Genomic DNA, 68,135 nt, shown 5'->3' on the forward strand with positions numbered 1-68,135 from the left:
CAATTGGTTCCAGGTGTTCTAGTAATGCAATGAGGCATTTATCTGTTCTCTCCACTCAGCTTTCTTGTTTGCATCATTTTCAGGTAAATCTGCCTCCATGTGGTGGTGAGGTTGACCCCACAGCTCTAGACATAAGCCATCCATCCCTAGAGGAACTGAGAACACTGACTGTCCATCAGTAGTTCAGGCAACCCCCCAGGCTCCTTTTGGATTTGTTTTGGCCAAGTGTACATAGGTGATCCAATCCAGGTATGGGCAAAGGGATATGTGTTCAGTCACCCAGTATCCATCCCCTTTTCTTTGAGCACTTATTTCACGGTGACGCACCACACCCTCATCAGGTGCTCGTGGTGCACAGTGGGTAGGTTCCCAGCCTGGTCATTTGGACTCCTTGGATCTGAAGCTCAGTAGTGCAAAGACATAAACATGGCTGTAGCATCTTGCTTCTGGGGGTTGTGCTACCTGATGAGCTGCCTAAGTCCTAGTTCTCTCAGCTCCTCCATATCATTTTAACACATTCTAAGTTAGCTATAGAACAGCTGTCACTTGTAACCAAAGATCCCTGACAGTGCCCCCGGTCACATGCTCTAAGTGTATGTGTATAGAGCAAGTGCCAGCCCAGTCCCACCTGAACCATGAAGACTAAGGGGGGGTTGCCCAAAGAAAACATGGGGTGCTTTTGTACATGTTAGGCAGACACCCTAACACAACCACTTAAAATCCTTCAGGACTGCCCCCACCTTCCAGATGAGACCCCACATCCTAACACAGCTTTCAAAACCCAGCATGGCAGTCTCCTTGATCTTGGCTCCAGTCTTTGCCCCACTAGAGGCTCTAGATCACCCATCTGACTTCTTTTCTGGGAACATCTGATTCTGAATCCTGAAGGGTCCCAACTGGACAACTTTGTGACAAGGGGCCTCATCCCTTGCTTTGTGTTGGCCCTCAGTCTCAGCCCTAGCCCCAGCAGTTCTAGAATCATCTCTGCTACAGTGCTGATCACACTGGGTCCCACTGTTCCCACGTCTGCTTGCCTACCAGACTGAGTTCCAAGCTGGCAGAGGGGCCTCATCTCCATCTGGGTTCCCAGCTCTGATCACAGAGCTGGATGGGGAGATGAACTTGGGGAAGACTTGTTAGTAAGTGAATTCTGGGAGTTTCCTCTGCCAAGGATCCACTGTGGTAAGAACTTTAAGGTGGGCTGAACCCTTGCCAAGAAGTCCCCTGGGTGCCTACCTAGCCTAAGGGGAGTCTGGTGGGAGGTTTGCATGCATGCATGCTCAGTTGTGTCTGACTCTTTGCAACCCCTTGGACCACAGCACTCCAGGCTCCTCTGTCCACGGGATTTCCCAGGCAAGAATACTGGAGTAGGTTGCCTTTCTCTTCTCCAGGGGATCTTCCTGACCCAGGGACCGAACCAGCATCTCCTGCATTGGCAGGCAGATTCCTTACCACTAGCGCCATCAGGAGGTATGGACCTACCCATCTACTTGGCATTCATTCACCCTCACACCCCTGCCCAGAGCTGGGCTACAGCCTCTGTACACTAATACCTACCTAACCCATCTTCAACCCTCACAACAGAATTTGCTGTGCCTCAGGCCCCTACCTCTCACCTCCAGTTTCCTCATCTTCAGTTGGCTTCCTCTCAACCCTGCAATGGCCATTCACCAGCTGGAAGACCTAGGCAAAGCCCTCTCCCTACCCCATTCCCCTCAAATCAACAGAAGCAGCAATGCACACTGTACATGCTGTCAAAAGCTGGGCTGCCAGTGACCCAAGGGCTCAGGAGGGTCACTGGCTATTTAAGTGAATTCTCATAGATGCTCTGTGAGGCAATGGGAAATCACACCCATCTTTCCAGACAAGGGTAGGGTCTATGCAAATGCAGCTTGACAAGCGACCAGGCTGGGACTTGAACCCAGAGCTGTCCAACTGCAAAGCTCATGTGGCCTCTGTGGCACTGGGTACTTGGCCCAAAGGCCAGGAACAAACCATTATAGGTGGTTAAAGCAGGGGCTGGAGTCACTCACTGGGAGGCTATAGGAATAGGTTTGTGTAGTCTGGGACAGATTTGTGGTCAATAGGTTGTCACTCCCGTCTCTGCACAGGTCTCTTTCTCGGCCCAGCTCAACTGCTATCTTCAGAGAATTCTCCCTGATGCCCACATGGCTGGTCCGCACCTGCCTCTGCCATGACCTAACTTGCAGCATCACCAGTGTGCATTTCTGCCCAGCCCCATTTCCCGGTTCAGAAGCAGAGCAGAGGAATGGCTCTGACACATGCGTACGGGCCCTGAGCAAATCATGGAGGTGTCCAGACAAGACTGACTGAGCAGGTGTTCCCAACAGGAGCTCCCACCCTACTCCACAGGCAGCTCCAAACCCGCAACTGGTGGCCAGGCCACCTTGGTCTTGGAGGATACTGCCAGCTGAGCCTGCCTCTTCAGCACAGGCGGAGTCAGACCCATACCCTACTGGGGACCCAAGGCTTCTTCCCTCAGGCCTCATCCCATTGAGGAAACTGGTGGGGCCCAAAGGCCACCAGAGCTTGGAGAAGTTACCCCAAGATCAGTCCTGAGGCCCTTAGGCCTTGGTGGAAGGGCAGCCTCCACCAGCCCCATTTCCAACCCCTTCCCACTTCCAGCAGGCCCAGGGAAGCAAGGAGATCCCTGGACCACCAGGGCCAAGAAAGAGGCAGGCAGGGGCAGCTAGCCAGGTTTGTGCTCGGACTGTATTCACACAGAGACACGTGGCAGCTTACATTGGACAAAATGAGTAATAAAAATCAGCCTTAAATATGGAAAAACTGGGGCCCTGTATCCCACACTACCATTAGCACTGGGACCAAGAGGGCCATCAGTCTGGGAAGGGCTGGGGCTGGGATGCAGGCACACAGCCTCAGGCTGCCCCCTTCTCTCTCTCTCTCTCACACACATACACACACACACATTCACACTGGGAGGGGTGGATTATTGCTGGGCACATGTGTCTGTTTGGAGGGGAGTCTGGAATGTTTGAGGGTTGGTCAGTGACACCCCTACCCCTTCCCACAGTCTGGGCTGGGGTGTTCTGCAAGAGGTGACTCCAGGACAGGGCCCAGCACAGGGGACGAGGTGTCCCGGGAGCTGGAAGGCAGAGGCAGACCCGTCTGGGACAGCCTGGGCAGTGGACTGAGGGGTCCCAGGGGCAGCCCAGTCTCTGGTCACACTTTGGCACAGGCCTAGGGGACCCAGTGGTCCCAGATCCAGCTCTAACAGGCGCTGAGAAGGGACAGTATTGGGCCCCAGAGGTGGCGGCCTAAACCCAGGGCGGCAGCGGGAGGCACGAGTCTCACTCAGAGGTCAGCGGTGGCAAGCACAGTGCTGAGGGCCCAGAGGCCTGGCCGGGCCCAACTTTGCCCATCCAAACCGGGCCTGAGGTGCCTGGAGTGTGTGGCAGCAGCCCCTGTGCTGGCTCCAGGGTGAGTCTTAAGAATGTTCTTGTTGCTATATACATTCATACAAAGACATAAATACAGAAAGCCCCGAGCTCCACAGACAAGAGCTGAAGGGACGCACCTTTGTCCCAGGGAACAGCCCAGGCCTTGACCACTCAGCCAGACCAGGGGCTCCGGGGCAGAGGACACTGGGGACAGCTCCGGCTGTGTCTCCCAGGCCACGACTTGAGTGGACAATGGGGAAGACCACTGTGCAAAACTGTAAACAGCGTTCGCAGTAGCTGCTACCGCCAACCGCCCGGGGGGCCCTCAGGCTGGGGACTAGAGGCGGGTGGGGAGCTCGAGGCGGGCGGGAAGCTCTTCCTCACTGTCGCTGCAGTTTCCACAGCAGTCCTGCAGGGCAAGGGAGACATGGAGGGAGAAAGGCAGAGCGCGCGCAGTTAGCCACCAGGGCCTTTACCTGGCCCAGCCCTGCCAGGGCCAACCAGGGCTGTGCTCCAAGGAGGGGGTTCCCCACGAGGGGCCCAGAGCAGCAGCTCAGGCCGGACACGTGTGGACACCAGTGCAGAGGCTGCTGGCAATAGGCTGAAGGTAAGAGGGACCAGGTGGATCCCAGGCTCTGCCAGGGCCCTCTATTCTGGGGCTGGTGGATGCAGGACACGGGGAGACAAGACGGCTAAGCAAGGCTTGCTGCTTGCAGGTGCCAGGTGCAGGGCAGAGCAGGGGAGGGGAAGGATGGGTAGGGAGCGGGCACCAGACTTCTTTCGCCCACATCTTGCCTCTGCCATGGAAGGGCTGTCTGTGGCTCCCCGGGGCTGGGCAGCAAGGCCAACCCACGGGAAGCCCACACTGCTCACCTCTGGAAAGAGAAAAGAGGCCATGAGCCCAGCCAGGGGTGGGGGACAGGCGGGAATGAGGCTGAAGACCCTGGGCACCGCTGACACGACCGGAGGATGCCCACTCCCCCGCACACGGGCACCAGCTCTGCCTCCCACCCGCCGTCCCCAGGAGCTGGGCTGGGGGCTGAGGTAGGACACTGCTGGGGATTACCTGGCGACTGAAGAGTCTCTGCAGCAGTCCCTTTTTTGGGGGTGCTGGTGGCTGGCCCTTCCAGTCTAAGTCTGGGGGAACCGAGCCATCCAGCCCGAAGATGTTCAACTCCTGGAAGCACTCGGTCTCCACCATCTGCCACAGAATAGGCAGCTGTGAGCACTGCCCCTGAGGTCACCCCCCACCCCAAGACACCCCCCCCCACAAGCCACCAGCCGGGTAGGTCCCCACCTCATTCTGCCAAGGGATGGGCACACTGCCCGTGGCAAATTTCTGGTAGAAGTCCTGGTCAGTGGGCTCTAGCTCCACACCCTTAACTGTGGAGAACTGTTCAATGTCCAGAACATCTTTGCAGTAAATGGCCTGGGGCTGGGGGAACAGAGGCAGTGGTCAGACAGGAAGACCTCACAGGAGACCAACTCAGCCCTGAGCTGGGGCTGGGTGTGCCCTGACCCTTGCAGCTTTCTGGTGCCCCCAGTGTTCACAACAGCACTATTTACAATAGATAACATATGGACACAGTTTAAATGTCCATCCACAGATGAATGGATAAAGATGATGTGGTATACCACATTTGGGTGTGTGTATGTGTATATATAATGGAATATTACTCAGCTATAAAAAAGAATGAAATAATGCCATTTGCAGCAACACTATTTGCAGCAACACTGATGGACCTACAGATCATCATACTAAGTGAAGTAAGTCATACAAAGACAAATATAGTGACAGCACATGTGGAATCTAGAAAAATAGATTCAAATGAACTTAATTTACAAAACAGAAACAGACCCACAGACATCGAAAACAAACTCACAGTTACCAAAGAGGAAGGGGAGAGGATAGATAAGGAGTTTGGGATTAGCAGATACACATGACTATATATTACATAAATAAACAACACAGTCATACTATATAGTGTGAGGAGCTATAGTCAATACCTTGTAATAAACTACAGTGGAAAGAATCTGAAAAAAGTATGTATACAAATGTACATAAACACGTACATTTATCTTATCTGAATCACCTTGCTGTACAGCAGAAACTAACACACAACACTATAAAAATCAACTTTACTTCAAAAACAAAAGTGCCCCATGCACTTCCTGAGCATGGCAGTCCCTTCTGAGGCCCAAGTTTCCCTCTAAACTGGGGATTATTATCCCTCACTGCTCATGGACTGATGAGGCTGCATAGCTGACCCATGACAGTCCATCAGTCCCCACAGTGCCATGTGGAATCGATAATAGGGAGCCCCCACCCCTGCCCGTACACAGCTGTCTGGGGGCAACTGGTAAGGGGAAAGCAGGCTGAATCTCAGCTGGCCCCTTCAGCTGGACACCCCATGCAGGGCTTGGAGCTGAAGGCTCCCTCTGTCCTGGGATGTCCAGTGGCATACTCCATCTCCTTCTGCCTCACAGCCAACAGTCCCTATGCCCCCAGTCCCCTGCCAGGAGCCCACCTCACTCCAGAAGGCCACTTATTTTTTCAACTTTACATTGTTTTCTAAGTCATACTGTTAAGGATGTCAAAACATCATCATGTAAAATCATACAGCTGCTTTTCAGAAAAGTCAGCAGTTCTCCCAAAAGTTAAATATGTTACCATATGAACAAGCATTCAACTCCTAGGTATATATCCCAGAGAAATGAAAACATATGTCCCCACAAAAACTTGTATGTGAATGTTCAAAACAGCATTATTCATCATAGCCCCATAATGAAAACAACCCTAATATCCATCTATGGATGAATAAACAGAAGGTGCAATATTCATAGAATGGAATATTATTCAGTCATAAAAAAGGAATGCAGGACCAGTAAGAACTACAACATGGGGAACCTGGAGAACATTATGCAAACTGCAAGAAGCCAGTCACAAAGCACCATATATTCTATAATCCCATTAACATGAAATGTCCAGAACAGGCAAATATAGACAGACATAAAGTAGGTTAGTGGCTGCCAAGGGGAAGGGGAAAGAGGAATGACTGCTAACGAGTAGGGGTGTTTGGTGGGGAGGGGTGATGAAAATGTTCTAAAATTGATTTTAGTGATGGTTGCATATTTATGCTAAAATTCATTTAATTATATGCTTAAAAGAAGTGAGTTGTATGGTATGTGAACTCAATAAAGTTGTTAAAAACTGTATTACCATCAGGCACACTTTTTATCTGCTTCTAAAAAAGTTGAACTCCAGGGCACTGATTTTCAAGATTAACTGAGATGATATACAGGGAAGGTGGATTAAAGTTGAGTGGGACAGCCAGCTCTAAGGCAGGCTGCAGAAGTCAGGGTTGCAGTTCAACTGCCCATGGCAAGGCCAACACCTCTGGGGGCTGGTGAGCCTCACCTACAAGATGCAGTCCTACGGAGGCAGGGGCCTCCCACTCCTACCTCTATGGCCCCACCACCCGTCCTCACCTCTCAACACTCCTGCTCCACATTCCCTTTCCCTGCCCACACTCACCCCAGCCACACTGGCCTCCACTGCTGCTCCACCTCTCAAGGTTGGTCCCTGGACTAGGACCTCAATGCTTGGCTGCCCCTTCTCCCTGGAATGCTCAAGCCCCAAATCCTGGCACGACCCTCTCCTTCACATATTTTAGGTTTCTACTGATACTTATCCATCAGCTACTCAGAGGCCATCCTGTCCAAAAATACTCCCACCCCTCCACCACTCCTTTTTCACTTTCTTGTTTTATTTTTCTATGTCTTCCCACTAGACCGTGAAGGTAGGACTGGGTCCTACTGACCCTACGAATTCTGAGATCTGGCACATACTAGCATGCAGATATTTTGCTGAACGCATAAACAATCACCCACTAATCTGGCCTGCCCATCATCACCTTCCTTCTGCCCCTGTGTTCCTGGTGAACTGTCAATCACAGGACTCAGTCCTCTTACACATGAGGTGAGGGCAAGCACATGACCTAATCTTGGCCAATCAGAACCTTCCCTATGACTTTATACTGAGAAGCTTGAATTCAGTGGGAGAACAGTCAACAGGTGACAAGCGGTGACAAGAGGTGGAGTCCTGGCAACACGGCATGATACACTGACGCTGGTCCTGCTCTGGGACTTTCTGGCTAAATGAACCAAAAAACTCCATGCTGGGCCTAAGCTTGAGTTGGACTTCTCCCACTGAGAATCTGATGACTCCAGGATGTTTCTGCCAGCAGATGCCTGACCCACTGAGCTCAGTAAATGAGTGAGACTAACACACACACGCAGAGGGGAGTGTTCTGCTCACAGACAGGGGGGCAGCACTGCCAGGTGTAGGGGCAGTGGATGCTGCGCCAGTCCAATGGCCCTTCCCCCTGCTGGCAAGGAATCTTGTTTCCCTTTGGGAGACCAATCTTCCCCACTTGAGTGGCATGGGTGGGCACGTGGTCCTGATGTGGCTGCTGAGGGGCATCCGAGTAATCAGGCAATGAGCAAAGAAGCATTCTCTGTCTACCAGGGTGGCTGAGTTATTAGGATGGTCTGATACCCTGGGGACAGCTGCCCAAGAGGGAAGCTGGTAGTGGGGAGGAGGAGGGAGACAGAATTTCTACAGCACTGCTGAAGCCCCGGATCCAGTGTGCCAAAAGCCAGGCCTATTCTAGGGCCTTTCATTTTTAGGAGCCTGGTGAATTGTTTGGTTGGTTAACCCACTTGAGTTTTCTAATGCTTGCACTGAGCAGGTCCCAATCAATGCTCCAAGAGCCCCCAGCTCCACTTGGGCTTGGCCCTGCCTTCAGCAGGAGTGGGTGGCACTCACATCAGGCTTGAAGGGTGGTTCCAGCATGCCAGCTCCCAGCCGCTTGAAGTTCAGCTTCTTGAAGAGGGGGTGCTCCTTCACCTCTTGGGCGCCACCCCCACCACACCCCAGGCGTTCGGAGGGGTCCTTGCAGAGGAGCTGCAGCAGGGCAGGGGTGGTTAGGGTATCCTTGGGAGAGGTACCCCCAGCCCCAGCCCTAGCCCCGGCTGGTTGGGCCTCCTGCTAGTGGCCGTACCTGGGAGCAGAGTGAGCGGGCCTGTGGGGAAAAGTGCTCGGAGTATTCCTCAGGCACCTCCTTCACCAGCCGCTCCACTTCCTCCCGCTTGATCTTCTTTTTCCTCTGTTGGAAGGGTGACTGGCCCGCGATCATCTCATACAGGAGGCAGCCAAGTGCCCACCAGTCCGGGCTAAAGGTGTACCGTTCGTTTTTTACCACCTCTGGGGCTAGGAAGGACAGCAGGAATTAAGATTGGGCAGGAGGCAGAATTGAGCCCTGGAGCCCTGGGAATGCCCAGCTCGCACGTCAAGGCCAGGCATCAGTTCAAACACCCACTGGCACTAGCCAGTGCCAAGCAGGCATCAGCAGCAGCCTGGTGGGGATCACAGGGAGTAGGGGAGCTCACAGCCCACCAGAAGGAGCTGGTATGGCCCTGCAGGGTGGGGTGGGGGTGGGGGGGTCAGGTCTTCTGATCTTTCAAGAGAAGTCAGAAATCATATTTTTAACGTGAAGTTGTCTGGGTTATCAAATGCTGGTGACCACTTCAAATTGTTTGAAAAACGATTTGATTTAAACACAGATGGAGGCCAAATTAGAGCCAGTGTGGCTACCAGTTTGCAACCTCTAGCTTCAATGTCAAAGAGAGGAAAGAAGATGGCAACTCATTTGCTGGGTATCTACTGCCTGCTAGAGCGGGCAGGTGGGGGGTTTTGCCTCTACTGCCTCTTTTCATCTTCAAGGCAACCCTGGGAGCAGGCTTCAGCCAGGGAAAGTGAGGCTGAGAGAAGCAGAATGTCTGGCCCTTGGACACACAATGAGATGGTGGAGCACAGAGCTGGAGCTGTCTACTGTGTCAAGTGCTGTCAAGGGGAATTCGGGGCCTCATCGTGGCCCCTACCATAGATGGGCACTCCCACTCCTGGCATGGGCAGGCTGGGGCAGTGGAGGAACCAGGGCTATGGCAAATGGGTGTGAGGCCCTTGTCTTTCAGTGGTAGCCACCTTCAGGCCCAGTTGGTAGGAGGGGCTCAATGACTATGCAAGTGAGTGAACGCTGTGGATTCACAGTGTGTGGAGCCCTGGCTGAGTTTTGGTCTCCTCATCTGTAAAAGAGGAACATCAGCTCTTTCTGTTCCGTGAGATACAGGAGATTTCCCAACAGAAGTGGTGGGACTGGACATATGACAGCAAGAGGACCCAGGAGGCTGGTGGGTCGGGGGAAGGCGGACTCACCCATGTAGCCCACGGTGCCCACACGGCCTTTGATCGTCTGGCCTTCGGGTACATGCACAGCCAGCCCCAGGTCAGAGATGCGGATGTGACCTGAATGTGGGTGGAGATGCAGGGAGGCCCATTAGGCAGATGGGCACACCTCTCCCATCCTTCCCCCGCCCCTAGGGGCCCCTCACCCACCATGGTCATCTAGTAGGATGTTCTCTGGCTTTAGGTCCCTGTAAGGAGAGAACGACAGGGTCAGATGCTGCTCAGCTGGCCAGACAGCCAACAGGGCCACCCCTCCTGGTGTGCTTAGTCACTCAGTTGTTTTTGACTCTTTGCAACCCCATGGACTGTGGCCCGCCAGGCTCCTCTGTCCATGGGATTCTCCAGGCAAGAATACTGGAGTGGGTTGCCATGCCGTCCTCCAGGGGATCTTCCCAACCCAGGGATCGAACCCAGGTCTCCCAAATTGCAGGTGGATTCTTTACCAGATGAGCTACCAGGGAAGCCCGAAATCATTACTACTAATAGTGCTAAGCAGAGCTCCCCACTGCCGTGTTCTGTGTACTTTCCAGCATTATCTCATTCATTCTCTACAACAAGCTGCAAGGCAGGAATTAGAGTCTTTGCTTCTGAGAGGAAAGAAGTGGTGTTGTGAGCAGGGAGCTGACTGGCCAAGGCCACATAGGGGTGACAGTGCCAGGATTCACACATGGGCTAACCAGGCCCCAGAGCCTGGGTTCTGAGCCACGCTGAGCCTAGTAGCCTACTGTGTGTGGGCGAGTGTGGAGCCTGAGCCAGGGTCTGACAGGCTTGTGCCTGCAACGACGGAGCCAGCACACCAACATCCCTCTGCAGTCTCTACCCCAGCCTAGCTGCGGCCCCTGGCCGGGAGGGCCATGCCCCTGCACCTGTACACAATACGTTCCCGGTGCAGGTCCTCCAGGCCACAGCAGATCTCAGCTGCGTAGAAGACGGCCCGAGCCTCAGGGAAGCCAGCCTGGCCCATGTGGTAGATGTGGAACTTGAGGTCGCCTCCGTTCATCAGCGTCAGCACCAGGCAGAGTGCGTCCTTGGTCTCATAGGCATAAGCCAAGCTCACCTGTGACCAAGGGGACATGAGCCCTGAAGCAGAGGCCATGGGATGCCTGGTGGCGGGGCTAGTGCCAGCCACCCAAAAACTATTCTTACTGCCACTCCCTGGGGCCATCCTGCTTCCTAGGCCAGGCGTCAACATCCCAAACCCACCCCTCCCAGGCATCTCTGAGGGCAGGCGAGGTAGCAGTGCCTGGAGAGGGCGGCTCAGGGAGGTAAGAGGCCTTAGTCCAGTGAGTGGAGAGGGGTGCGGCCATGGGGGAAACGAGGGGTCTCCTGTCTGTACTTACTACAAACCTACTGTTCACTTTCTCCAGGATCTGCTTCTCATTGAGTGCCATGGCTTCCCCTTTCCGCTTCTTGATCCGCTTCTTCTCCAGCTTCTTGCAGGCGTACATCTTGCCTGTGGCCCGCACCTGGCAGGCGCATACCTGTAGCCAGGATAGATGGGGCAAATGGGGACCAGCTGTGGCCTTCCTGAGGGTTATAGGCTCAGAGAGAGTAAGGGGATGGTCAGGGTCCCCTCTACCCCACCTCTGCATTCTGCTGGGCTCTGGCCTGGCCACTCACCTCCCCAAAGCCGCCTTTGCCCAGGACTCGGTACTGCCTGAAGGTGTTTTTGGTCACTGGCTGCCTGTGGACAAGGGGTTGGAAAGCAAACACTAGCTGAGCAGGGGCCTGAGACCCATGAGAACCCCTTCAACCCGGCCCACCTGGGGCCAGCCTTCAAGGAGCTCACCTTTCCAGCCATTTCCACTGCAGAAAACGGTTGAAGTAGATGCTGTCGAGGTAGTCGGCAAAAGGGGCCACACTCAGGTACTCGTGGGTCAACCTGCCGAGAAGGCCCAGCCTCTGGTCAGCACCTGACACCCCCCATTCTCCCGTCGATGGGCCAGGCCCCCTGTTATGTGTATGCTCAGCCTGAAAGGCAGAATCCTTGGCCAACCCTCTGGCTAGCCCACCTGCGGGGGAGATGGATATCCGATGCTAAAGCCCAGGATGCTACAGAGCGGGGAGGCAACCTGATCAGGGCCACAGAGCAGGGGCGAGGCTGGGGTGGGAGACTGAGTTTGCTCACCACCTGCTGCACTGTTCATAGCCCTCTGGGTCTGCAGAAGCCCCCTCCTCAAGACACAGTTCTCAGCCTGAGGGCAGGGAGAGGCTTACCGAGTAAGCTCCTGGAAGAGGTCTTTGCAGGGTCCCTCCTCCAGCCGCTGGGCACAGTTCGTCACCAGTTGCCGGGGGACCTCAGGGATGAGGTCGGGACCCTGGGGACAGGCCACAGACAGGTCAGTGTAGGACCTGCCCACCCCCAGGGCAGAGATCTCGGGCTTGTGCTAGGTGGCCAGGGGTGCACAGACTGCTTAGTGGCTGAATTTTCTGCAGCTCTCCTTGAGGCATGGTGAAGCAGAGCTGCTGGGCCCAGTGCCCTGGCCCACCCTCCTGGGCTCCCTGCCCACGGTGCCACCTGGTGAGCCTGGAGTAGCTCCAGGGGCACTCTGCATCCTCACTGAGCTCTGTCCACTACCCTTGTCCCTGCACCAGTGCTAACTCACCGTGTGGCTCAGAAAATTCTGCATGAGCCGCAGCCCACATGCCTTCCGCTTCTCATCAGGGGTCACTTCATACTCGGCCTGCGGGGGTGGGGGTGGAGGCAGAGAAAGCATGGGGTTTGGATGGAGTAACAGGTGTGAGGAGACAGGACACACACGTGGCCCGGGACCTCTGCCCACCCTCGGTGTGGGGCTGGGCCGCACTCACCACCCCGTCCAGGAAGGCAATGCAGCGAGTCAGCTCAGGCCTCGTGGCGCAGAACTCTCGGAACAGCAGGCGCCCAATGGGCTGCCGCTCACACAGGCTGTGGTAGTCACGCTCTGCAGGCAGAGGTGGGAGCTGCTGGATTCCTGGATTTGGAGCCTGCCGGCAAGGCACTCCTGTCCACACGGCCAGGCCCGGAGCCCCCGCCAACAGCTTCCAGCCCTGCAGTATGGCAGCCACTGTTTCCTTTAGAACCCTCGCCACAGCACTGAGGCGACACCACTGTTACTGCCATGGTAGCACTGGGACTCCAGGGCCCAGGGAGGCTGAGTGATGAGCCCCAAGGTTACACAAGCAGGAGTGTGGCTCCAGAGCCAGGGTCCTCACTTCCGGCCGCTGACTTCCGGTTCACACTACTTGTACATACGTCATGGTTGGGGCTGGGTGTGGTCTGTGTGGTTCCGGCCCGGCTCTGGCCCAGCCCACACCTGCTGCCTGCCTGGCGAAAGTGTGGGAGGAAGCTGTGGCTTCCGGCGAGTTCGAGGCTAGGCCTCCTTCCCAGCGGTGGAAGCAGCCATGGTGTACTCCTGGCCCACGTGCAGGCCGTCAGAGGGGGCTTGGGCCCTGTTGGTCAAGGCTTTGTTGGGCACCCCCAGGGCCAGGCTGGGTAGGGCTGCACACAGGCCTGGGTTCCACCACCCCCACCACCCCAGACAGTCAGTGTGTGAGCTGACTCCAGCCTCTCCTGCACATTCTGCTCTGTCCTCCGAGCCCTGCTCACCCTAGGCCTGGTCCTCCCTTCTGCGGCTTCCCTCAGACCGCCCCCAAATCTGACTTGGGGCTCCTCCCCACGCCTACCCCCACCACCCGCTGCTGTCCTGTGTGCTCTCTGCCCTCCACCCAGCCTGGACCCAGGAACTGAAACTCAGCTGAGTGGTGCAGCCTCCATCTCTCTGCTCCCCAAAACCCCCACAACCCTCTGCCCCAAGGCAAGGTCTCAGGGGAGGCTCCCCTGGCACACCAGGACTCTCGTGCCTCTGTACCCCACCCCACCCCGCGGTCTCAACCAAGGCCTCACCGAGGCCGAGCCGCAGCTCTTCGCACTGGCTGATATGGGGGAACTGTAGCATCTGCCGCCATTTCTTGCTTTTGCCTTTACGATTTCCACCGCCACCTGTGGAAGCAAACAGGTGCTAGTTCTTGAGTCCTGCCATTGCCAGCCTCCCTGCCACCCTCAGAGTGGTCCAGAGGCCTTCAGGGTCCAGCCTAGGCCCAGTCCACTCTCAGAGGCCCCTTGGGCCTTCCTTCTACATGCAACATGCTCTTGCTGGGTTTCAGGACACACATGGGCCCCAGGCCCTCCTGCTAGGGGCTCCTAGGCTGGAAGAACCAAGAAGGGCATGAGGCCAGGCCACGGGTAGGCAGGGTTGGGAGGTAGGGTTTCCAGTTAGCGTCAGCAAGCCTCAGCTGCTTCCAACCAGGTAGGAGTTTCCCTCCCAAGTGAAGAGAAGGACACAATAGTGGGGGGAACTGTGTTAAGTCCAGGCCCAGAAGGGAGACGTCCTGGGATGTGTGGGACATGCCTGAGAGATGGCAGAGGGCAGCTGAGTCACCAGGGAGGCTCCAGGCCCCCATGATGGGACCCTGCATCAGAGGCAAAAGAAGTGGTGGCAGGAGGCCTGGCACTCAGAATTCTTACCCCACTTTCCTGGTCCTGACACCTCATTTTACCTAGCTGATCCCTCATCTGTAGCCGCTGGGCAGCAGCTCAAATGCCTACAGAATCAGACAGGTGTGGTAAATATGGACCAGATGGGAGACAACAGGGAGCGGTAGGGAGTGTGGGAACCGCAGCTGGCTGCTTGATCTGAGTAGGCAGGAATGCCGGCTCAGTGCGGCCAACTCTTCGGACTTTTCAAAGTCAGCCGGGAATCTGGACTGTTACACGAAATACCGGTTCCTATATTACAAAAAAAAAAACAACACTGCAGCCAAATACATAAAACATGTTAGAGAGCTAGACACATGTGGCCTGTGGGGTCATGGGGCTGAACACGGTGGAAGGGGCCTGAGTCTTGGCATCTTACAGATTTGGGTTTGAATCACCCCTTTACACTTCAGCCTGTAACTTGCTCTCTTATGTGTTAGTCACTCAGTCATGTCCGACTCTGTGACCCCGTGGTCTGTCCATGGATTTCTCTAGGCAAGAATACTGGAGTGGGCTGCTATTCCCTTCTCCAGGAGATCTTCCCAACCCAGGAATCAAACCTAGGTCTCCTGCATTGCAGGCAGATTCTTTACCACCTGAGCTACCAGAGAAGCCCCTAACTTACTCTCTAGGAACCTCAGTTTCTCCATGTGTACTTCAAGTCCTCCAGAAGTATTGTGAGGATGACTAACAGAGTCCAGTACTCAGTAGAGCTGTGGCAAGGCGTGGGTCCCAGCTCCAACAAGTCAGTGGCAACCTCTGGCCACCACTTTCCCTTGCCTGGCCTCAGTTTCCCCTATGGTTTATGCAGCTTTGTTTCTATCTAGGCTGGTTGAAGTCAGGCGGTGTAGGAGGGGCTGCCTTCCAGGGAGGGGACAAGGCTGGGTCCTCCAGTGGGCTCCCTGACCTAAGCTGCCTAGAGGAGGAAGTGTTGCAGGGTACCCCATTGGGAAACCTGGTAGCAGCCCTCCCGCAGCCTGAACCCAGCACACCCCATAGTCATTGCTCCACTGTGAGTGAGCAACAGACCCCCACCCTCGACCCAGGGCAAGGCCTCCCCAGAAGGGGAACTCCTCCCCCACCCCTGCGAGTCCCTCACCCAACCCTCCATCTGCCTGCTACCCCCACCAGTTACTTCCTCCTCCCCCTCCTCTCAGCCACATCAAGGCAGCAGCAAAGAGTCACATGCAAATATCCTGTCCTGGAACTGCCACCAGAGTCAGTGGGGCTCCTCCCCACCTCACCCTAGCCTGGACCCTTTCCCATGTCTCTGGGGGTCTGGGAAAGGCAGGAGGATTAAGTAAGGGTTCACTCCCCGCTGTGATGTCCCACTTCATCCTCACAGCAACTCTGACACACCAGGTTCAATTTTATGAGAAAGCTGAGGCCCTGATATGGGGAATCAATTTGTCCAAGATTACAAAGCCTGGAGGTCCCAGAGGCAGGATTCGAACGCAGCTCCCTAGGACCCCAGCTCTTTTCCAAACCCAAACATGCCCGGCATCAATCAGGTGTCAGCTGAATACATGCAATCCCAAATCACTCAGGGCCTCAGATCACTTGGGAAACTGGCAAAAGCCTAGGCCCAAGCTGTCAATCAGCTCATGAAGGGATTCCAATGCACTCAGTCTATAGACCAGGGTTCAGAACTCAGTGACAACTGGAATTTCCTTTAGTTTTCAATGTCCCATCCGCAACCATGCCACAAAAAGAGTTACTGAAGTTCAGAGAGAGGAGACTTATCTAGAGTTACCCAGGTGGGAGGGCCAGGGCCAGGTTGGAGTAAGGATTCTCCAATGAAGGAACTGGTCCTAGTCTGGTCATAACCTCCTATGCCTCGTCCATGGCCTAAGGAAGCCTGTCAGAAGGTGCCTACATTCTCTGGCCAGGCAAGGCAGTGTTCTCAGTAGGCTTGAAGCCTGAACTGGCTACAGCCCTAGGGAGGGAGGCCGGGCCAGGCTCTCCCCTCCCCTCCTCCCTGGCTGGCTGGATGACGAGGCAGAACAGAATCGGCAGATGCCCCCAGAGGCTGGGAGGAAGGCCTAGCCCCAGGACTCGATAAGGGACAGGAGACAAAGAGGGCTCTGGGCACTGAGGACCCAGCCTACCATGCCCATTTCCAGGCAGCACCTACCTGGGTCAACATGCATAGGGCAGGCAGGGGGCACCAGATGCTGTGCCAGAAAGCACCTGTTTCCTACAGGCTGCACCGGGGATATGCTGTGTCCTAGGCCTGAGTCAACCCATCTCGCTGGGTCCTGGGGGCTAGTTCCTGATCTGAGCCTCAGTTTCCCACTTGTAAAAGAAGTCAGAGAGGCAATGCAGATGGCTCCACTTGCCTGAAAGCCCAGCAAAGAGTCCTGACCTCCCTGCCCTAGTGTTTCAAAGAGAAACGTCTTCTTCTTTACTGGTCCCCAGCACCCTGGACAGGACAGGGTACAGAGTAGGTGTTCGGTGGTTATGTTATTGAGGTGAACAATGGCAGGTGAGGGGCAGACCGGGTCTGGTTCTTATGCATCCCCAGGACCCTCATAGAGCAGGTGTCTGGTAACATGAGGCACTCAGCAACACCAGGTTCACTAGACAGGCTCCCTCTGCGAGGCCTTGCACTTAACAGTCCTACCAGCCTGGCATGCTCCCTTCCTTCAAAACTCGGCTTCCATTTATTTCTGTGCCCATCTGCCCCACTAGTCCTGAGGGCAAAAACTGTTACCCATTCCCCTCTGTCCCCAGTATCCTGAAGTTCCGAGCAAGTGGCAGTCATGAGGGTAGCATAAATGACCAGCAGTTTCCCCACCTCGGGTGGGCTCTGCTACGGCAGAGCCTCGGTTAATTCATTCTCCAAACCTTTTACCCTGCACCAACTTTGCGCCGGCCCAGGCTGGGCGCAACCCAGGTTGAATCTGGGCCCGGGCACGTGGGGTAGGCTGGCTGCCCCTTCCCCTTCCTGAGGCATCTTCTTAACCTCTCACCTGGGAGAGGCCTCAGAGAAGCTCTCCCGGGGCTGAGGTCCCACCCTTCCCTCTTCCTTCCTGTCTCCTCATACCCCCTCACCACCACCACCACCCTACTCGCCGCGAGGGCGGCGGCCTGACTCCCGCCCCTTCCTGGGCTCTGGCTCCCGGAGGGCAGGTGCGGAGGAAAAGGACCACAGGCCGGAAGGGCTCGTGTACGCGAGAGGTGCGGGGCGTGGAGCTAGCTGCCCTAGGGGATCGAGCGGCTGAGACGCCCCGCCGAGCTCGGAGGCCGCGCGCCCGCTTTCTCTGCACCCGACAGCCTCACCTTCCCGGGCCTTGAGTAGCACCGTGTTCGCTACGATGTTCTCGAGCTCCATGGGCTGCGGCGCCGCCGGGCCCGCCGGGCCGCGCCGCCGGCTAGGACTGAGAGAGGGGGCCGGGGCCGGATGGCGATCGGCGCGGCTCGGATCGGCTCGCAGTGACCGCACCGCGGCCTCCGGGGCCTCCCGGGCCGCCGCCGCCGCCCGCCGCTCACTCTCCGCCCCCTCCCGGGGGCCACCCGGGCTCCGGCCCGTCCCGCCCCGGCCCGCCTTCTGTTTACTTTACTTGGCCAATAACTGGGCGAGCGCTCCCCGCGCCGTCTTCCCATTAGACAAGCGCTTAATCATCCCCCGCCCCCGGAGCTAGGGATTCGTTCAAAGGAACAGGGCGGGCAGGACCTAAAACGTCACCTCTTCCTGGTTGGTCTGCGGTGGGGTTCAGCCCCTACGTTCGAAATTCTGCACCTTCGTAGGATACCGAACTGCCAATTAGGGTCGAGCCCTCCTCGGGGACAACGGAGGTGGGATCTCTGGATCACGCCCCGAATACCGGGTATTTGATTGGATGAACAAAGGTCAGTCATTCTCAGCACTGCACTCTGATTGGACCACTAGGTGCGGGTGTGGTCCCTTTGGTTCACCCTGGCTTTTCCAGGGTTTAAAGGGGATGCGTCTGGCATCCTAGGCCTTCTGCGGGCCGGCCTCAAGCAAGTTCGGTCTGTATATCCGTCCGTATGCTTTTGGGTCGGCCCATCCTGGAGGGCGCACAGCGGAGGCAGGGAGAGGCCTAGAGGAGGCTGGCGGCCTCCCTAGTTGCGACCCGGCCTCCGGCCTGCCCACTGTGGACGCCCCCGCCCTGCCCCCACAGCCGGATGTTGTGATTTCTCTCCACCCACACGGCTTCGCCCGCTCTCGGCCTCTGCTGCCTTATAAGGCAGCGCTACCACTCCAAGCCGCAGGAATGAGCTCACACCCATTATACAGGTAGGGAGCTGAGGTCCAGTGGCTGGCTTCAGGCCTAAGACTAGGAAGAAAACAAGGTTGAAATTTTACAGCTAATCAACACCTTCTAGTTCAACATCCTATTCCCTCCACCCTCACTTCACACACCAGGAAACGGAGGCTTGCCCAAACTTGCAAGTAAAGCAAAGCCAGATTCAACTAGGCTTCTCTGGTTCCTATCCATTCATTCATCCAAAAATGCAGAGCACATACTTCGTGCCGGGCACTGAGCCAGGAGCTGGGGAATACAGTAGTGCCAGCAAGACAGTCAGTCTCTCGGCCTACCTGCAAGAAGGAGGATCAAGATGGTAATCCTATGAGTAAACAAATAATTGGGGTGGTCTGAGAGAATGATACATGCTATTAACAGTTAGACAAAATAGTGAAGGGAATTGGTCTCAGGCTGTGACATTTGAGCAGATCCAACTGCACAAAGATCTAGAGGAACCGAGTTTCAAGCAGAGACAATAGCAAGTGCAAAGCTCTGAGCCTAGAGTAAGTTTGCTGTGTTCAGGGAACAGGAAGAAGGCCTGTGTAGCTTCTGAGCCCAAAAGTCTGATATGAAATGAAAGAGCAGGGATTTAAGTAGATCCTGGAAGGCTTTGCAAACCATGGAGAAGAGTTTGTTTTGCTTAAATGAAATGTGAAGCCTTTGAAAGATTTCAAAGCCTTTGAAAGGCTTGTAAAAGATTACTCTAGCTAGTAGACTTTCAAGGGGCCAAGAATGGAGGCAGAACGAGCAGTTGGGAGGCTATAGAATTTCAGGAGGCAGGGGATGATAACTTGGACTGAGAAGGTGGCAGTGGAGATGCGGGGAAATGCATGGATCTAGGATACTTTGGGGAATAAAGATAAGTACCTTGAAAGAAGGAAAACCAGTGGTCAGTAGGACAAAGGACAGGTACCTCAGCCACTGAAGGCTGTCATGTCCAAGTGAGACCTGAGAGTTAAGTGAGAATGTGCAGTTTTCAGAGGTAACTGGGGTGGGAAGGAAAGAGCTCTGGCAAGAGGCAGCACATGTTCAGAGTTGTATTGAGGAAGGTGGTGAGGGCTTATACATTTGGCATCTGAGGGCAGAGCACTGAACTAGACTTTTAGGTGCACGTTGCGGTGTGCATGATGAGGAGTAGGGGCAAGAAATGACGCTCAGGCCTTCAAAAGAGGCCTGAATTAGGGAGCTCCTTGGAAGCTAGGCAAGGAGTTTAGACTTCATTTTGAGGGTAGTGGGGAGCTGTTCAGGGTGTGTTACACCAGGAAGTAGTTTGATCATATTTGCTTACTGTGTGCCATACTGGGGGTAGGGTGAAGGGTCAGGAGACAGAGGCTTAGGCTGTCTTGTAAACACCTATTATTTTGGTGCCCAGCATCTGAATACCCCTCCACTTTAAGAGGAAACCTATAAAATGCAGAGGCAGGCCCTGCTTTCCACTAAGGAAATCAGAGAGGAGGCAAAATTTCCTCTCCAAGGTCCCTAGTACCTGGAGCATGCTTCCAATGTTTGCAAGCAGGTCTTTGAAATCCAAAGCAAGTGATTCACATCAGACATTAGAGGACCATTGAGGGTTCGTTATGGTGACAGTAGAAGAAGAGGGGGTGGAGATCGAGCCTGGCCTTAGGAGGGTAGGTGGATTAAACAAGCATCCAGTCAGTTCCTAGTCTGCCTAAGTTACCCAGAATTGGCTTCATTGTTGAGAACCACGTATCCTGAGTAAGGGCTTCTCTGGTGGCTTAGTCGGTAAAGAATCTGCCTGCAATGTGGGAGACCTGGGTTCGATTCCTGGGTTGGGAAGATCCCCTGGAGAAGGAAATGGCAATCCACTGCAGTACTCTTGCCTGGAAAATCCCATGGACAGAGGAGCCCACTGGACAGAGGAGCCTGGTGGGCTGGAGTCCATGGGGTCACAAGAGTCGGACATGACTGAGCGACTAAACCACCACCACCATCCTGAGTAAGACAGGCAAGAGGTCCTTTTAAGAGGAACCATTGGACAGAGGAATGATACCCTGTGCTGGGAAGGTGGCCAGGGGGTGCAGAGAAGTGGCCAGATTGAGAGCTATCATGGACATGGGATGAATAAGACTTGGCGACTGATATAGGATAAGGACAGGAAGGTATCTCACACAACTCCCAGAATCTGACTCTTCAACCTATTCTCTACCTATGGCCAAAATGATCTTTTTATTTATTTATTTTTTCAAAATGATCTTTTTAAAAAGGGAGATCAGGGGACTTCCCTAGTGATCCAGTGGTTAAGAATTTGCCTTGCAGTGCAGGGGAGTCAGGTTCAATCTCTGGTCTGGGAACTAAGATCCCACATGCCATGAAGCAACTAAGCCCTAAACGCAACTACTGAGCCCGAGTGCCACAACCATTGAAGCCTGTGTGCCCAGAGCCCATGCTCCACAACAAAAGAAGCCACCGCAATGAGAAGCACATACTCTGCAACAAAGAGTAGCCCTTGCTTGTGGCAACTAGAGAAAGCCTGCATGTAACAACAAAGACCCAGCACAGCCCCAAAAAAGAAAAAAACAAGTAAAAGTGACGAAAAGTAACGAAATACCACCCTCAAGTAAGCTGACCTATGGCAAGGCCTACGTGGTTGGGAACTGAGGTCTCTGGCCAACCATCCAGAAGAACCTGAAGTCAATAGCTTTATGAATGAACTTGGAAGTGGATCTTCCTCCAGTTGCACTATCTTTGAAGTGCCATAAAGTGAGGTATGCCTGTAAATGTATGTTATTTAAGTTGCTAGATTTGGGAGCAATTTGTCATCTCTTATTAGCTGCAGTACATAACTAATTCACTTCCCATTACACTTATAAATAAAACCCAAACTGTTCCCCATGGTCTGTTAGGGCCCAACTTGATCTGGCCCCATGTAGCTCTCCAGCAATATTTCATACACCTCTCCCTTTTGTCACACTGTGGAGCTGTACTGTCCAATACAGTAGCCACTGGCCACATGTGCTATTTAAATTTAAATTAACTAAAAAAAAAAAAGAAAATTCAGCTCCTCAGTCACACTAGCCAATTTTCAAGTGCTCAATAGCCACACGTGACTAATGGCTACAGAATATTTCCATCATCATGGAAGTTCTGACAGGCCGCACTCATCTGGAGGAAGGAGAGGCTTCCATTTATACAAAGGTTCCACGGTGACAACCTAAACCACTGGGAGAGAAATGATGCCACTAAGTAAGGAGGAATGAAGGGTGGTGGGCTGGGTACCTTCTGACCCCCTAAACTTGTCTTTGAATAGGCAGTTCTGCCACCTCTTGAAATCTTCCTTCCAAGTCCCTGCTATGAAGAAGTGCTGTCTGTGTGTGTCTGTGTGGATCCAAGCACTTGTGAGCAGGAACTTGATAGTTTCTCCCTTCTGATCCCATAGATGCTCCAGCTGTGGGAAGACAGAAATCTGAGTACCTTTCTGCTCTGAACCAAAGCAGTCGATAAGAGACCCAGATGTTCAGGAGGAACTGGCATATGTGTAGAAACTGCTAAAGTAGGGGTAGAGGTGTCCACATGGGAAAGTTTCTTTTTTTTTTTTTCTTGTTTCTTTTTTATATTCTTTCTAGGGAAAGTTTCTTTGTAAACTCCTATAGACTGAGCCCCAATCATATGCCAGGCTTGGCCCTTTCACATGAATTCTCATTTAAGCATCTCAACAAGCCATGCTTGTTGGTCTGAATGCCACTCCCTCCCTAAAGAGGTGTGGCAATCAAGGTTCAGAAAAGCTGAGCAGCTGACCCAGTGATCACACTGGGGGTCAGTGGCCAAGATGGGATTTCAGGTTTTCCTGATTCAAGTTCATTGCTGTTTTTACCCTCCAGTCCCTACTTCTAAGGTCATTGTTCTCCTGTTCTTTAGGGTACTGACTTACAGAGCTGATCACTAGTTTTGTTTGCTTTTGTTTCAGGAACTTGATGGTAACAAAGTATGAATTCCTGCTTGCATCAGTTAGGAGTTTTTGATTGCAAAAAAGCTGATCGCCCGAAGAATTGATGCTTTTGAACTGTGGTGCTGGAGAAGACTCTTGAGAGTCCCTTGGACTGCAAGGAGATCCAACCAGTCTGTTCTAGAGGAGATCAATCCTGGGTGTTCATTGGAAGGACTGATGCTAAAACTGAAACTCCAATACTTTGGCCACCTCATGCGACGAGTTGACTCACTGGAAAAGACTCTGATGCTGGGAGATGGGGACGACAGAGAATGAGATGGATGGATGGCATCACCGACTCGATGGACATGAGTTTGAGTATACTCCGGGAGTTGGTGATGGACAGGGAGGCCTGGCGTGCTGTGATTCATGGGGTCGCAAAGAGTCGGACACGACTGAGCAACTGAACTGAACTGAACTGAACTGAAAAATTGGCTAAGGTAAAAAATAAAGAAACGAAATTTATTGATTTAAGTAATTTAAAAGTATAAGTCGTGGTTCTGATCACAAGTGTCATTGCATCTCAGATCTCGAGTTGCGTCACTCAAAATTTGTCTTTCCCATATTCTGACTCAGCTTTTAAAGTGTTATCTTTATCTCAGCCCGTTCCTGAGATGTTGGTGGTTGCCAGCAGCTTCAAGCTCACTTCCTACCAACAGGGCCGCTTTTATAGAAAGAAAAAGACTCTATCTTGATTCTAGCAAAAAATCCTGGGGTTACCTCTCATTGGTTTGATTTGGATCAGGTGTTCCTTTTGAACCAATCACTGAGGACAGAAAGAGGCAGTGTTCTTTTTTTTAATTGTGAAAAAGTCTTTATTTTAAGAAAAAAATTAACAAAAAAGTTAATGTTTCATTTTACAAAATACACCTGAAAGGAAATCACAGTACAAAGAAAGTTTTAAATCAAGGCCTAGCCAAGTCCTACAGTGTTAGTAATGTGTCTCAATTTCTAAAAGTAACTTCTAAAGAGCTTAAATTTAACCAAAAAAGATTTTAAGTGAAAATAAACTAGAATGAATAAACATGAGAAACATTCCTCCTTGAATTAAGGATCTAAGCATCCTGAGTTTTCCAAAAGAGACAGTGTTCTAATTGGCCAGACCTGGATCACATGTCCACTCCACCCTCAGCTGAGGGAAAGAGTAAGCTTTCTTCTGTCCACTTGATGGAAGGGGGAATGGGCCCCTCCCCAAAGGAACATTGAGGGCTCTTGCTAGATAAAAGGGAGACGGATGCTAAAGAAGGGAAATGACAGATGTCCACCAGAGGTTCTCAAATTATGTTCCAGCACTGTTGATACCTTGATTTTTCTGGAAGTCAAAGAAAGAGGCAGTAGGAATGGAAAGAAGTGGATGGTTTGGAGAAATATGTGGTCAGTGTAGTGAACAGAACTTGAAGGCTGGTTAGACTTGAGGGATAAGGGAGAGTGAAAGTTCTTGGCTAGAAGCATTGGACTATGACTCTAGCTACTTATACAAAAGGGAATTTACATCATGGGAATGCCCTCAATGGTTCATAGCATCAGCTAGAAGGAATACACTTGGAAATAAGTAGGAATAAAGGACCACTAGAGGACCAGAATGTAGGAATTACAACTGTGGTTATCTACCTATTTCTTACTCTTTTGCAGAGTCCCAATTCTGTTCCTGTGGCCATTTGACCTGCATGCCTCTGACTTGGCTCCAGGGTTGATTGGCCTAAGACCGTTATAGAGAACCCCTTACCCATGCTAGACATTGGTTAGGAGTAGTTGAGCTAATTCAGATCCTGAAAGATAATGCTGTGAAAGTGCTGCACTCAATATGTCAGCAAATTTGGAAAACTCAGCAGTGGCCACAGGACTGGAAAAGGTCAGTTTTCATTCCAATCCCAAAGAAAGGCAATGCCAAAGAATGCTCAAACTACTACACGACTGCACTCATCTCACATACTAGTAAAGTAATGCTCAAAATTCTCCAAACCAGGCTTCAGCAATATGTGAACTGTGAACTTCCAGATGTTCAAGCTGGTTTTAGAAAAGGCAGAGGAACCAGAGATCAAATTGCCAACATCCACTGGATCATCAAAAAATCACGAGAGTTCCAGAAAAACATCTATTTCTGCTTTATTGACTATGCCAAAGCCTTTGACTGTGTGGATCACAATAAACTGTGGAAAATTCTGAAAGAGATGGGAATACCTGACCTGCCTCTTGAGAATCCTATATGCAGGTCAGGAAGCAACAGTTAGAACTGGACATGGAACAACAGACTGGTTCCAAATAGGAAAAGGAGTACATCAAGGCTGTGTATTGTCACCCTGCTTATTTAACTTCTATGCAGAGTACATCATGAGGAACGCTGGGCTGGAAGAAGCACAAGCTGGAGTCAAGATTGCCGGGAGAAATATCAATAACCTCAGATATGCAGGTGACACCACCCTTATGGCAGAAAGTGAAGAGGAACTAAAAAGCCTCTTGATGAAAGTGAAAGAGGAAAGTGAAAAAGTTGGCTTAAAGCTCAACATTCAGAAAACTAAGATCATGGCATCTGGTCCCATCACTTCATGGGAAATAGATGGGGAAACAATGGAAACAGTGTCAGACTTTATTTTTTTGGGCTCCAAAATCACTGCAGATGCTGCTTGCAGCCATGAAATTAAAAGACACTTACTCCTTGGAAGGAAAGTTACGACTAACCTAGACAGCATACTAAAAAGCAGAGAGATTCCTTTGCCAACAAAGGTCCGTCTAGTCAAGGCTATGGTTTTTCCCATGATCATATATGGATGTGAGAGTTGGCCTGTGAAGAAAGCTGATTGCCAAAGAGTTGATGCTTTTGAACTGTGGTGTTGGAGAAGACTCTTGAGAGTCCCTTGGACTGCAAGGAGATCCAACCAGTCTATTCTAAAGGAGATCAGTCCTGGGTGTTCATTGGAAGGACTGATGCTAAAGCTAAAACTCCAATACTTTGGCCACCTCATGCGAAGAGTTGACTCACTGGAAAAGACTCTGATTCTGGGAGAGATTGGGGGCAGGAGGAGAAGGGGACGACAGAGAATGAGATGGCTGGATGGCATCACCGACTCGATGGAGGTGAGTTTGAGTGAACTCCGGGAGTTGGTGATGGACAGGGAGGCCTGGCGTGCTGCGGTTCCTGGGGTTGCAAAGAGTCAGACATGACTGATCGACTGAACTGAACTGAACTGAGCAGATAACCCAGTTGTGGCCATTGAGCCACGAGAGGAGGTCCGCTTGGGAATTTTGGGGAGGAAACTTTCCTCATTTCTAAGAATGATCTAATGGAAGGGAAGGTCCTTCTTTACTGGATTTTAGACATGATTCTTGGTGGCCATGAGGGAATCAGCTTGAAGGTATGCACACTGAGGACCATAGTAAACAAAAGGAAAAAGCACTTGGGTTCTTTTTTTTTTTTGAGTATAATTGCTTTACAATGTTGGGTTAGTTTCTGCTGCACAACAATGTGAATCAGCCAAGAACATGGATTCTTGATGACATTGTTAAAACACTGAAAGCACGGTTCCTGGAGCCCCTCCACTCTAGATCTCTTATGATATGAAGTGATAAATTTAAATTTCCTTGCTACTTAAGCTTGGGTTTTGGAAGGCATCCTGACTTATACCATGGAACAGGGACAGTCTGGCCAGGGTACAGTTGGTGAATTGGCAGACCTCCAACCCTGGCACTTTTCACCATCCTTGCTTGTGTGGCCTGTTCAGGATTCAGAATCCTGGGAGTGAGAGCCCGTTGGCCCAGTTTAGGTCTCTCTGAGTATCTTAATGTAGGGAGAGGGTGATCGAGTCCGTTAGGCTTCCATAGTGGGAAGTGGTCACTGGAAATTACCCTTCCCCCACACAATAGGGAAGTTGTTGTTGTTCGGTTGCTAAGATGTGAAGAACAACTCCCTTATTGTGTAAGGGAAGGGTAATTTCCAGTGACCACCTCTCACTATGGAAGCCTAATGGACTAGATCACCCTCTCCCTACACTAACATAGTCAGAGAGACTAAACTTAATCAATGGGTGCTCTCTCCCAGGATTCTGACTGTTTGCAACTCTATGGGCTCCTCTTTCCTCCACTGTCTCCTGGAGTTTGCTCAAACTAATGTCCACTGAGTTGGTGATGCTGTCTAGCCATCTCATCCTCTGCCGCCCCTATCTCCTTTTGCCTTCAATCTTACCTAGAAGCAGGGTCTTTTCCAGTGAGTTGGCTCCTTGCATCAGGTGGCCGAAGTATTAGAGCTTCAGCAACAGTTCTTCCAATGAATATTCAGGGTTGATTTCCTTTAGGATTGACTGGTTTCATCTTGCAATCCAAGAGACTCTCAAGAGTCTTCTCCAACACCACAATTTGAAAGTATACATTCTTTAGCGATCAGCCTTCTTTATGGTTCAACTCACACATTCATACATGACTATTAGAAAAAACATAGCTTTCACTATATGGACCTTTGTTGGCAAAGTGATTTCTTTGCTTTTTAATATGCTGTCTAGGTTTGTTATAGCTTTCCTTTCAAGGAGCAAGCACCTTTTAATTTCATGGCTGCAGTTACCGTCTGCAGTGATTCTGGAGCCCAAGTAAATAAAATCTGTCACTGTTTCCACTGTTTCCCCATCTATCTGCCATGAAGTGATCGGACCAGATGCCATGATCTTAGGTTTTTGAATGCTGAGTAAAAGAGAGCCAGCCTTTTTGCTCTCTTCTCTCACCCTCATCAAGAGGCTCTTTACTTCCTCTTCATCTTCTGCCATTAGAGTGGTATCATCTGCATATCTGAGGATGTTGATATTCTTCCAGCAATCTTGATTCCAGCTTGTGATTCATCCAGCCTGGCATTTCTCAAGATGTCCTTTGCATAGAAGTGAAATAAACAGAGTGACAATATACAGCCTTGTTGTACTCCTTTCCCAATTTTGAAACAGTCCGTTGTTCCATGTCCTGTTCTAACTATTGCTTCTTGACCCAAGTATAGGTTTCTCGGGAGACGGGTAAAGTAGTCAGTACTCTCAACTCTAAGAATTTTCCACAGTTTGTTGTCATCCACACAGTCAAAGGCTTTAGTGTAGTCAGTGAAACAGAAGTAGATATTTTTCTGGAACTCCCTTGCTTTTTCCATGATTCAGTGAATGTTGGCAATTTGATCTCTGGTTCCTCTGCCTCTTCAAAATCCAGCTTGTACAACTGGAAGTTCTTGGTTCACGTACTAGGCTAAAGCCTAGGTTGAAGGATTTTGAGCATAATATTGCTAGCATGTAAAATGAGCACAATTGTACAGTAGTTTGAATGTTCTTTGGCATTGCCTTTCTTTGGGACTGGAATGAAAACTCTCCTTTTCAGTCCTGTCACCACTGCTGGGTTTTCCAAATTTGCTGGCATATTGAGTGCAGCACTTTAATAGCATCATCTTTTACGATTTGAAATAGCTCAGCTGGAATTCCATCACCTTCACTAGCTTTGTTTGTGGTAATGCTTCCTAAGGCCCAGTTGACTTTACACTCCAGGATGTCTGGCTCTAGGTGAGTAACCACACCCGCGTGGTTATCCAGGTCACTAAGACCTTTCTTGCATAGTTCTTCTGTGTGTTCTTGCCACCCCATCTTAATCTCTTCAGGTTCTGTTAGGTCCTTGTGTTTTCTGTCCTTTACTGTGTCCGTCCTTGCATGAAATGTTCCCTTGATATCTCCCATTTTGTTGAAGAGATCTGTCTTTCCCATTCTATTGTTTTCCTCTATTTCTTTGCATTGTTCATTTAAGAAGGACTTCTTATCTCTTCTTGCTATTGTCTGGAACTCTGCATTTAGTTGGGTATATCTTTCCCTTTCTCCCTTGCCTTTTGCTTCTCTTCTTTCCTCAACTATTTGTAGAGCCTTCTCAGACAACCACTTAGCCTTCTTGCCTTTCTATTTCTTTGCGATGATTTTGGTCACTGCCTCTTGCACAGCATTATGAACTTCCATCCATTGTTCTTCAGGCACTCTGTCTAGCAGATCTAATCCCTTGAATCTAGTCATCACCTCCACTGTATAATCATAAGAGATTTGATTTAGGTCATACCTGAATGGCCTAGTGGTTTCCCTACTTTCTTTAATGTAAGCCTTAATTTTGCAATAAGGTGCTCATGATCGAGCCACAGTCAGCTCCAGGTCTTGTTTTTCCTGACTGGATAGTGCTTCTCCATCTTTGGCTGCAAAGAGCATAATCAGTCTGGTTTCAGGATTGACTCTCTGGTGATGTCCATGTCCACGTGTAGAGTCACCTCTGGTGTTGTTGGAAAAGGGTGTTTGCTATGACCAGTGTGCCCTGCTTCATTTTGTACTCCAAGACCAAACTTGACTTGTTTTCTAGGTATCTCTTGACTTCCTACTTTTGCATTCCAATCCTCTATGATGAAAAGGACAGTGAGTGTGTGTGTGTGTGTGTGTGTGTGTGTGTGTTAGATATACAAGGTGTCAAAGGTCTACACAGAACCAGTCAACTTCGGCTTCTTCAGCATCAGTGGTTGGGGCATAGGCTTGGATTACTGTGATGTTGAATGGTTTGCCTTGGAAAGGAACTGAGATTATTCTGTTGTTTTTGAGACTGCACCCAAGTACAGCATTTCAGACTCTTTTGTTGACTATGAGAGCTATTCCATTTCTTCTAAGGGACTCTTGTCCACAGTAGTTGATATAATGATCATTTGAATTAGATTTGACCATTCCTGTCCATTTTAGTTCACTGATTCCTAAGATGTCAATGTTCAGGCTTGCCATCTCCTGCCTGATCACATCCAATTTACCTCAACTCATGGACCTAACATTCCAGGTTCATATGCAATATTGTTCTTTATAGAATCAGACTGCACTTTCACCACCAGACACATCCACAACTGAGCATCGTCTCTACTTTAGCCCAGCTGCTTCATTCCTACTAGAGCTATTATTAATTTCCCTCTGCTCTTCCCCAGTAGCATATTGGATCACAGGCTTTTCATGGCAAAGGGGCTTGTGCAACTCAATGAAGCTATGAGCCATGCTGTGCAGGGCCACCCAAGATGGATGTATCATAGTGAAGAGTTCTGAAAAAATGTGGTCCACTGGAGGAGGGAATGGCAAACCACTCCAGTATTCTTGCCTGGGTAACCCTGTGGACAGTATGAAAAGGCAAAAAGAGACATGATGCTGGAAGATAAACCTCCCAGGTTAGAATGTGTCCTATATATACTGGGGAAGAGTAGATGGCAATAGGGGTGGGGTGACCCCAAAATATGAGCTTCCCAGATGGCACTAGTGGTAAAGAACCTGCCTGCCAGTGCAGGAAATTTAAGAGACGTGGGTTCAGTCCTTGGGTTGGGAAGATCCCCTGGAGGAGGGCATGGCAACCCACTCCAGTATTCTTGTCTGGAGAATCCCATGGACAGAGGAGCCTGGTGAGTTACAGTCCATGGGGTCACACAGACTCAGACCAACTGAAGCAACTTAGCATGCACACACAACCCCAAATAGAAACTGGCAGACTAGAGGAAGAGGAGGGGGGAACAGATGTTGAACATCCAAATATTCATGAATATCCATCTCTGGTCCCAGCAGACTGGTTGTCTCCTCTCACATTCCATATAAGGCAACCTGTGCTTACCGTAATCTTCATCTGACGTGCCACACTCGGGCTTCTGTGAAGTTGTAGTACTTGCTCTGCCTGGAAGCCCTCCTCTCCCTTTCCCACCTGCAACTCCCTATTCTTTGTGAAGATGTGTTTAAAAGGCCCCTTCCATTTGGAGGGAGAGCTGGTTTCTCATCAGATAGAAGGAGAAAGTATGGGACCAGCTCTGGGTCACAGACTGTATTCAGGAACTGAAATCAAGACCTGATAAAGGTGCTTTCACTTTAATGAGCTTGTCTATACGTCTCATGGTTTCACTTTCATCATGGTCTTATTAGCCATTACTTCCACTTTTGAAAACAACTGTTGAAGTGGTACCTCTGCTCCTGCCCTCCTGTTCCTGTGTTTCTGTCCCAGGAAGTCTTCCATGACCTGCCTCTCTTCCATTGGAATCAAGAATTTGCTACATTCTGTCTTCACTTCATTTCCCACAAATTACTTTGGATCAGTCAGGACTTCTTTGATTGAAAACGATGGAAGTCCATTCAAATTGATTTTAATTGGTACATGTAACTGAGAATTCTTGAGGCTATCTCTAGTTTTAGGATCCAGATTCTCAAATAAAATAATCAATAATCACTCTACTTGTGTTAGTTATCAAATGCTGGGTAGCAAATAATCCTAAAATTTATGGCTTAAAACAACAAAAATCAATTAGGATTTTCACAGCTTCAGGGGTTCAAGAATTTAGGAGCTGTTTAGCTGGATGGTCTGGCCTGAGGTTTCTAATGAGGTTGCAGGCCAGATGCTGGTTGGGGCTGCAATATCCATGTCAAAAGTGTCCATTCACATGGCTGTCCAATTGGTGCTGATTGTTGGCTGAAGACTTTACTTTCTTCCCTCATGGGCCTCTCTGAAGGGCTGCTTGAGTGTCCTCACAGTATAGCAGCTGGCCTCCCCCAGAGTGAGTGATCCATGAGACCAAGGCTGAAACTGTGATCCCTTTTATGACTTGGGCTCAGAAGTCAAACATATGCTTCATTCTCAAGCAGGACCTCCCCAGGCAGTGACAGAGATGGCCATCAACATCTCCAGGATTGCATTCTTAGGGACTCCAAGAGGAAGAAAGTACCTTTATCCTAAAAGTTCTGGTGAAAAGTCCCAGGACTGACTCTGATTGGCCAAACTTGTGTATAGCTTATCCCTGAACCAATCCCTTTGGTCTAGAAATACCCTACTCTGATTGGCCAGACCTAGGCCTCACCCCTAGCCCTAGAACTGAGGGAAGGTGGGCAGCACTAGAGACTCATGGAGGGGATGAAGGAGGAATAGTTTTCAAAGAAAAAAATCAGGGTATCCTTACTAAACCGAGATAAATGGCCGTTAGGAAGGAAAAATAATACATGCCCAACACATCTCCCTTCCTTGTGCTCCAGTTGCATATTTTAGCACTTCTTGGTTTAGTATTTTTGGTATTTTTTTCCATGGGATCATTTACTTACTTTGAGGTAGAACTCTAAGATGGCCCCCAATACCCCGGTGTAAACATACCTTCTCCCAGTTGTTTAATCAAATGCTAATCTAGAGGCTTCTGTAGAAGAATGCTATGAATATAAGTAAGGTCCTAAATCAGTTGACCTTAAGAGAGGGAGATTTTCCTTAGTGGGCCTGACCTAATCAGATGAATCCTTAAAAGGGACAGGCTTCTTCCTAACAGAGGAAATTCAAAGGTTGAGAAAGAGTCAATATGGCAGAGATTCTCTGTTGTTGGCTTGGAAAATTGAAGGGACTCTATGGCAAGAAATGCAGAAAACTTCAAGCAGTTGAGGGCAGCCCCTAGCTTGCAAGGAAACAGGGACCTCACTTTCTACAAAGGCAAAAAACTGAACTCTGCCAACGACCTGAATGACCTTGGAATTTTTCCCCAGAGCCCCCAGAGAACTCAGCCCTGAACTCAGTTTTGTGAAACTAAGCAGAAAACTGAGTCACGCAGTGTAGGACTTTAGACCCAGAGATTTATGAACTAACTATGGGTATTATTTTAATCTGCAAAGTTTGTGGTTAATTTTAGACAGCAATAGAAAATGAATACACTTCCCCATTGGAGAAGGAAATGACAACCCACTCCAGTATTCTTGCCTGGGATATCCCATGGACAGGGGAGCTTGGTGGACTACAGTCCATGGGGTTGCAAAGGAGTTGAACATGACTTAGCAACTAAATAACAAGATACTTCCCCATGGACTCTCGGATTCCCAAAGTAGGGAGCTTCTCTTGGATTTCCTTACCCTCCTCATCCCCAGTAGGACTAGAAATGAGGCAATTCCTCTTCCTGCTTCCAGTTCTACTATCTGGGAAAGATGGGGGGAGCCCCACTCCTTATTATTCTACTCCCACCCACCAGCTCCCAACTTTCCCATCCTTAAGGGTTCATCAAGGACACTCTCTGCTTGACTTTCCATAAACAGCCTAGAAGGGCAGCTCAACCAACCTCTGCTCCCCAGGCCTCAGGGACCTTTGACCAGTTCTATTGATCTGGACTCCTGGTCAAGTGGTTGGACCAACAGACAGACGCCATGAGGGCTCTGCTGCTCCTGGGGGCCCTGCTGGTGAGCCTGGAGTCAACGGTTTCGGTGAGAACTGTGGGAACAGTATAACAGGAAGGTTATACTGGGATGGCCCTGGTGGGTCCTTATCACAGCTTTGGTCTCTGACCATGACCTTTTGGCCCAGGAGGTTGGAAGTCCTGTTTGGAAAGACGAGGCAAGCCCATAAGGCCCAAGCAGAGGAGAGAGAGAATAGACAGACTGGTGGCTATGAGGACGTGGCCTGCATTTCTGGGGGAGAGGGAAATTGAGGAGACAACAGGAGGAGTAAAGAGGGGTCCGGGCCTTTGGAGGAAATCTCTGCATTTCAGGGCTGTGAGAGGAAGCTGGGGACTAGCATGGGACGGGAGCAGGCAATGACTTTCTGGCAAAATTCCCTGTCTTCTTCTCTCCCCCATAGACTCCACCTTGGAAAGGCCCCAAGAAGCATAAGCTCACAGAGAGTGAGCACACAGTGGGTAAGTAGCCTGGGACCACCTCCAGAGAGAGCCTTGGACAGGGATGAGTCATGGTAGGGGTGTGCAGATTGTTAGTCTCTGGCCCTTGGAGTGGGAGGGAGGATCCTGGGCACTCTTCACTCTTACCCCCGGAGTTGTCTGACTGGCATTCAGACCTGGGTGCCTGCTATGTGTCGGGTCTTGTGTGAGTGGGTGTTGCAGACCCAGAGTGATAGTGAGCTGTGTGCTTCTTGAGGGCAGGTTGGGGCTGTATCTGAGTGCCTGGTCCAGCACCTGCTCTTCTTCCTCAGCTTCCCAGGTCTGTCTCATCCTTTCCTCTTCTCGATGTATCTCACAGGCATCAGGCATGCTACACAAAGGCCAGAGCCCTTAACGGAGAAGAAAGGATTGAGAGCAGGGCTTTAGAGCCCAAATGCTTCTGAATCCCAGCCTCATCATTCATGGGCTGGGTGGCTCTGGGTCAGTGACTTGACTTCTCCAAGCTTAAATTTCTCCACCTGTAAAACCAGGCTGCTGCCAAGTCACTTCAGTCGTGTCCGACTCTGTATGACCCCATAGACGGAAGCTCACCAGGCTCCCCCATCCTTGGGACCCTCCAGGCAAGAACACTGGAGTGGGTTGCCATTTCCTTCTCCAATGTGTGAAAGTGAAAAGTGAAAGCGAAGCCGCTCAGTCGTGTCCGACCCTTCGCGACCCCACGGACTGCAGCCCACCAGGCTCTTCCATCCATGGGATTTGCTAGGCAAGAGCACTGGAGTGGCTTGCCATAGCCTTCTCCGTCAAAACCAGGCTGGTAATGGTAAAACTCTTAAGGTTAAGGAGAAGGAGAAATGAGTCATTTATCCTGGTGAGACATTCAGCCCACATTTTGGTGCATGGTAAATGCTTAAAATATATTGACTTTTATTATCAAGTTTCCTTTTAGATGAGGGCTATCCTCCGTCTCCCCCTAGCTCCCTATTGTCTTTATTCTTCTAGACACTAAATATTTACCTAGAGCTGCAAACTAGAGCTTGCTCTGGTAAGCCTGGCCTGGTGGGATGAGACACAGTCTCTCAGCATGGCCCTGAGGCCCAGCCCAGCCAACCCTGACTACCTCATCTCCTCTCTTCAGCACTTCACACCCAACCAAATGGCTCTCCTTCCTCTAGCACGACCCAACCTAGCTGCTCTGTCCTTGCCTAATCACCAACTTAAGGTCCTCCATTCCATCTGGGCTTCCCTTGTGGCTCAGTTGGTAAAGAATCTGCCTGCAATGCAGGAGATCTGGGTTCAGTCCCTGAGTTGGGAAGATCCCCTGGAGAAGGGAAAGCCTACCCACTCCAGTATTCTGGCCTGGAGAATTCCATGGACTATACAGTTGAAAAGAGTTGGACACGACTGAACGATTTTCACTTGCTTTTTTCCCATTCGCATCTTAAAGGTCTATCTCAGATGCCTCTCCCTCTTTCTTTACTATCCTGTCTGTGATTTGGCCCTCAGCACAAGTGCCACTATGCCTTTAACAACAAAATATGAGCTAATGTTTATCAAACACAGACTATGTGCCAGACTCAGTATTTTACAGACACAATCTCATTTAAGTTTCCCTTTGAAGTATACACAATTAGTTCTCATTATTCCTAGCAGTCGTATTCTGTAAAGTCACCATGAACACTGAATTAGCAAAAACCGCACCATTACTTCTAGAGGAAATATATGGTTAGGTTCCTGTGAGCTCTGGTTACATTTTCATCACCATCAATACATAACCTTGCCTTATATGTGATTTTGTTTAAAGACACTTTACTTAATAGATGTTGTTGATTCATTGATATTGAACTCATGGCCAGCGGCACTATTAGCTAATGCCTGGTTGAAGTGTATCTAGTCTGAAAATGTGCTCTATAATATACATCACAGCCCTCTTGTGCATAGGAACACAGGACCACACTCCAGCACTTGACTTGGCAGCCATTTTCAAGCAAAATCATTTACCAAAAGCACAAAATTGGAAACTGTGGCACTAAATAGGGTGTGAAAAGGACACTTGTTTACAGTAGGAGCTGAACAAGCAGAGCATCAGTTCATTTGGCCTTAGCTGGGAATATGCACTTCGGGTGACTCAAATTTTTCACCGCTCTGAGCATGTCTACAAATGATCGTGGAAGCACCTTGAGTATTGGTTTGAGGTTACAGATAAATTTTAGCGAGATGTGCAGATAAACAGAATCTGAATAATGAAGCTCAATTGTACCATTTTTTAAAAATTATGATAGCAATATTTTTATTGTAAAAACTACAGAAGTTACAGAAATAGAAGAGAAGGAAAAGTTACCCACGACCCACTATCTTCCAAAACCACTTTTAGAAGTTTTGGAGATATCCTTCTAGATTTATTTTTTATGCATATTGTAAAAATAGTTGTAAAAAAATAGGACATGCTGTTTTTTACTTACTTTATTTAAAATTATGAATATCTTCCTGTGAAAATAGACTGTATGATTATTTTTTTATTGTGGTAAAATACACATAACATAAAATGCTCTACCTCAACCATTTATTTATTTCTTTGGCTGCACTGGGTCTTCATTGAGACACATTGGGGCCTCCCTAGTTGCAGAAGCTATGATCTACAGCACAGGTTCAGTAGTTGCAGCACTCAGGACTTAGTTGCCCCACAGCTTGTGGGATCTTAGTTCCCTGATCGGGGATCGAACCCACATCCCCTGCATTGGAAGGTGGACTCCTAACCACTGGATCACCAGGGAAGTCCCTACCTCAACCATTTTTAAGTCCAGTTCAGTGGTATTAAGTATGATAATATTGTTGTGCAATCCTTACCACTATTCATCTCTACAATTCTTTTCATCTTGCAAAACCTAAACCCTTCGTCTTTACTATGTATTATTTTTGCCATTTTAGACATGAGGCAAGTAAAGCTCAGAGTGGTCAAGTAACTTCAACATTCAGCAAGTATTTATTAAGTGTCTGCTTTGTGGCAAGCAGTCTTCTAGGCCTGGGGGCTGCAGACTTGTCCAAAGTCACCCAGTTAGTAGTTGGTGGAGTCAGGAGTCCGCTCCATCTGTCAGACTCCAGAACCCAACTCTTAAGCAGGATGTGGTCTTGAAGGTAGGGCTTTCCAGGTGGCACTAATGGTAAAGAACCCACTTGCCAATACAGGAGACGTAAGAGACACAGGTTCAATCCCTGGATCCTCTGGAGAAGGGCATGGTATTCCACTCCAGTATTCCTGCCTAGATAATCCCCATAGCGTGCATGCATGGTCTTGAAGGTCTTTTCAAAGGTCTATCCTTTTTCCAACCAGACTGTGAGGGTGGTTCCTGGTCAATGGGGGCACGGAGAAAGGCATTAAGGAGTGTGTTATCCCTGCAGTTCTCACTGTCACCGGGGAACCCTGCCACTTCCCCTTCCAGTACCACCGGCAGCTGTATCATAAATGCATCCACAGAGGCCGGCCAGGCCCCCGACCTTGGTAAGGCTACCCAGGAAGGGTTGGAGCAGAGGTCTTCTGTGGACTCTGCCCACCCTTCTGTCCAGGGAACCCTGCTTGAAGAGAGGGGGTTGTGATAGGGGAGGTGAGCTTAGCCCCTTGGGCAGAGCAGGGAAGCCTCATCTCTCTTTTGTTTATTGAGTATCATTGATTTATAATATTGTGTTGGTTCCAGGTGTACTGCAAAATGATTCAGTTATATATATATATATATATATATACACACACATAATACATGGGCTTCCCTAGTGGCTCAGCTGGTAAAGAATTCGCCTGCAGTGCGAGAGCCTGGGTTCAATCCTTGGGTTGGGAAGATCCCCTAGAGAAGGGAAAGGCTACCCTCTCCAGTATTCTGGCCTGGAGAATATGTATGTGTGTGTGTGTGTATATATATATATATATGTTATTATAAGACATTGAAAATAATTACTTGTGTTATACAGTAAATCCTTGTTGCTTATCTATTTCATGTATAGTAGTATCTCTCCATTAATCTCATATTCCTAATTTATCCCCTCCCTTTCCACTTTGGTAACTGTAAGTTTGTTTTCTATGTCTGTGAGTCTGTCTCTATTTTGTATATAGATTCACTTGTATTATTGTTCAGATTCCACATATAAGTGATATCATATAATATTTATCTTTATCTGACTTAATTCACTTAGTATACTAAGTCCCTAGGTCCATCCATGTTGCTGCAAATGGCAATATTTTATTCTTTTGTTATGGCTGAGTAATATTCCATTGTGTACCACCTCTTCTTAAACCAATCATCTGTTGATGGGCTCTTGGGTCACTTCCACATCTTAAGCTTTCTTTCTACAGGTGTGCTACTACCCCCAACTTTGAGAAGGACCAACAATGGGCATACTGCCTGGAGCCCAAGAAAGTGAAAGGTGCCATACAACCTTTGCCGTGACCCAGGGCCCTCTCCCCACCCCTAGCTCCTCTCCTGGGTATCATCAGACCCAAAATACGTGGGATTCTGGCCCACCTATCTCCTTCTCCCCCAGAGGGAGAAGTTCTAAGAGTGGGTAGCCTCATTTTGCAGGTGGGTAAACTAAGGCTTTGGGAAAGGTTGGGGGCGGGAGGAGAAGGGAACAACGGAGAATGAGATGGCTGGATGGCATCACCGACTCTGTGGACATGAGTTTGAGTGTACTCCGGGAGTTGGTGATGGACAGGGAGGCCTGGCGTGCTGTTATTCATGGGGTCGCGGAGAGTCGGACACGACTGAGCGACTGAACTGAACTGAACTGAACTGAAACTAAGGCTTGGAAACTTGGAGGGCCAAGGTCAAAAGACAAGCACGTTTGGGTAGGGACTTGGCCCCCATCTGTCTGACTCAGGCTCCCTGCTTTCTCCCTCTGTGTCCATCTCTCAGACCACTGCAGCAAACACAATCCCTGCCAGAAGGGAGGGACCTGTGTGAACATGCCGGATGGCCCACGCTGCATCTGTGCAGATCACTTCACTGGGAAGCACTGCCAGAAAGGTGGGGAGGTGCTAAGGCCAGGGAGAGGGGCACTGGGGAACAGGGGCAGCCTCAGACCCACTGAAGAAGTCCTGTGGATCCCCGGAGACTTGACATGGTCCCTCTTCTCCTTTTGTCCCCAGAGAAGTGCTTTGAGCCCCAGTTTTTCCAGTTCTTCCACGAGAATGAAATATGGCATAGGCTTGAGCCAGCAGGTGTGGTCAAGTGCCAGTGCAAGGGTCCGAATGCCCAATGCAAGCCACTGGCCAGCCAGGGTGAGTAGATTGGTGGGGAGCTGGGCAGGGACCAGAGTGGAAGGTGAGGAAGAAAGGTTGGCAGGAGGCCAGGTGGTGTGCCAGTGTTTAAGAGGGAGATCTCTGAGCCGTCTTTGAGCCTAGGGGTGACTCAGAGTGCTCCTTCTCCCAGTCTGCCGCACCAACCCGTGTCTCAACGGGGGCAGCTGCCTACAGGCGGAGGGCCACCGCCTGTGCCGTTGTCCACCTAGCTTCGCGGGACGTTTGTGCGATGTAGGTGAGTTACGGTCTCTAGGAAGCAGAAGCCCCACCCCCGCATGGGAGGGCCTTGCAGAGAGGGAGGAGGGGGAGTGGCGCCGGGGGTGCGAGGGCGGCTGGGGGCGGGAGGAGGGACCAAATCATCACCTAGCGGCCGGGAGCCTGCTCTCTCCCCAGACCTCAAGGCGAGTTGCTACGACGACCGCGACCGCGGACTCAGCTACCGCGGCCTGGCCGGGACTACGCTGTCCGGCGCACCCTGTCAGTCGTGGGCCTCCGAGGCCACCTACTGGAATGTGACCGCAGAGCAAGTGCTGAAGTGGGGCCTGGGCGACCACGCCTTCTGCCGGTGCGCGCGTGGGACGCGGCTGGAAGTCCCCTTCCGCTCCAGGGCCCTTCTAGGGCTTCTCGCGTTCAAAATAGCGCCTCCAACCCACCTCGTGGTTACAGGAACCCCGACAACGACACCCGCCCGTGGTGCTTCATTTGGAAAGGCGACCGACTGAGCTGGAATTACTGCCGCCTGGCACCGTGCCCGGCCGCAGCTGGGCACGAGTACTTCCCCTTGCCCTCGCCGTCGGCTTTGCAGAAACCTGAGTCCACGACCCAGACCCCGCTTCCATCCCTGACTTCAGGTAGCTGGGAAGGGTCGAGCGGAGAGGGCGTAGGACGAGCTATATTCCAACCGATCGACCGTGGCTCTCCAGGTCCTCAGCCTGGGTTCCTCCCACAGGCTGGTGCTCGCCGCCCGAACAGCCGACTTCTCTGGCCAGCACAGGCCCCGGGGGCTGTGGACAGCGGCTCCGCAAATGGCTGTCCTCGCTGAACCGCGTCGTCGGAGGACTGGTGGCGCTCCCCGGGGCGCACCCCTACATCGCCGCGCTGTACTGGGGCCAACATTTCTGCGCCGGCAGCCTCATCGCCCCCTGTTGGGTGCTGACTGCGGCTCACTGCCTGCAGAACCGGCGAGTGTCCCCGAGCCCAGCCCCCGGCCCGGGACACCCCTAGCGCCTCTCTCCTCTGCGCTCAGCTTCCGCGCGACACCCGAACTCGTGCCCTACCTTTCTGCGTCCCCGCCCACCTTTGCCCCCTTCTCCTTTTCAGAGCTTCCCAGGAGGAAGCCGAAACCTATTTGGGGGTTCGGAAGAAGGGAGCTCTCGTAGGATGCCTGTGGCCCGTTCTGAGCGCGCTTTCTTTTCCCGACCCTGTCCCCAGACCCGCGCCGAAGGAGCTGACCGTGGTGCTCGGCCAGGACCGCCACAACCAGAGCTGTGAGCAGTGCCAGACCCTGGCAGTGCGGGACTACCGCCTGCACGAGGCTTTCTCGCCCATCACCTACCAGCACGACCTGGGTGCGTGGAGGAGCGCCCACGGGGATCAGGGGAAAGGGTGGGCAGGGCTCGAAGTCCGGGCGTCCCGGGATCACGCTTCTCCCCGCCCGGGTTAGCTCTGGTGCGCCTGCAGGAGAGCGCGGACGGCTGCTGCGCGCACCCGTCGCCTTTCGTTCAGCCAGTGTGCCTGCCGAGTAGCGCCGCCCGTCCCGCCGAATCCGAAGCCGCAGTCTGCGAGGTGGCCGGCTGGGGTCACCAGTTCGAGGGTAGGCAGAACAACTGGAAGCGGGAAGGAGGCCTCTGGCCACCGGGGTAGGCAAGAGAAGCCTGCAGGTGGGCAGGTGGGGCCGATCTGGTGGGTTGTGGGGACGTGCAGGGCCCCTGCCTCTGCAGTCTGCTTCTCCAACGGCTTCAAATTCACTGTCGGGGGAGTGGGGGAGTCCCCAGAACTCCTGTGGCAAAGCGGGAGAGCCGCACATTCTCTGGATTCCTTCTGGGCACTGGGCTGCAAGGGCTACTAGAACGCTGGCCCGTGATGGAGCCGCAGGTGGGTTGGATGGAAGCAAGGTTTTGAGCCACTGGATGGGAAGTGGGGGTGGGGTTCAGAAGCAGTCCTGTTTCCTGGTCCATTCACATCACAGCTTCTCTCTGGCTTCCTGTCTGTGAGATGGGTGTTAAAGGCAACTCATTCCCTGCCGGGCTTGCTGCGAGGGAGACAGGAAATTATAGCGAGTTTGAAAGAGCCTGGTAAAGCCAGGTCCATGGCCTGGGCGTCAAGCGGACCCTGGAGGGGTGTGAGGAAGGTGCTCTCGGTTCGCAGGTGGGGAATATTCCAGCTTCCTGCAGGAGGCTCAGGTGCCGCTCATCGACCCGGAGCGCTGCTCCGCCCCCGACGTGCACGGAGCAGCCTTCACCCGCGGCATGCTCTGCGCTGGCTTCCTCGAGGGCGGCACCGACGCGTGCCAGGTGAGTCTGGGGCCCCAATTGGCGCCCTTCCCCAGTCCGGTCAAGGGCGGAGTCCCAGCCAAGGACGCTGTCCCCAATCCAGGGTGACTCCGGAGGCCCTCTGGTGTGTGAGGATGATACCCCTGAGCGCCAGCTCATCCTGCGAGGCATAGTCAGCTGGGGCTCAGGTTGCGGCAACCGCTTCAAGCCGGGTGTGTACACCGACGTGGCCAACTACCTAGCCTGGATTCGGGAGCACACCGCTTCCTGACGGCCCGGCGACTGTCTTTCCCTTCTGAGCAATTCTGGAATGGAAGCGTGGCTGACGGGGGATTATGGATAGCAAGGATTGTTTTCCATTCCCCCCAGCGCTGCCAGCCTGGGGCCAGGCATGGCATAGGCATTCAATAAAGTGCTTTTGAAGCTGTTTGAAAGGTTCAGCTCTTCAAGGTCCTGTTGGAAAATGCCAAGACAGTATGTGCCGTGTACTTAGTCCCTCAGTTGTGTCCAACTCTTTGGCGACCCATGGACTGTAGCCTGTCAGGCTTCTCTGTCCTTGGAGATTCTCCAGGTAAGAATACTGGAGTGGGTAGCCATGCCCTCCTCCAGGGGATTTTCCCAACCCAGGGATCGAACCCAGGTCTCCCACATTGCAGGCAGATTCTTTACCCAAAATAGTATACCCGGACTCAACTTCTTCAGACCCAGTCAGAGAACATAATCTGTTGAGATCTGATGCAAGATTTAAATTCACGTCCAGCTGATATTTACTAAGCCACATTGTGTACCAAACCAGTGCAAGGTGATTCCATGAATATGAAACTAATATTTTTTAAGTTTACAGGAGTCCTCAACCTCGACTGTACATCAAATCACCTTGGGAAGCTTTTTGAACCTATGCCCAACATCCACCTCAGGTCAACTAAATCAATATTTCTAGGGATGGGGGTGGGTGGCCGGATGTTTTTAAAACTCACCAGGTGATTCTATCTGCAGTGGAGGTTGAGAACCATGGTTAGAGGTACTTAACATTAGGGACTTCCCTGGCAGTCCAGTGGTTGAGACTCCATACTTCCAGTACAGGGGGTGCATTCCCTGATTGGGGAACTAAGATAATACATACCGCTACCAAAAGATTAAAAAAAAAAGTACTCAACATTAAAATAGTGGTGTGGGCTCTTAAGGCTGCTGGCTTGGAAGCCCTTTGCTGCTGCTGCTGCTAAGTCACTTCAGTCGTGTCCGACTCTGTGTGACCCCATAGACGGAAGCCCACCAGGCTCCCCTGTCCCTGGGATTCTCCAGGCAAGAACACTGGAGTGGGTTGCCATTTCCTTCTCCAATGTGTGAAAGTGGAAAATGAAAAGTGAAAGTGAAGTCGCTCAGTCATGTCCGACCCTTAGCAACCCCACGGACTGTAGCCTACCAGGCTCCTCCATCCATGGGATTTTCTAGGCAAGAGTACTTTACCCCTGCCCTAATTCTCATTAGGGCAGTGGATCTCGAAGTGTGGTTCCTGGACTGTCAGCAGGGAACCTGTTAGACATGCATTTTCTCTGGTTACATCCCACAGTACAGGATGAGAGAAATTCTGAGTTGGGACCCAGCAATCTATTTAACAGCTTTCCAGGAGATTCTGATACTCTTCATGTCTGAGAACTGCATTCTGAGGGTTGAATGGTTATCAGGCCTGAGCGGTCTGGCTGTCCAGACAGGGCACCTTTCTTTTTGTTTTTAAACTCGTGTATGCTGTGCTTGATGGACCATTTAAGTAAGAGCTTTGTTTTCGTTGTTGTTGTTGTTTTAGAGTTATTTTGACTGCTGTGCAATTCCCTCCTTCAGGCCAACTTTAAAACCGCATCAGGCGATAGGTACAAACGCGGCCCCACCCCCACCCTATTCTCCAGCGTAGGCAACCCCTTTGTGACGTCACAGTCACACACCCCTGAATACATCATAGTGTCCTGGGCATTCTAGGCCCCTGGTCAACCCCGGAAAGTGCGAAGCGAGGGGTGCACCCTGAGCCGGAATGGGCGACTGGAAAGGTTACATCAGTGCAGTGCTTCGGGACCAGCGCATCGACGACGTGGCCATCGTGGGCCACTCGGACAATCGCTGCGTGTGGGCCTCGCGGCCTGGGGGCCTGCTGGCGGCCATCTCACCGCAGGAGGTGGGTGTGCTCACCGGGCCAGACCGGAGCACCTTCCTGCAGACGGGGCTGTGCGTGGCGGGCCGCCGTTGCTGCGTCATCCGAGACCACCTGCTGGCCGAGGGTGACGGAGTGCTGGACGCTCGCACCAAGGGTCTGGACGGGCGCGCCATCTGCGTGGGCCACACGCCTCGGGCGCTCCTCGTGCTCATGGGCCGGCGGGGCGTGCATGGGGGCGTTCTCAACAAGACGATGCACGAGCTGATCCATGGGCTGCGCTCTCAGGGCACCTAGCGGGACAGCCAGCCAATCCAGAATAAAGTCTGACGTGGGCGTGGCAGACTCACACTTGAGTTGTGAGGGGGAGTGGGGGGAATTGCCAATGAGGAAGGTACTTTACTAGATCCTTGCAGAAGGGTGTCTGGTGAGGTTGGTATTATGAGTCCAGAGGCTTCCCAGTCTCCTAGGCTCTATCTCAGGACCTCTTATGGTGCCCTGCCTCTGGACTAACTCCCTAGGCCAGAGTCTGAGGGCCTTGGTGCCTCCCCAGGGTCCCTAGGGACACCCAAGCTGAGGAGGGGGTAGCCTCCTCAAACCCTCCAACTCAGACCTGAGTATCCTTTCCCACAAAACTTCCAGAAGTCTGTATGGGACAAACTCTAAGAGAAGTCCCCTCCTCACCCTCCCACACCACTCCCTAGGCTGGGGCCAGTGTACTTCTCACCTCCACCTAGCAAAAAGAAGCACTAGCAAGGGCTGTGGGTGGGTAACATGATGGGGTTGGTAGCTTGGAGAACAGCTCTGGGGCTTCCAGGCGCTTGCATCCCCCCACAACACTTCAAAGGGGGTGGATATGGGGGTGGGGAGGCAAGTGTTGTAGACCATCACAACTCGATGCAGGGCCCTCCAGTCTTTCTGCCTCTTTGGGGTCCAAAGGCCCCAGAGATGTCCCTGGACTAGAGGGAGGAGCTTTGGCATTGCCCACCCTTTGCCTCTCCTTCTGCAGGCCTCTGCTCAGGGGGCCTTTTTGGGGAGGAGGAATTGAAAAACTTGGGTGGGCTTAAATGAAGCCTGGTTTATGCCCAAAGGCAGAGTATAAAGGTGGGAGGGAAAGTGGCTGGTCTGCCCGCTGCGCACAGGGGCCCAGGGTATGGCTTTTCTTGCCCATCTCCACCCTCCCTCTCCTCCCTCCAGTAGCCCTGACGGGCCCCCACCTGTCACTTGGTTTCCGGAGAATTGATTTTATCCCAGGGTAGGGGAGGGAGACAGGTAGACAGCAGAGGTCAGCCTGCTGGGGTTGGGAGACAGAGGTGCACAGAGCCCTCCTTCCACTTGCCTTAAGGTAGCCAGCCCTCAAGGGGACTTCCAGGGAGTTTGTATTGTGGATTGGACTCATTAAGCAGGGTCAGGAAGATTGCTGAGGAGAGCTTGTTGGCTGGCTTTCCCAGGGCACAGCAGGCTCTCTGGGAGGGGAGACAGTACTGCTGAGCCCCAAACCATGATCTGTTCCTCCTCTCCAGATGGAGAGCAAACAGATTTCCAAGTGCACAATGAGAATTGCATTTCTTTCTATTCTTTTTAATCAGGCAGTGTTAGGAAGGGGCTTGTAGCGGAGATGCAGAAACCCTGGGTGAGGATGAGGAGAATGGTACCATGGAGGAAGGAAGGTGGCAGGGAGGGGGTGAGAATTCAAGCAGTGACTCAGGTACCCACATCTATGCCCTAGCAAACAGCTGTAGGTCACGGCCACGGACTCACCCTCATTCCCACCCAGCCTAGTCAGAGTTGTGTGTACACAGGGACACAAGTACAGGCTTCCAAATACATATGCAAAGGACTCACAGTCATACCCAGATACCTTGCAGTTGGCATGCGCCCCCCCCCACACACGTACAATACACTGACTCAGCCGCACAAGCTGAGACTTCCCAGGACCTGTACAAGCACCGGCGCATGCCCAGACGCTCCCCTCTGCCCTTCCACCCTGGGCATCTCAGACACAGGCCCCTTCTGGCTCCGGGCAGCTATCTGGGCTGGAGCCTAGAGACGGGTAGCGATGTGGTGATGGGACATGGCAAGGCGGGGGGAGGGTGTAGCGGGGGGCAGTTCCTCCAGGAAGACCCTGGCGGGCAGTGGGGGTGAGCGGGGTTCGGGCCTGGCACAGCACAGGGTGGCGCGGGTGATGAGGCGGTCCAGGGGCTTCAGGGAGTGCATCCATGGGGGCAGGAAGTCCCACGTCTGCAGCCACTTGGGCAGGCACCAGGGGCTGCGACTCTGCAGCACGCTGACAAGTACCATGAAGGCCAGTAGGGCCCCGAAGGGTGCGCCCACACCTACCATAGCCCTCCAGCCTGCCATGGAGAGCCCAAACACCATCGAGGGCAGCAGCAGGAAGCACAGGAGGAGGTAGAGGACAGCAAACCAGCGATACTTGGCTGTGCATTTGCCCAACGCCTTGGCCATGCGGATAGGCAGGCGCGTGCAGGGCACGGGGTACCACAGCAGGATGCCAGAGATGTTGAAGAAGAAGTGGCAGAGGGCAATCTGCAAGGGAGAGGGCAGAGGGGCGGAGGCGGGCATGGGCCTTAGCTCCCGAGTCAGGATTAGATGACAGGGGACCACAGGCTCGGGGCAGCAGGAAAGTCAGCACTCAGGGCTAGCATGCCCTCAGTGAAACACTGGTACACTTCCGGACCAGTGGGTACATAACTGCTGCCCTAAACTCTCCACATTTCTTCCTACTAACCCCTCTCTCAGGAGTTCCCCAGCAGATCTGATCCAGATCCAGGAAATGAAAGATTCATACTGATTTCTGGTTCAGAAGCTCTGGCCTCCTGGGTGGGCAATATCCTGGCTTATCAGTTACTCCTTTGCTCCTAGAGCAGCAACCCCTTTGCTCTCTGCCCCCCAGTCCTTGATCCCCCAGATGGAGCCAGGTCCCCTCTTAACATCACCCCTTCCTTAGAGTGTGAATCCCACTGACTTGTTCATTGACTGGCATGTGTGCGTGCGCATACACGCTCAGGCGTGTCTGACTCTTGTGTTCTCAGTGATGTCTCCCTTGTTAGACTCTAAGGTCTTGATGGTGGCACCAGGTATACTTTGCCCATATGATTTCCATAGAGTCTGGCATAACAGGTGCCCCCTACTAGGCAGTCAAAACCTGTTTGGTACACACTGTCTACATTGGGTCAGGCTTCAGGTGCCAGTCTTAACCCTGTCCTCCCTCTGGCAGGGCTCCTCTTCCAAGCTCACCTGGAAAGCACTGGACAGCTTCTCCCGGGGGCTGGCCAGGGCAGCCAGTATGGCCGTGGTGGTGGTACCGATGTTGGAGCCCAACGTGAGTGGGTAGGCGCGCTCAATGCTGATCACACCGAGGCCTGGGGGCAGAGGAGAGGACATGGACTCCCCAGCTCCCTCCTTCAGTCCTTTCCCTGCCGGCCCCTCCCCGCCTGACTCTGCCTCAGTGTGAGGACTCACCGATGAGTGGGGTGATGGCTGAGGTGAACACAGAACTGCTCTGGACGACAAAGGTCATGCTGGCCCCTACCACCATGGCAAAGTAGCCTGTGGCCCAGGTGAAGGGGGTGGGAAAGTCTGCAAGGAAACCATCCTAGTAGGATCAGTGGGAGGGGATTGAGAGGGGTGGGGACGTTTCTTGGGGAGGAGGTCTCCGAAGCCAGCTCCCAAGTGGCACCTTGTCAGTCTCCTGCTCAACTGTGGCAGCTTCTCCTGGTCCTCCTTGATCTTGGATTAAAGACCCTTCTTAGCCTGCTTCCATCATACTTTTGCTCTCTTGTCCCTTCTGCCTGGGATAGCTTCCTCCTAAATATTCATGCTCCGGACTCAGCGTGGATATCACTGCTGCTGGAGAGCCCTCCCTGACCCCAGTCCCCAGGCAGACTTTGCTTCTCCTTCCTCTGAACTCCCACAGATCCACAAATGCCCCTTATTCCAACTTTTGTCATATGGCCTCTGCCCATGCCAGGTGGGGTCCCCAAAGCTCAACATGAGGCTTAAATACAAGTCAGATGGTGTCACTGCCCAAACCCCCGAGTGCCCCCATCGCCCTGGATAAAGTCCAGGCTCAGGTGTAGCCTGAAGGGCCCTGTTACCTCGCTGACCTCTCCCTGTCTCTGGCCCCCTCACTCACCGGGCTCCCACCACTGGGCTGGCCACCTTTCTGTGCCACAAGCCCGCCCAGCCAAGTCCTGCCTCAGAGCCTTTGCATGTACTGTTCCCTCCACTCAAAAAGCTCTTCAGCCATGTCTGACTGCTTCACATTTAGGTCCCTGCTCAAATGTCACCTCTGCACAGAAGCCACTGGCCACCTGTCAAAAGCAACTCTTCCATACTCTATTTGCTGGTTTTGCTTTCTGTTTGGAAGTTACTGTTCCCTTTTATCTAAATTTATCCCCCCTCGATCATTTTTTTTTTTGCTGTCTCCCCACATGTGCTATGAGCCCCCTGAGGGCAAGAGCCATCTCTGTGAGGCTCGCCTCTGTATCCCTCACACCACTCTGTGCTTGGCACACAGAGGGGACTTAATGACTATTTGTTAATTGAATCAAACAATGGCCTCTGGGAATCCCTTTGGAGCCACCTGCTAGAACGGAAGCAGCCACAGATTCCCAGCTTGTCAGCATCTCAGGGACCTCATATATCACCCAGTCCAACCTCGTCTTTGTTCACATGGGGAAACTGAGGCTCAAAGATCACACAGTAAGGCAGTGGAAGGATTAACAAGATCCAGAAGGCCCGTCCTGGGGCCTGCCCACCCACTGCTTGGGGCTTACCAGTGTTGATAACCTTCTGAATGACCTTGGCCACCTGGCCCTTGAGCAGAGAGTTGAGCATCTTGACAAGGAGGATGAGACAGGTGCACAGGAGTGCCAGGGAGCCAGCCAGCAGGATGAGCCCCACAGCCAGGTCAGGCAGCCCCGTGTCCACAAAGATGTGGTTGCCTGTGGGGTGGGGGCATGGTATCAAACTGCTGCCCCCTCAGTCTAGCTCCCAGCCCCCAACCTTTGCCACCCTCTGGACTCAAAGTCTCGTGTTCCTTCAACCTCTACTTGAGAGCCTGACCCCAGCCCAGCAGCTAGACTGGCCAACAGCTGTCCTTCTGGGCTGGAAGCAGCAGTGGCCAGGTGGAAGATGGCCCTGCATCTGCCAGGCTCTTGCCTGCTGGGCTGGACATCTCCCATACTGCGGGTACTCACATTTCTCTAGGGTGGCATTTCTGAGCATCCGGCTGGTGTTGGCCTCTGCCCTGGGCATAGGAGTGGGAACCTAGATTAAGAGGAGAGGTCAGTTCAGTTCAGTTGCTCAGTCATGTCTGACTCTTTGCAACCCCATGGACTGTAGCACGCCAGGCTTCCCTGTCCATCACTGACTCCCAGAGCTTGCTCAAACTCATGTCCATCAAGTCGGTGATGCCATCCAGTCATATCATTCTCTGTTGTCCCCTTCTCCTCCTGCCTTCAATCTTTCCCAGCATCAGAGTCTTTTCTAATGAATAAGTTCTTCGAATCAGGTGGCCAAAGTATTGAAGTTTCAGCTTCTTGCATCAGTCCTTCCAATGAATATTCAGGACTGATTTCCTTTAGGATTGACTAGTTTGATCTCCTTGCAGTCCAAGGGACTCTCAAGAGTCTTCTCCAACACCTCAGTTCAAAAGCATAAATTCTTCGGTTTAATACATTTATTCCTTGATAAATTTCCTCAGTTTTCTTTATGGCCCAACTCTCACATCCATACATGACTACTGGAAAAACCATAGCTTTGACTAGATGGACCTTTGTCGGCAAAGTAATGTCTCTGCTTTTTAATATGCTGTCTAGGTTGGTCATAGCTTTTCTTCCAAGGATCCAGCGTCTTAGTTTCATGGCTGAGATTGACATAGCAGATTTAAAACATGCATTCTGAGACTGGGGCTGAAATGGGGGTTGGGGAGAGGTGGGGGAAGGAGAGGGTACAGTGGTCCTTGTCACTGCATGCCCCTGGGCACTTTGCTTGCCCTCTGTTTCCTCTAGTGATGAAATGGGGGCGAAAACATCTGCCCCAGGAGAATCTGGCTGCAGCTGGCCCTCAGAATACTCTGCTCCATCAACTCACTGATCTGGCTCTCACCAGGGCCTGCAGGGGCCTCCTGATCAGATGGCGTCTTGTCCATGTTTCTCCCACCTCTCCTTGGCCCTGGATGCTGCTGACCATGGCCCACTTCTTCTGAAAACTCTCCCTTTCCCATCTTTTATTATAGCCCTGGCCTCAATGCCCCCCTCTTCCCTGGTACCCTTGACCCATCCTCTCCCGTCAGGCATCTAGCCCAAAGTTCTGGAGTTTTCCTCAATTCCTTGTCCAGAGAGGATGGAGCAGAGGGCCCAGGCCCCATATTTCTTCCCTCCCCCCCTAATGTCAGTGAAGAGGAGAGGATTCCTGGGGAGGTCCCTTAACTCAGAGGGCCCAGGCCCAGGCAGGTAGCCTAGATGAGGGGCTCAGGCTGTGTGTGGGGGTGTTGTGAAGCACGTTGGGCCTAAAGGGGCAGCAGCTGCTGAGCTCCAGGCCACTGTCACCATCCAGAGATGCAGCCCAGCTCAGCCAAAGGACCTGCTTTTACAAGAGAAACCACAACTCTGAACATTTAGATAAAATCTCCCAATCTGTAAATGTTGGCAACTGCTTCAAGATGTACTTTATAATTCTGTGAAGGACAGTCTGACCTGGGGACCACTCCTTTGTAGCCTTCTTGAGTTAGGATTTTTTTTTTTTCCCTGGCACAGCTTGTAGGATCTTAGTTCCTTGACCAGGGATCGAACCCAGGCCCTTGGCAGTGAAAGTGTGGAGTCCTAACCCCTGGACTGCCAGGGAATTCCCTAAGGAGTTTTTTTAAAAAAATGCAACCTGAGGCTCCTTACCTTTCCCCCAGGGTCCTGTCAGTGACAGGAGAAAGTGGGCCAGGCTTGGCTGCAGAAAAGCCATGTCACGAAGGACGACTTGGGTCCTGGAAAGGGGTAGTGACTCCTTGGGCCCCCAGCAAAATGCAAGAACCACAGTGTCTGTCACCACATTCTGCCACCTGTGGGAGCTGATATAGACCCTGGTCCCTTTCTCCCTAGGGGGTCAGCAGCTCACACCCCTCTAACCTCCCTGGGTGCTGGGGGGAGGGGCTCAAGTGGGGTATGGTACTTGGATTTACAGCTACTTTATGTTTTATTCTAAATTGTGTCATTTTAAAAAATGTATGTTAGAGATGGGCTTCCCTGGTGGCTCAGATGATAAAGAATCTGCCTACAATGTGGCAGACCAGGGTTCGATCCCTAGGTTGGGAGGATCCCCTAGAGAAGGAATTGGCAACCCACTCCAGTATTCTTGTCTGGAGAATTCCATGAACAGAAGAGCCTGGTGGGCTAGAGTCCATGCGGTTTGCTAAGAGTCAGACAAGACTGAGTGACTAACACACACTTGTTAGAGATAAGAGCTATTTATGGCTGCTGCTGCTAAGTCGCTTCAGTCACGTCTGACTCTGTGCGACCCCATAGACTGCAGCCCACCAGGCTCCCCCGTCCCTGGGATTCTCCAGGCAAGAGTACTGGAGTGGTTTGCCATTGCCTTCTCCAATGCATGAAAGTGAAAAGTGAAAGTGAAGCTGCTCAGTCCCGTCCAACTCCAAGCGACCCCATGGACTGCAGTCCACCAGGCTCCTCCGTCCATGGGATTTTCCAGGCCAGAGTACTGGAGTAGGGTGCCATCGCCTTCTCTGCTATTTATGGCACATGACTTTAAGTGGGGGCTTATTTTAGTGGCATGTACTCCCTTGAGTGAGGCAGCGCGCCTATCTGTGCACCCATACCAGAGCCCTGCAGCCCCTTCAAGCCTTGGCCATAATCACAGTCTGAGAAATCAGAGAAAATGGTCTCTGATGGGCTTGATTGCAAAAGCCGGCGGGGAGAGCGATGGTAACTGGGAGGGAGCCAGGTGTTTGCTACCAGGCAGATCTGAGTTCAGTCCTGCTTTTTATCCCACCTATCTTGCACAGGTCATGCCACCTCACTGAGCCTGTTTTCTCTAAAGCAGGATAAGAAAAGAGCCGTGCTCAAACCCCAGCTGAGCACTCCCTGCTGTGTGACACTGGACCAAACACGAAACCTCTCTGAACCTCCGTTTCCTTGTCTGCAACGTGCGGTCCATAATGCAGCCCACTTCTCCCCAGGGGCTAGTTGTGAGAAATCTGGAAAAAGAAAGTGTGGAATTTATGTGCCTGAAGAGACAACCCAAACTAAGGAGACCTCTGGCAACTGAAAATGTGAAAGTGTTAGCTGCTCAGTCATGTCCGACTCTTTGTGAGCTCATGGACTGTAGACTGCCAGGCTCCTCTGTCCATGGGATTCTCCAGGCAAAAATACTGGAGTGGGTTGCCATTTCCTTCTCCAGAGGATCTTCCCAATCCAGGGATTGAACCCAGGTCTCCCGCATTGCAGGCAGAGTTTTCGCCATCTGAACCACCAGATTAAGCTCACAGAGGAAAGTGAGCTCCAAGAATTCTCCCCCACCACCCCAGCGGGAAGTGGGATGGGGAAATAGCGCAGTGTTTGGGCCTGTACTGTAGCCTCTCCTCCAGGAGAAGGGGTGAAAATCCCATGGATGGAGGAGCCCGGTGGGCTGCAGTCCGTGGGGTCGCTAAGGGTCAGACACGACTGAGCGACTTCACTTTCACTTTTCACTTTCACACATTAGAGAAGGAAATGGCAGCCCGCTCCGGTGTTCTTGCCTGGAGAATCCCAGGGACAGCGGAGCCTGGTGGGCTTCCATCTATGGGGTCACACAGAGTCGGACACGACTGAAGTGACTTAGCAGCAGCAGCAGGGTCTTTGTTTTTCTGGAAGCAGAGCGTGAGTGCTGTGCTTGTGGCACCATCTGGTGGTGAAGAGGAGAATTCATTTTTACAGCCCTACCTATCACCCCTGGAGGGTCTCCAAGTGGCTGGTGGCATTCATGCCCGATAGGCAGAGTGGGCAGTGGACACATATGTTGGGATCTACATCTGGAAGAGAAGTCGAAATGGAGAGTCAGGAGTGTGGGGTGTAGTTTATGCCAGGACTTTGGTCCCCCCTCACTGGCATAGACTTGGACAAACCTGTCTGAGCCTGTTTAAAATGGGGTTGTGAGGGATTCCCTGTTGGTCCAGTGGTGAAGAATCTGCCTGCCAAGGTAGGGGACACAGGTTGGGTCCCTGGTCCTGGAACTAAGATCCCATGTGCTGCAGAGCAACTAAGCCTCTGCATCACAACTACTGAGCCCTCGAGCTACAATTGCTGAAGCCCGACACACCTAGCACCCGCGCCCTGCAACAAGAGAAGCCTCCACAGTGAGGAGCCCACACACCACAGTGAGAGAGTAGCCCCCACTCACCGCAACTAGAGAGAGCCCACGTGCAGCAACGAAGACCACAGCCAAAAAAATAAATACATTTTTTAAAATGGGGCTGTGATAATCCCTGCCTCCCAGGCTGCAAGTCTTTGGAAGAAGCTTCTTTCATCCATGCATGTAGGGTGGACAATCCACAGGGTGACCAAACAGGAAGGTAATTCCCAGAACAGTGTCAGGACCCCCTGAGCAGCAAGAGTTGTTAGAATACTAATACCAGCTCTGGCTTTTTTTTTTTCACCATCTGGAAAATCCCAGACTGCCAATCACATAGGTGCCCTGGAGGCTGGCTCAGGGGAGGTTGGGCCTGGCTTGGTGAAAGCTGCAGGCAGTGAGAACAGGTCAGAAGGGGCTACAGGGAGACTCAGTGACCAAAGGAAAAATGTGCAGGAGGCGCTGCCAGGGCACATGATTGTGAACCACTTTCCTGAAGGGACTGTCCCAGAGAGAGGGCCAGAACTGGGAGCTTTCCTCCCACCGCCTGCTACTCTCCACGCCAAGGAAATTCTACCTGGACCCTGCTGTCAAGGAAAGGTTTCCCCAGGAGGGCTGGGATGAGAAACCAGTGCATGGGTGAGTGGTAGCAGGAGCCATGGAGGAACGTGTGAAGACAGGGAACTGGGCAGCTTGCTTCTGGTTGCTGGACCTCTGGTTCCAGGTGGATCATGTCCGCCTCACCAGCATCACTGAGAGTTCCATCAGGTGAGGGCCCCGTTTGCATCCTGCAAAGGGAGACTGGCCAAATGCAGCTGCAGGCAAGCGGCAGGGATTTCCATAAGCGAGGATCACCACAGCCGAGGAACTCCTTTCCACAGCTCGCTTTTTGATCAAAGTGTGTGACTCTGGTCTTTCAGGGTTTGCAGTGAAGCAGAGGGGATTTTAGTGATTCAGAGAGCTTGGAGAGTGCCTAGAGTGCTTGTGAGAAGGAGAGATGTGTTAGTGGGGTCATAAAGTCACTGCAAAAGCTGTCCGCGTGGGCTTTTTGATGTCAGACTGCCTTGAACACTCAGCACTGAGCTGGAGCTGTGTGCCACTCAGATGCAAAGGAAGCTTGCAGGGCCGGTTGAAAGAATGTTCTCTGTTCACGCTGGGATAAAGTCCGGGAACATCAAGCCGGGAGTGAAGAAGCTGTGCTGTTTCCTCGTCTTTCTTTCTCAATGGTGTTACTTCTTGTATGTCATAATCAAGGGGAAGCAGATACTGTGGATTGTGGTTTTGATGAAGCATTTTCTCTTTTGGATGGCTGAATGAGAAAGTACGGTAATTGCCTGCTTCCTTGTTAGTCTGGTGTGATGGCTGGTCAGTGAGTGTCCAACTGATCCAAACGGAGCCTCATCCCAGGTGTGAGAAGCCAGGCAACAGCAGGAAGATCACACAAGACAGGGGCACAGGTCTCCGGCAGAAGGAACCCAGTATCAGTACGAGTGGCTGTGTGTCTCCAGTGAGGTCTCCATGGCCTGCTTGTCCTGCTCCTGGGCCGGTTCCCTGTTGGTCCTGGTTTTCCCAGGCATCCTTGTAGCTCTCTCTCCTGCCCTCCTCTGCACATTACCTGGGCCCCCAAACACAGCAGAGCTGTCACTAAGCAACTCCCGATGGGGAGAGACAGCCCTAGACTGTAAGACCTACACTCGGGGCCCTGAAGCAGTAGAATGAGCTCTAAAGGGTTTCTTAGCCTCTTGGAGCCTATTTCTCTACCTGTGAAACCTCGGGGTTGAGGTTTCTTCAACTAGTGGTCTTGTTGAAATGTAGACTGCTGGGTTCCACCAGATTTCTTTTTTCTAATTTAGTGGGTCTAGGAAAGGGCCAGATACTTTGCGTCTCTAGTGGGTTCCCAGGTGGTAGGTGTGCCTTTGAAGCCCACACTTTGAGAACTGATCTTTGGGCTAATTCAATGACATGCTAACTCTAATTGATTAGCAATGGCTGGGAGGGTGTAGCAATATCCTCCACAGGTGCAGTATCATAGCAAAAGTGCCCCCTACTTGTCCTCCCAAACTAAAGGATTGCCAATGTCTCTGCTGTTGCTGCTGCTAAGTCGCTTCAGTCGTGTCCGACTCTTCACGACCCCATGGACTGCAGCCTACCAGGATCCTCCGTCCATGAGATTTTCCAGGCAAGAGTACTGGAGTGGGTTGCCATTGCCTTCTCTGGCCAAGGTCTCTATGGAACTTTTAAAAAGACCATGACGCTAGCAGTCAGCTATCTGAAGAGGGAGTCTTCTCAGCAAGGCTGGGCCCGGTACTTACCTCTGTGGGGTCTGGGTAACACCAGACCCGGATGAGGCTGTGATTTCTCAGGGACTCGTCCCCCGAGGCAAGGCTGGTAATCACAGACTTGTCCAGCTGTGGGCAGTGTGGGCGGTGGGTGTGAGGGTGAGGGCCTGCAATGCCCCGGGCCCCCAGCCCAGGCCCGCCCTGCCTCTACCTGGATGATGAGCTTAGTGAAGGGCTCCGTGATGATCTTGAGCAGGTCAGGGGCGTCGCGGCCGCCGCAGATATTGAAGGAGGCCACCACAAGTCGAGTGATGTGGTGCAGGTACCCTGTGGCCACCTCCAGGGGCAGCAGCACCAGGACCGACAACCAGTTAAAGCAGTCGTGCACGGTGGCCCCCGCGAAGGCCCTGGGCAGGGAGGCCATGTTGCAGGGCAGGCTGGAGCCAGGAGCTGCTCAGACTAGGGGCTCCTGGCAGGGGGACCACCCTCCCCCAACAAGGACAGGCCCCTCACCACTCCCCCCTCACCGCCGGAAGTCAGTTCTGTCCCCTGCCTGCATCAGGGCCACGATGGTGTTGGTGACGGAGGTGCCGATGTTGGAGCCCATGATGATGGGGATGGCAGAGCTCACCTCCAGCACTGGTAGAAAGAGGCAGGAACTGGGAGGGGCGGCCACCCAACTCCTGCCCCCACAGTTCCTCCTGTCACACCCGTTGCCCACATCCCCGCCCCAGCAGGCATTCCTGCCACGCTGCTGGCTGTGCTCAGTCTTGGCATCACGGGTGCGAGGGGCATGTGCTGTGTGCATGTGTGTAAACTGGCATTCACATGCGTCCTGACCCTGCGAACATGTGAATATGTGTGTGGGTGCGTGTCCGTTAGGACACGGGTCCTATGCAATTGTGCCCTGTGCTTGCGTGTGCACACATGTACACGAGTGTGATGTCAGTTTCATGTGTCAGCTTGGCTAGTACCCAGTTACTTAGTGCAACTCTGAGCTAGATGTTGCTGTGATTTCCCTCAACAATCAGTTGACCTTAAGGAAACGAGATTAACCTCAATAATCTGGGTGGGCCTCATCCAGTGAGATGAAAGTCCCCAAGAGCAAAATTGAGGCTTCCCTGGGGAGGAAATTCCACCTGTGCTCTGCAGTATCGGCTTCTGCCTGTGAATTCTGGCCTGCCCTTCCCCATGGCCTGCCCGGCCTGCCTCGCAACCAGGACAGTCAGTTCCTTGCGATAAATGGTAGATGTCTCTATACCACCTGCAGGTTCTGTTTCTCTGATTCCTCTGGTTCTGTTCCCCTGACTGATGGAATGAGTGACTGTGGTGGCGATATGGAGGTGAGCCTTCCTGGGCCTGTACTCCCCACCTGCCACCCTCTCCAGCTCCTGGGCACCCCTCCTGGCTGAGACTCGGGGCCATGCTTTGGAGAATAGAGTGGGAGATGCCAGAGCTGCCCATGTTTCTGCCCCTGTCTCCTGCTCTTCCCACACAGAGCCCCAGGTCCAGCATCGACCCCCCGCACCCACTCTCCCTGACCCTGGTGGGCCAACTCACAGCCAGAGGAGACCATGCTGACCACAATGGACGTGGAGGTGCTTGAGCTCTGTACCAGCACAGTCACCAGGATCCCCACCACCAGGCCCGCCACCGGGTTGGACAGGATGGCATTGTCCTTGAAGATGTCGCCAGCCACCTTCCCTGGGGAACATAAGCCAGCATTGTCCGAGACGCTTCAGGCCCCTTCCCTGGCCCCCTCCCCTCCGTCCTACCTCCAGCCAGCTGGAAGGCTGAGCTGAGCACGTCCAGGGAGCAGACGAAGAGGTAGAGGAAGGAAAGCATCAGTGGCACCTTGAGGAGTGTCACGCCAGCCCGGCGCAGCTTCTGAACCAATCCAGGTTCTGGAGATGGGCGGTCGTGAGCACAAAGGCTAGAGGGTTCTGCCAGTGACTGCCAACACCCCTGCCACTCCAACCCAGGCCCACCTGGCTTCCGCTCATCCTCCAGGGCCAGCTTGGCAGGCAGTGGGTCACGGCGCTCCACAACCTCTCCGTAGGGGCAGCCATGCTCTGGGAGGGCCACAGGGCCTACAGTGGGGAAGCTATAGGCCAAGGTCCCTGGAATCCTGTGCAAGACTGGGGAACGAGGCTGATCAGGATTTCCCTGAGGCCCCACATCCCAGGGAGGGTTGGAGGGGTTGGGCGGAGGACTAGAGGCCTCCCTCCGGGGTGGGGATGTATGCAACAGAGGGCAAACAGGGTCCAGGGGTGGGAGTAGCACTCACCCTGAGGGCTGGGCACGTAGGCAAAGGCCGCCCCATGCATCATATGCCCCCCACAGACTGGGAGTGGGGAGACAGCCTGGGCCCCCAGCTTCTCTCCGTAAGACATCATCTCAAGTTTCAAGCTGTGGGCCTGCACATCAGAGGCATAGCAACACTGAGTGACAACTGCTGTGTCCTGGAAACTGACACACACTCACACATTCATCCCCCTACATCCACACCCATACACTCACTTGCACAAACGCCCATGGTGTGCGATCCCGAACACACCCCCGGCGAAGCACACCCTCTACCACCACACACACCCAAAGAGGCACACAGGTGCTCAGCACAGATTTGCGGATTCATTCATTCATTCAGCAAGTATTTATTGAGCATCTACTCTTTCTAAGGCACTGAGCTAGATGCTGGAGTACAGCTAGCTAAATACAGATAAGCTCAAAGTCTAGCAGAGAAACAGATGTCAATGAAATAATCCCTCAGATCGATGGAACATGGCAGCAGGAACAAGCGTTCTAAAGACAGAGGAAGGTACCACCAGAGGTGTCCCAGAGGTACAGGGGTTCACCCTCACAAGTAAACTTCTTTCCCTATCCATTGCTACCCTCCCCCGCCCCGCCCCGACAATAAACAAACACTGACAGGACTTTCTGCCATGTCTGAGGCTCAAACCAGGACTGGTTTAGTTAAGGAGGGTCCCCACCCTGATCCCAAGTCTGGGAAGTCTCCAGTTTGCTTTAGGACCCCTTGAACCGCCCCAGGAGTTCTCGGCGGCTGTTGGGGTGGGAGTACCCCCATCTACTTCAGCATCCCCAACCTCCACCCCCAACCTTATTCCAAGGGTCCTGACTGTTGGGGTTGGTGACCATGCAGAGCTGAATTCCAAGCCCCGGAAGAGCTTGAGTCCATTCTACAGACTCTGAGGCTGTGAGCCAGACTGGGCTGGGGCTGAGATGTTACAGGGGACGGGCAATGGGAACACAGTAAGGACAGAGGTGAGGAGCCCATTTTCTGCTAAGATGGGGATGGGATTGGGATGTGGGGACTCTGGACTCACCTTGGTGTTCTGTGTTTCAGCTCCTGCCCAGCAGCTCAGGGAAGCCCTAGGAACCTGAGGAGAAGCTTGGACCTTCTCTTTATACCTTTGGGTCAAGGGCAAAGTCCCTAGAATCCTAGCTTCCCTCCCTCTGTTCCCCAATTAACTTCATCCCGGAGATTCCTCTTGGTTAATTGCTAATCGTCAGCTCTGCAGGGGGAGTCTGTGGATAGGCTCTTTTCTCTCCCACACAGATACCCAGCCTGAACTGTGACTCTGAACCAGCAATGAGGGCACAGATGATCCCGTGTCCCTAGGCAGAGACCCTGATGCCACTCAGGCACCTCGTTCCCAGCATCCCCAGAGATGCCACGGCTCTGGCCTCTTTCCCTCATTCTTGGCCTGACAGTACTCCCCAGGAGGTAACCCAAACACACTTTATACTTGCTTTGCCTCTGGGTGTCCTTAGGGACATTTGAAGGAGAGAGAGTGTGTGATGGAGGAAATAGCAGAAGACAAGCACAAAGGGGCTGTGTAGTGCTCACCCATGGAAGGTCCATGACCCTGGATCTGAGATATGACCCAAGAGAATGTGAAGACCCTCCCTGAGTGGGGCAGGGCCTGGTCTGCATTTTAGAATGGTTCTGGGTGTGGGAGGGTTGGCATGAGTCAAGGGGAGTGAGTCTGGAAGCAGAAAGACCAGGTAAGAGGGCGATGAGATGGTCCAGGTGAGAGAGGATGAGGTCTGAATCTAAGTGGGAAGAAAAGGAACAGAGAGGAGAATGTGTGCTCCTGGAATGCTTTTTATTGAAGTTTGAAATCGTTAGGCCCTAGTTGTGTTCTTTGCGACCCCATGGAATACACAGTCCATGGAATTCTCCAGACAAGAATACTTAAGTGGGTAGCCATTCCATTCTCCAGGGGATCTTCCCAACCCAGGAATCAAACTCAGGTCTTCCGCATTGCAGGCAGATTCTTTATTGTCTGCCCAAGCAGTTGTTATGTTTGGGCAGAACAACTGGTGTTGGCGGGGTGGGAGAGAGAGGAGGTGTATCACAGCTGGGTTTCTGGATCAAGAACCTGATGATGACCTGAGGACTGTTGAGCGGTCCCTGAAATGCAAGGAGTCTTTGAAAGTTTCTTTCCCTTTTATAGGACCTTGAAGCCTGAGTGGGGAGCCCGTAATCACATAGAGACATGTCATTCCCTTCTAAGGGATTTAGATTTTATCCAATCCAGGACTGGTGAATTCCATTCAAGATCTAGACTGGGCAACTGTCAGAGCAACCTAACATCCACCCAGTCAGGCACGTGTCTATCCATTCATTTCTAAGAACAGTAGTTGAGATCCTATTCCATGCTGAGCCAAGATTGGCAAGGTTAGCTTCTCTCTTGATCCAAGAAACAGTCCAGTCCCTGAGTGGGCCTGGGATCCTAAGTCCTCACCTCTCTGAGCCCTAGTTCCTTCACTTATAAAATAGTAATGAGTAAGGATTTGTCTGGGAGCTGTAGGACTCAATGAGCTAAAGGACCCATCTCAGTACCTAGAGGTACTGAGGACCTCAGCATGTTTGTTCTCTTCATGCTCTCATGCCCTTTTCACTATTTCTAGGATGGTTGAAGTGTCCCTGCCAAAGAAATGGCCCCAACTTCTCTAGATTCTCAGCCCTGTTTCAGGTCAACAGCTCTTGGCTCAACAGCTCTCTGATTGCTCAACATCTTACACATCTTAGGGTGACACAGACCCAGCGTTTTCCTTCAAGGAGGATAGACATTTTTCTCCACTTCCCTCTTTAATATTAGTGCTTAATTTGCAGAGCACTGTGGAATTACCCACTGCATAGAGTTCACAATAGACTTTTTAAGTGCCTAAGAGCAAGGAAACAGGCCAACCTGCGTTTGGATCCTGGCACCACCACACTGTGGCCATGGTAGTTCAGGCCACAAAACCCACGAGGGTGAGGGGGATGGAGGCGTGGCTGGGACTGGTTTTGAGTAGAGTGATCATGAGTCCCGGTTTGCCCGGCCAAGTCTGGGTTATGACTGTTGGCCCAGAGTCCCCTTTCATTTTGCCAAGTGCCCTGGTTTGGAGGATAAGCCATATGGCTTGTTCCAGAAGATTCTGAGGAACTAAGGCAGGGAATCAGCCACTGGGTGCTTACTAGAAGGGTCTCCATTCAGAGCAAAAGCAAAATAAAAGCAATCCTGCTGCCCAGAAACATCACTGTGGTGTCTAAGACACTGCCTTTCGTCTTTTTCCTGTGCCTACTTTGGATTGATTGTCTCTAGAAGACTGCATTTTGCTCTCTTTGATCTAACGTTCTGACATGAGCCTTTTCCTCTGTCTTTGCGCTCAGCACACATATTGATTTTAGTGATTGTGTCACATTCAGTCATGAAGCCTAATTTACACGTTGAACCTATGGATGTTCGAGGACCTCTCTTACTTGGAGGAAGTGATTTGGGTAAGATTGGGGTTCATGCACGGGTGGAAGGGTTATTGCTTATCCCGGAAACGCAGTTATTGCTGAATTCTTCTGTTGGATTCATCCTTAAACTCAGAGGCCCTGATGGGTTTAGAGGCTGTCTGGGTACAAACATCCCCACCCACAGTGGTTCCAGGGACCCCCACCCATAGGCGTCCTCTCTCCTGCCTGCTCCAGTCAGACTCCGGACAGGAGCAGTGGTACCCAAGGTGCTCTTTATGAACTGGAGGTATGTCTCCTTTTTAAGAAGGTTTGGGTCTTTGACAGTTTTGAAGCCTACCTCCCCTGCCCTCAGGGAGCTCAGGGTTTAGCAGGGGGAGACAGTTATTAATGAAATGCCTCAAAGGAGATACAATTACAAAATGCTGTGGACATCCACCAATTGCAAAAATATTTTGGCGGGAGTGGGGCTCCTTGGGTCATCCCCGGTGGCTCAGCGCTAAACAATCCTCCTGCCAGTGCAGGAGATGTGGGTTTGATTCCTGGGTAGGGAAGATCTTCTGGAGGAGGGCATGGCAACCCACTCCAGTATTCTTGCCTGGAGAATCCCATAGACAGAGGAGACTGGCAGGCTACAATCCATGGGCTCACAAAGAGTCAGACATAACTGAAGTGACTGAGCACGCATGCATGGGGCTGCCACAGCCCTAGCAAAAGCCAGAGGTGATCAGAACTGCCTTTGGGACCCTTGAGAGCAGTGGAGAAGGTGGCCACACCCCAGCCCCCAAGCCTCTCAGTCCCTCTGCTCATCTCAGCTTCTGCTTACAGCCTGCCTCCTCCGTGTCTGTGACAGACTCTGTGTGTCCCCTGAATGGTGAGTCCAGCCCTGTCTGCTCACCTCTACGCCAGCCACAGCCTCCCCCAGACCTCTGGACCTGGAGCCTGGGTGGTTGGTGGTGTCTCACACTGAGAAAAGGCACCCAGGAGGAGCAGTTTTGGAGCGAAGATGCCAAGATCTGTCTGTTCTGAAGTGTACTGCTCTGTCTGAGATGTCTGTGGTGCAAGCAGTAGAAGCTGCGTGTCTGAAGCACACGGCGTGCTCCTACCCCCACATGGGGCCTCCAGCATGTTCTGACCTCAGTGAGCAGCACATGGGCCAGACCCAGACCCAGACCTTTGACACGTGTTCTCCTCCACCTCCTGGTCTCAGATCCATCCCCCTATTTTCCCAATTTTCCTTTTCCTGGAGCTCCCTAATCCTTCTGCCACCTCCCTCTCCTGGCCACCATTTCTCAGCTGGCTTAGTACAATAGCCTTTCTGTCAGATGGCTACCCCCAATCCAATATCCAGAAAAACTGCCAGCCACCTTTCAAAAGGCAAATCTCACCATGTCACCCCTGTTGCTTTTAAATCCTGTCCCCGCTAGACTTTAGACCAGCATCCGGTCACAGCTCGGGGCCTGGTGTGACTTGACTTACTGCCTGCATGGCCTCAGGTGAAGGTGCCCCCAGGGAGAGTGGGCACAGTGAGGAGAGACCCAGCCGAGCACCCACATTTGAGGGAGGACAGAGGAAGAGGTACAGCAGGGACCGGGAGGAAGAGCAGAAAAGCAGGTGCCCGGAAGCCAGGATCACCCACGTTTTGAAAGAGACACCCCGGTCAGCATGATCAAATACTGCTGAGATGTCAGGAAATGTGAGAGCAGAGCAGACTGAGTGACCTGGGAGAGCTGAATCAGGGCAGTGCCGGGCAGGGGAAGGAGCAGGAGGTAGGAGCCGAGACAGTGTAGCTAACGTGAATGGGGCAGGTGACACACTTGGAATTTCATCACGTGGATGACAAGGGTCTCTCTAGGAGTCGCATAATTGCTGAATGGAGTGGAGAATGGTACCAAGAGCCAGTGTGTGGATCAGAAAGGGTGCGAGCCTTGGGATCCGGCACAACCAGCGCTGTTTCTGCAGTTGTCTGTTGAGATTCATTTTCTGCTTAAACACACTCCGTTTGCTTCACGTGAGTTTTCTGTGGAACCTAAAGTTTGACAACAATCGAAGGAGGAACAGCTAACATTCCAGTCCACGGAGTCGCACAGAGTTGGACACGACAGAGGGGCTAAGCGCCGCACCACACTGGGTCTTCGCTGCTGCTCAGGCTTTTCTCTAGATGCGGCAAGCCGGGGTTACTTGCTCATTGTTGTGGACTGGCTTGTCCCTGCGGTGGCTTCTCTTGTTTTGGAGCACGGGCTCTGGGGCACATGGGCTTCGGTAGTTGCGGCTCCCAGGCTCAAGAGCACGAGGCTCAGTAGTTGTGGCACACTGGCTTAGTTGCCTCCAGGTGTATGGGATCTTCCCAGATCAGGGATCGAACCGTGTCTCCTGCATTGGCAGGAGGATTCTTTACCACTGAGTCACCAGGGAAGTCCTGAACCAGACTTTTTGGGAGGATCTGGTTAATGACCACAGCAGGGTTTCCCATCAGCAGAGTTTGGGGAACTTGTGCCTCTTCTCGTTCACATTATTCATTCAACCAACGTATAATCCCCACGGAGGCAGCACAGAGCTGTACACTGGGAATATGATCATCAGCACTCTGACCCAGCGTGTGGCCAGCCAGACTGCACACGGACCCAGCGTGAGTGTGCATTGCACACGTGGATGCCTCATTTCTGTATCTGTGGTCAAGGCAGCCACTCTTACCAGCAGGCTGAGTGACACAGTAGCGGTCACCTGTCACCTCCTTCTGGGAACAGAGTGGTCCCTCCCTCCCCGGTCCTCTTGACTGTCCCCTCATAGAGAGCTGGATTTTGATCTGAGCTGCCTGGCACAGAGCAGGCAGAGCCCGGAGTTGTTGTTCCATCTGAGCCCACTTTCTAGAGTGGGGCCAAGATTGCATTAGATCTTCTGTGTGCAGGGCAGGGGTGGCTGGCCTGAGGATGCCGTGTCCTTGTTTGGGGGATTTGTGCCCCGTATAATGATTAATCCTGGTGGCCCAGTCACCAGTCACTCATTGACTGACGAGGCCAAAGTCTGTGGTCAAAAGAGCTGAGGCCGCTTTGGGCTTTTCTCAGAAATCACTCCTTCCCCTGCAGCTCTGTTCGTTATGTGTCCCCAGCCCAATGCCCTTCCTGCTGGCCTCAGGAATAGGCCTGAATGGGAGGCTGTGGACTCACAGCTGGTGGTCCCAGCCTCTGGCTTCTGGGTTCCAGACCTGAAGCTCTGAGGCTGGCTTCAGACTTCAGGTCGTGGCCTGCACGGTCTGGACATGGAGCTTGTCTCCAGTTTCTGGGGTCCCCGCTCTGGTTCTGGCCTCCAAGTGGGCTCCGGGGTCTGAGTTCTGGTCTCCGGCTCCAGTTTTAGGCGTCAGATGTCAAGCTCCGGGCTCTGGTTCTTGGCGCTGGACTCCAGGTTCTGAGTCCTCATCTCCAATTTCAGATCCAGATGCCAGGTTCAGCTTTCCGCTCTTGGCTCCCTGTTCTGGGTTGGACCGTCAGTTCCCAGATCCAGGCTCTGTGCTTTAGGTCCCAAGTTCTAGTTCCACCTTCCAAGCTTCAGGTTTGGGGTCTAGGTTCTGTGTTCCTCAGCGCCTCGGCAACGAGGCAGGAAGATGGTGGCCTCCTCCTCGGCTGGTGGGGTTACCTCGACCCATCCACCTTAGTTAGCTGCTTCCTCCTGGCAGCTGGCACTTGGGGCCAGCCTGGAGGTCGGATGCTCAGTGGGGCTTCTCCTTGGCTGTCTGTCCCTCTCTACACACAAGCCAGTTCTCTGGAGACAGGAGCTGAGACGGTCACAGAGCACTCCTCACTTAGTCCCTGCAGGAGTCACTGGACACATACACATGTCCATGTCCCTTCTTCTTGGACCCTCAGGACCATGGTGGACATGAACAGCACCCCCTGCAGTTGTGCAGGGGTTGGGGCCTGTGCCCAGATCTGGCTGCATTTGATTCAGTGTAACCAACCATGTGTGTTCTTCCCTATCTGGGCCTTCGTTTCCCTGTGGAAGCTGAATTCCAGCCTTTAATCCCCCAGAAGTCCAAGTCACCTGACCATCAGGCCAGGCCCCCTGCCGAGTGTACCCTGCACTACCCTTGGGGGTGGGGCAGCTATCCCCAGAGCACTAGACCGCGGCCACGTCAGCACTTGCAGCCCAGCTCCAGGTGAGCAGCCAGTGCCTCTACTCTGCCCCAACCCTGGCTCAGAACCAAGGTCCCTGTGTCCATCCCATACTCTAAGGCTGTTAAGACGAGTAGGGGGACAAGAGACAGATTCTCTCTTAGAGGCTTGGAGCCCCATGGGCCAGGGCCCCTGCATATCCCTGAGGAAGTCACATCTGCCCTCTCAGCCTGTGAAGGTTGTAGCATGGGGGTGGTGGAAGCTGCAGAGTGGTCAAACGTATACTCTCTCCCTTCCTTCACCTTGGGCACTGGGTGAACAGCCGATTGCCCCCAGGGCTGCCCCGCTGGTAGTATGAGGACAAGCAGCTCTGCTCCATTACCCACCCAGGAGTCTGCGCAGTGGTTTTGAAACGTGGTCCCAGGGGTTGACCAGCGGTGCTCCTTGCCCCCATCTCTGTAGATGGAGCTTGGCCAGGCTGAGATGGACGATGAGGGCTCAGAGCTGCCACTAGGGGTGTGGTGGGGAGGGGAGCATGAGGGGACTGTGACAGAGGAACACACCCATCTGGTTAAAATGGGCTGAGGGGGCAGAAGAACCCTGGGTTGAAGACCCTAAAGGTAGAGTTTGGTACCACTTTTTGAGAAAAGGATGGCAGCCCAGCAGTGACAAAGAAGTGGTCTTGAGGAGTGCTTTGTGATAGTATAATCATTTTTAATTGTGTTCTTTAAAAACAAATTAAAGGCGAAAGTCTTCTTTGACTACTATTCTATCCTGGTCTTCTTCCCATCTCTTTGTGAGTTTGATATGCATTCTTCTAGAACATTCCTCTCCTTTCTGTACACTTATAAGTGCCTAGTGTGTTTGTGGTTTATATAAAGGTATTGTGCCATGTTCATTGCTCTGCTTTTTCTTTTATTTTTTAAACAAACAATAATATGTCTTGAAGAACTTTTCCGTAGCAGGACAGGCTGTACCCAATTCTTTATCTGCTGTGTGGTATTGGAGAGCACGTGTTGTGTAACCCCAACCCCACCCCATCCACTTTTCCCAGTTTTCAGGCAATAGACCATCCTGCAGGGCTGGGCCCCTTTGTGTCCATAAGTGAGGGATTCTTTAGGGGCATTGCTAGAGTCACACACTGTGTGTTTTTAAGTTTTAACAGAAATTCTTGAAATGCCCCCAGAGTAGCCATATCAACGTATCCTCTTCTGAGAGGGCCTGGGTTCCCCATTGGGGGTCCTACAGTATCCAGGCCCTCCTTGGTGTGTGTCTCTGAATCAGACAGACTGAGTGCTGGTGACACCCCAGCGATAATTCCCTGTGTGATCCCTGGACTAGTCACTTGGCCTCCTGCAACCCTGATGTCATCCACACCAGTCTGTTGGTTGTGAGGACAAAATGAGATAAAGGATGGAGCAGTTCTAACTTGGGGGCCTTGGCAGATGTGAAGTCTTCCTCCTGCAGGGATTGACCTTTATGGAGGCTTTCCTGCCTGGCCCATGATCCCCTTTCTAATGGGATTATCTTGTTGGTCCCTAAGACTAAGAGGCATCATCTCTGGGAATGGGGATGGAAGTCTGTAGGAGAGTGGGCTTGGCTTGCAGGATATTCCAACTTTGGGAAGATACCCCATCTCTCACCTGGTGTCCCCACCTCTCTATCCCAGGGCACATGGAAGAATGCCACAAGGGAGAAGCTCCAGCCCCTGGGAAGTATGAGCAAGCTCTGCAGCTGATCAGGGAAGGGACAAAGGTTGCCTCCCCGCCTCCATGTCTGGCCACAGACTGTGACCCTGGTGCTATGTGGTCCCCTGTCCAGCACCCCCACTGCCCTGCTGCCCTGAATTCCTCACTGGGACTAGATCTGTGGGCTGTGGCATTATCTGTCAGCCCACTAGGCCAAGCAGACACAGCAGTGACTAAGATGGACATATATCATTCTGTCAGCAAAGTATAAATAAGTAAACAAGGTCATTACAGAGTGGGCTGAGTGCTGTGAGGGAAGAAAAATGGGTAAAATGGTAGAGAACAAAGTTGGGAAGCACTTGGAACTTCTCTGGTGGTCCAGTGGTTAAGACTGTGCTCCCAATGCGTGGGGCCCGGGTTCAACCCCTGATCAGGGAACTAGATCCCACATGCCACAGCTAAGACCTGGTGCAGCCAAAAATAAACACACACACACACACACACAAAAGCTGGGAAGCACTTCATATAGACTATCATAGTCTGTTCGGGTGGCTCTAGCAAAAAATCCCAGCAACTGGGGGGCTTGTAAACCACAAAAATTTATTTCTCACAGTTCTAGCAGTCAGAAGTCTAAGATCAGGGTGCAAAAACGGTGGAGTTCTGGTGAGGACCTCTTCCAGGTCATAGACAGCCAATTTCTGTGTCCTCTTATGGTGGAAGGGGTCAGGGAGCTCTCTGGGGTCACACTGTAAGGGCACTAGGGCACTAATCTCACTCATGAGGACTCCATTCTCATGACCCAATCACCTCCCAAAACCCCACCTCCACATACCATCACCTTGGGGATTGGGATTTCAACACATGAATTCAGGGAGACATAAATGTTCAGACCATAGCACAGTGTGGTCAGGAAGCCTCTTCTGAGGTGTGTAAGCTGAGACCTTCAGTGAAGTGGGACGTCTATGGTTATAAGTTTTAGAAACTCACTCAGAATCTGGAGCACACACATGAGCATTGGCTTGCCTAATGAGGAAGTCTAGGAGTGGATGGGTGAATTTAGGAGTTTAGATCCTTTTCATCAAGAATCGCCATCCATCAAACCTGCTTTCTTGTTCTGGTTTCATTTGCATGCATATTCTATCCCTGAATGTCTTTTCTGCAAATCCCCCAAAGGACAGTAGAAAATGACCAGGATTGGGATTCGGATTGGGGTCAGAGAGAGGATCATTCCTGGACCACACTCAATAGCCAAGCCTGGCTCATGAGACGACCCCAAGAGCCAAACAAAATGGGCTGAGGGGGCAGAGGGCTGAAGGCCCCAAGAGGAAGGCCTGTACTCAACTTCTAGAGTTGTTCAGTCACTCAGTCATATCCAGCTCATGCACTGCAGCATGCCAGGCTTCCCTGTCCTTCACCATATCCCAGCGTTCGCTCAAACTCATGTCCATTGAGTCTTGATGCCATCCAACCATCTTGTCCTCTGTCCTCTTCTCCTCCTGCCTTCAGTTTTTCCCAGCATCAGGGTCTTTCCCAGTGAGTCAGCCCTTCACATCAGGTGGCCAAAGTATTGGAGCTTCAGCTTCAGCATCAGTCCTTCCAATGAATATTCAGGGTTGATTTCCTTTAGGATGGACTGTTTTGATCTCCTTGCATCCAAGGGACTCTCAAGAGTCTTATCCAACAGTTCAAAAGCATCAATTCTTCAGCACTCAGACTTCTTTATGGTCCAACTTTCACATCCATATATGACTACTGGAAAGTGAAGAGGAACTAAAGAGCCTCTTGATGAAGGTGAAAGAGGAGAGTGAAAATACTGTTTTAAAACTCAACATTCAAAAAACTAAGATCATGGCGTTCAACTTCTAGAGAAAGGCCAGCAAACCCCGCTCATCTCTCCCAGGAATTTCAAGGGTAAAAAGTCAGTTACAAGATAGGGGGCAGGTATGGG

General features: G+C 52.0%; 4 protein-coding genes across 9 annotated transcripts; 2 read left to right on the forward strand and 2 right to left on the reverse strand.

Moving 5' to 3' along the window:
- Positions 1-2,715: 2,715 nt before the first annotated feature.
- Positions 2,716-17,768, reverse strand: GRK6 (G protein-coupled receptor kinase 6). Of its 4 annotated transcripts, none has more exons than XM_055429347.2 (16): positions 17,528-17,764; positions 13,616-13,711; positions 12,541-12,653; positions 12,336-12,413; positions 11,947-12,047; positions 11,519-11,611; positions 11,350-11,413; positions 11,070-11,210; positions 10,596-10,786; positions 9,880-9,917; positions 9,700-9,789; positions 8,486-8,694; positions 8,251-8,388; positions 4,720-4,857; positions 4,489-4,623; positions 2,716-3,831 (listed from the first exon to the last, which is right to left on the reverse strand). In XM_055429347.2, the coding sequence occupies exons 1-16, from the start codon at positions 17,577-17,579 to the stop codon at positions 3,760-3,762; spliced, it is 1,749 nt and encodes a 582-aa protein (XP_055285322.1). In that variant the 5' UTR covers positions 17,580-17,764; the 3' UTR covers positions 2,716-3,759. The 4 variants fall into 4 exon arrangements, with proteins under 4 accessions (XP_055285322.1, XP_055285324.1, XP_088694879.1 ...); XM_055429348.2 differs by lacking the exon at positions 2,716-3,831 and adding an exon at positions 4,114-4,297; XM_055429349.2 differs by lacking the exon at positions 4,720-4,857 and having other exon boundaries at positions 2,716-3,833; positions 17,528-17,768.
- A 449-nt stretch (positions 17,769-18,217) lies between these two features.
- F12 (coagulation factor XII) lies at positions 18,218-41,293 on the forward strand. 3 transcript variants are annotated; one of them, XM_088838754.1, is made up of 15 exons: positions 18,218-18,506; positions 32,545-32,673; positions 33,047-33,104; positions 36,480-36,579; positions 37,423-37,493; positions 37,982-38,092; positions 38,215-38,346; positions 38,498-38,602; positions 38,761-38,932; positions 39,034-39,218; positions 39,317-39,548; positions 39,799-39,935; positions 40,031-40,180; positions 40,735-40,880; positions 40,963-41,293. In XM_088838754.1, the coding sequence occupies exons 2-15, from the start codon at positions 32,617-32,619 to the stop codon at positions 41,128-41,130; spliced, it is 1,824 nt and encodes a 607-aa protein (XP_088694880.1). In that variant the 5' UTR covers positions 18,218-18,506; positions 32,545-32,616; the 3' UTR covers positions 41,131-41,293. The 3 variants fall into 3 exon arrangements, with proteins under 3 accessions (XP_088694880.1, XP_055287169.2, XP_088694881.1); XM_055431194.2 differs by lacking the exon at positions 18,218-18,506 and adding an exon at positions 25,407-25,537; XM_088838755.1 differs by lacking the exons at positions 18,218-18,506; positions 36,480-36,579 and having other exon boundaries at positions 32,594-32,673; positions 37,423-37,648.
- A 1,592-nt stretch (positions 41,294-42,885) lies between these two features.
- Positions 42,886-43,299, forward strand: PFN3 (profilin 3). The gene has a single exon (XM_055428711.2). The coding sequence runs from the start codon at positions 42,886-42,888 to the stop codon at positions 43,297-43,299; it is 414 nt and encodes a 137-aa protein (XP_055284686.1).
- A 1,746-nt stretch (positions 43,300-45,045) lies between these two features.
- SLC34A1 (solute carrier family 34 member 1) lies at positions 45,046-57,037 on the reverse strand. The gene is made up of 12 exons (XM_055430624.2): positions 56,929-57,037; positions 56,630-56,779; positions 56,417-56,545; positions 56,202-56,345; positions 55,169-55,280; positions 54,853-55,048; positions 54,675-54,770; positions 48,225-48,294; positions 47,802-47,969; positions 46,486-46,602; positions 46,261-46,385; positions 45,046-45,549 (listed from the first exon to the last, which is right to left on the reverse strand). Exons 1-12 carry the CDS (start codon positions 57,035-57,037, stop codon positions 45,046-45,048), a joined length of 1,920 nt encoding a protein of 639 aa, XP_055286599.2.
- Positions 57,038-68,135: the final 11,098 nt, after the last annotated feature.

Source organism: Moschus berezovskii, chromosome 8, assembly GCF_049115385.1.
Source record: "Moschus berezovskii isolate FMDL1 chromosome 8, NW_MosBer_1.0, whole genome shotgun sequence".
NCBI lineage: Eukaryota > Metazoa > Chordata > Mammalia > Artiodactyla > Moschidae > Moschus > Moschus berezovskii.

Excerpts from the sequence above, each read along its gene's own strand:
- GRK6 (XM_055429347.2), bottom strand. The coding sequence starts at position 17,579 with ATGGAGCTCGAGAACATCGTAGCGAACACGGTGCTACTCAAGGCCCGG. Across the intron at positions 11,612-11,946 it reads CTCTTCCAGGAGCTTACTCG|GTTGACCCACGAGTACCTGA; the intron begins GTAAGCCTCTCC and ends CCTTCTCGGCAG. Across the intron at positions 4,858-8,250 it reads AACCACCCTTCAAGCCTGAT|CCCCAGGCCATTTACTGCAA; the intron begins GTGAGTGCCACC and ends CTGTTCCCCCAG.
- F12 (XM_088838754.1), top strand. The coding sequence starts at position 32,617 with ATGAGGGCTCTGCTGCTCCTGGGGGCCCTGCTGGTGAGCCTGGAGTCA. Across the intron at positions 38,603-38,760 it reads GGGACGTTTGTGCGATGTAG|ACCTCAAGGCGAGTTGCTAC; the intron begins GTGAGTTACGGT and ends CTCTCTCCCCAG. Across the intron at positions 40,881-40,962 it reads GCGGCACCGACGCGTGCCAG|GGTGACTCCGGAGGCCCTCT; the intron begins GTGAGTCTGGGG and ends TCCCCAATCCAG.
- PFN3 (XM_055428711.2), top strand. The coding sequence starts at position 42,886 with ATGGGCGACTGGAAAGGTTACATCAGTGCAGTGCTTCGGGACCAGCGC.
- SLC34A1 (XM_055430624.2), bottom strand. The coding sequence starts at position 57,037 with ATGATGTCTTACGGAGAGAAGCTGGGGGCCCAGGCTGTCTCCCCACTC. Across the intron at positions 56,546-56,629 it reads GGAGGATGAGCGGAAGCCAG|AACCTGGATTGGTTCAGAAG; the intron begins GTGGGCCTGGGT and ends GCCCATCTCCAG. Across the intron at positions 55,049-55,168 it reads GACAGAACTGACTTCCGGCG|GGCCTTCGCGGGGGCCACCG; the intron begins GTGAGGGGGGAG and ends CTCCCTGCCCAG.